The sequence below is a fragment of the Triticum dicoccoides genome, chromosome 4A (assembly GCF_002162155.2).
Source record: "Triticum dicoccoides isolate Atlit2015 ecotype Zavitan chromosome 4A, WEW_v2.0, whole genome shotgun sequence".
In the NCBI taxonomy this organism is placed as follows: domain Eukaryota; kingdom Viridiplantae; phylum Streptophyta; class Magnoliopsida; order Poales; family Poaceae; genus Triticum; species Triticum dicoccoides.
The window spans coordinates 4502103-4574191 of record NC_041386.1 but is presented as its reverse complement, the minus strand read 5'-3'; the positions used below and the strand labels follow the sequence as shown (position 1 = coordinate 4574191).

The following is a 72089-nucleotide window of genomic DNA, read 5'->3' as shown; positions in this document are numbered from 1 at the left end:
AGAGGGAGGGGCGGCCGGCCAGGAGGAGGCGCGCCAGGGAGGAGTCCTACTCCTACCAGGAGTAGGACTCCCTCCTTTCCTTGTCCAACTAGTAGAGGGGGAAGGAAGGGAGAGAGAAGAGAAAGGAAAGGGGGGGCGCCGCCCCTCCCTCCTTGTCCAATTCGGACTAGAGGGGGAGGGGGTGCGCAGCCTGCCCTGGCCGCCCCTCCTCTGCTCCACTTTGGGCCCATCAGGCCCATTAACCCCCTGGGGGGGGGGGGTCCGGTAACCCCCGGTACTCCGTTTTATATCCGATAACTCCCGGAACCATTCCTGTGTCTGAATATAGTCGTCCAATATATCAATCTTTATGTCTCGACTATTTCGAGAATCCTCGTTATGTCCGTGATCACATCCAGGACTCCGAACAACCTTCGGTACATCAAAATATATAAACTCATAATGAAATTGTCATCGTAATATTGAGCATGCGAACCCTACGGGTTCGAGAACAATGTAGACATGACCGAGACACGTCTCCGGTCAATAACCAATAGTGGAACCTGGATGCTCATATTGGCTCCTACATATTCTACGAAGATCTTTTATCGGTCAGACCGCATAACAACATACATTGTTCCCTTTGTCATCGGTATGTTACTTGCCCGAGATTTGATCGTCGGTATCTCAATACCTAGTTCAATCTCGTTACCGGCAAGTCCCTTTACTCGTTCCGTAATACATCATCTCGCAACTATCTTATTAGTTGCAATGCTTGCAAGGCTTATGTGATGTGCATTACCGAGAGGGCCCAGAGATACCTCTCCGACAATCGGAGTGACAAATCCTAATCTCGAAATACGCCAACCCAACAAGTACCTTCGGAGACACCTATAGAGCACCTTTATAATCACCCAGTTACGTTGTGACGTTTGGTAGCACACAATGTGTTCCTCCGGTAAACGGGAGTTGCATAATCTCATAGTCATAGGAACATGTATAAGTCATGAAGAAAGCAATAGCAACAAACTAAATGATCAAGTGCTAAGCTAACGAAATGGGTCAAGTCAATCACATCATTCTCCTAATGATGTGATCCCGTTAATCAAATGACAACTCATGTCTATGGTTAGGAAACATAACCATCTTCGATCAACGAGCTAGTCAAGTAGAGGCATACTAGTGACACTATGTTTTTCTATGTATTCACACATGTATTATGTTTCCGGTTAATACAATTCTAGCATGAATAATAAACATTTATCATGATATAAGGAAATAAATAATATCTTTATTATTGCCTCTAGGGCATATTTCCTTCACGTGCCACATCATCAACAGAGTATATCTTCACAAATTCTTCAAAAAGACTGCCTATGAACTCCTCACTGATAAGAAACCCAATGTAAGTTATTTCAAAGTCTTCGGTGCTAAATGTTAGATTAGAGGTCCTCATCACAACTCAACATTTGCACCGAAAGCACAAGAAGGTTTTATGCTTGGTTACGGAAAGGACTCGCACACCTACAGAGTCTTCAACAACGTTCTTCACAAAGTTGTTGAAACTGTAGATGTGCGGTTCGATGAAACTAATGGCTCGCAAAGAGAGCACCTACCTACTGTGATAGATGAACCATCACCGGAGGAAACTATCAAGTTCAAGGCTCCTGAGGATGTCATTCCTACTGAAGAATCTGCTGAAGAATTCATTCCAGAACATGAAGAACGTCGAGCTAATGCACCTGAAGAAAATGGTGCTGAAGAAAACACTGATCAAACTCTTCAACGACAATCAGCTCATCCTCGCATTGCAAAATAAGTGCAAGTTGAAAAGATCATCAATGACATCAAAGCGCCAGGTCCTCTCACACGCTCAAAAGCTTCACATTTGTCTAACTTTTGTGGGCAGTATGCTTTTGTCTCTATTACAGAGCCCACTAAGGTAGATGAAGCATTTCTGGAGCCTGAGTGGATTCAGGCCATGCAAGAGGAATTACATCAGTTCGAGCTCAACAATGTCTGGGAACTGGTCAATCGTCCAGATCCTCGCAAGCACAATATCATCGGCACAAAGTGGATCTACCGCAACAAGCAAGATGAAAATGGCCTTGTTGTGAGGAATAAGGCACGGCTTGTAGCTCAAGGCCACACACAGGTTGAAGGAATTGATTTCGATGAAACTTTTGCACCTATTGCTAGACTTGAGGCTATTCGCATATTACTTGCTTATGCTAACCATCATGATATCACTTTATATCAAATGGATGTGAAAAGTGCATTCCTCAATGGTAAGCTTGAGGAAGAAGTATATGTTGCTCAACCCCCAGGTTTTGAAGATCCAAAGAATCCTGACAAAGTCTTCAGACTCAACAAGGCCCTCTATGGCCTCAAGCAGGCCCCACGGGCTTGGTATGATACCTTGAAGGAACTCTTAATGAAGAAAGGCTTCAAACCCGGTTCACTTGACCCTACTCTTTTCACTAAATCTTATGGTGGTGAATTGTTTGTGTGCCAAATATATGTTGATGATATTATCTTTGGCTGTACTGACCAACGTTATAGTGATGAATTTGCATATATGATGAGTGAAGAATATCAAATGTCTAGGATGGGAGAGTTGAAATTCTTCTTAGGTCTTCAAATTCGTCAACAACACAATGGCATATTCATATCTCAGGAGAAATACCTCAAGGATGTACTGAGGAAATTCGGCATGCAAGATTGTAAAGGCGTCAAAATTCCTATGCCCACAAATGGTCATCTGTGCACTGATGAAAATGGTATTGACTTTGATCATAAGGTATACCGCTCCATGATAGGTTCCTTATTGTACTTATGTGCATCTAGGCCAGATATAATGCTTAGTGTTTGCATGTGTGCCCGATTTCAAGCTACACCGAAGGAATCACACCATAAGGCTGTGAAGCATATTCTTCGATATCTAGCTCACACACAAACACTTGGATTATGGTACCCCAAGGGCTCGGCTTTTGATCTTGTTGGATATTCTGACTCTGACTATGTTGGTGATCGTGTGGACCACAAGTCAACATCCGATACATGTCATTTCCTCGGACGATCTTTGGTCTGTTGGTCCTCGAAGAAACAGAACTGCGTATCACTATCTACTGCTGAAGCTGAGTACATTGCCGCTGGTTCTTGTTGTGCTCAATTGCTATGGATGAAGCAAACTCTCAAGGACTACGGCGTCAACATGAAGAATGTGCCTCTCTTCTGTGACAATGAGAGTGCCATCAAGATTGCTCACAACCCAGTTCAGCACTCGAAGACAAAGCACATTCAGATTCGTCATCATTTTCTTCGTGATCATGTGTTGAAGGGCGACATTTTTATTGAGCATGTGAAGACTGAAGAACAGCTAGCCGATATCTTCACAAAGCCCTTGGATGAGAAGAGATTTAGCAAGTTGTGGTGTGAGCTAAATATCCTAGAATCTTTGAATGTTCTTTGAAAAGGACACTCATCCTAACACTTATGCAAACTTGATAACTTAGATGTGCAACACATGAAGAAACGTTTTTCTTCAATCAATGAAGAATAACACTCTTAGTGTGAAGAAATTAACGAAGAATTTGATTCTCAGAACCCTACGATAATTGTACGCGGTTTCTGAAATCATCATTCTTATACGGTGGGTCACGCCACCACCAAAAGTTGAAATTCCTCAATTATTCAAGTTGGTTTTCTACAGCAATCACTTATTGCTATTTCTTCAAGTTGGTTTTCTGCTAAGTGAAGGTGATCGGACCCTTCCCCTCTATGCTATACTCAACCCAATCTGTTCACAAATTCTTCATGTGTGTTCTATTTGAAACTCGTTCAAAATCTTCACTGTGTCCTTGTTAGCTGAAGAAATTGCGAACGGAACTTTAAAACCTATCTTATCAAAAATTTTGGCTTTGCCGCTCAAACCATTCAGCATCCCACGATACACTTATCCACTCACCCACGATCTAACACGATCTCCACCTCTCACTACGTGGGTGACACATGTCATGCGAGTGAGAAGGGTCAGGGGCACGTTCATCCAATTTCTTCGGGCGAGCAGTTTTCACCGTGGCTATAAATACCCCTCCTTCCCTTCCTCACTTCTTTTACTCCACTCGACCTCTCTCTCCAGCTCGAGCTTCTCAAACCCTAGCTCCGCCGCTACTTCATCGCCGCCAGTGAGGAAGAGCTTCACTACCTCGACCTCGTCGCCGATGTACTCGCGCCGACCGCGGAAATCTTCACTCTGGCATCGCCGTAGCCGTCTTCCTCCGTCGAGTTAGGGCGTGGAAGATCTACATAGACGAACTTCACCTCTCCACTTCACTGTTCGTCGTGTTCTTCGTCCAAGGTAATTAAAAGTTACTTTTACTGCCCTCGTTTGATTTGAATGATTATCTAAAAAATCTTCAAAAGTGTTTTTCTTCATATCTTCACACACTGAACACCTCACAAGTCATCTGTTCTTGATTCGTTTCTCTAAGCATCATTTTTCTTCAAGATTCCTCAATTGTGTGGATCTTCGACCTATACAACTCTGGAACCTAAGACGAAGAACGCTTAGTGAAAATCTTCAAGACTCATCTGGTCAAATTCCTCAAGCTTGTTCTTTTTGAAAAACCTTCTGAGAACGCATATGACCTCTCCAAATTCCTCGCAACTATACTCTGTTCACAGGTACACATGTCAGCTACTGAATCACTAGGTTCTCATCAACTTAACTCATTTGCAGCGTTCCTCGAATAAAAGTTGCATACTTCTTCAGAGAATTCAATTGTTCAAATTCCTCAACTAAAGAAAATGGCTGATGGTAAGAAGCCACAGAAAGGAGGAAAGAGGCCTGAGGTAAATACAACGTTTGAGATCCCTGATGACATATATGCTGGGTACTGCACACCTACTGAGGAAACCAAGAATGAGCGCAAAGTGCGCAAACAGAGGATAGAGGGGAGATGGGCAAGAGAATGGAGGAGTACAGATATGTCACTCCTAAGTACATGAAGAAATTCACACTCAATCCTCCATGCCCAAGAGCTCCATTGGCACCTGGCCAAATAGCAGATCCCACCAGCCTCAAGCGCGGTGAGGACTATCCTGATGAATGGGCCAAGCACCAAGCCAAGCTGGCTAAGCAAGCCAGAGAAGCAGTGAGGAAATTCAATGAAGACTCTGCTGCTGCTGCTGCCTCTGCTGAGGCCTCTGCTGTCAAGCCAAAGAAGGCTATGTCTAAGAAGCCTGCGCGCAGGCCAAGTTCCTTAGCAATGCCCTCACGGCCAGAATCATCAAAGCCCTCACGGCCAATTCCTCATGCTGCTCCTGTTCCTCCAAAGTCCTCAGCTCCTCCGCCAAAGCCTTCAGCTGTTCCGACTAAATCCTCATCACCTGTGCATCTTGCCTCATGCCAAAGGACTGCCGGCATCTCCATTGCCTCAGGTGCCTCAGCTAGTTCCTCAGCTGCACCTAGTTCCTCAGTTGTCCCCTCACTGCTGAAGACAAAGGCCACTGCTGGACGAGGTCCTCGCCCAAGTCCTCAAAAGAAGCAAGTCGCTTTCCAAGTGTCGTCTGATGAAGACGAAGCTGATGATGATGAACTTGCAGAAATCATCAGAGACAGGCAAGTCAGGGCCGCTAGAGCCAAAGGATCAGAGGTGCCACTGCTTTTGGATCCCAAGCTAATCCTCGACTACATTGATGATTGGCACAAGGACCCCAACACTCCCTTGCCTGACTTCAAGCTGACTCATGGCCAAAGTCACATGCTGACCCACTTCATTCAAGAAGAAAAGTGGAAATTTGAGAAGGCCAGGCAGATCAAGAAAGCGCAATACAAGAAAGAGCGCTATCTGAAGAAAAATGTTGTCTCTATGACAACTGAAGAACTTGTCACTATTCAGACTGAGATTAAGAAACTCAGTGATGACTTTGACGCGTATCGCGTTGATTGGCTTGGAGCCAAAGTTTGTTTTGTCAAACTTGCGGGTAACTTCACTTCCAACGTTGCACCCCCAACGCAATAGGAAATTCCTCGGGCTGAAGCATCTGCTCAGCCTACTGAAGAAAATGCCAGCACCGCTGATGACAATCAGGCTACTGAAGATAATGTGAGTTCCAGGGCTGATGACTGCATTCCAGCCGCTGAAGAAATTGCTAGGGCACCCACTAGTGGTGTGCCTGAAGAAACTGAAGAACTCAGGGCAACTGCATCAGTTGTGCCTGAAGAAAATCAAACAGATTCCTCAGCTGCTCCTGCACCAACTTCAACTCCAATCCTTCCATCTGCATCAGATGTGAAGAAGACCAAGGCTACAGAGCATGCTGCAGTGAAGAAAAGGAAAGCATCAGCTGCTTCAGATTCTTCAACTCCGAAGAAAATGAAGCCTATGACAAGTTCATTTGCAAACCCGATTGATGTTGTTCCCATCTCAACCAGGCCATCAAAGGACCTTGTTCCTTTTGATGAAGAATATGTGATCCCCGGTGGATCTGATGAAGAAACACATTCTGCTACTTCGTCTGAATCGTTGGATGAAGAAATTGAATTGGATGTGATCCCTTCAACACCTATCATCTCCTCGCCTATGCCTTAGTTCACAGCTGAAGAGGCTGGCATTGAAGAAATGGAAGATGAAGATGTGGACATTGGCTGCTCTCAGTGATGAATTCTGGGAAAGTCAGCATCCAAACTCACCAATGTTCACCCCTCTACAGCAAATTCCTCAGTCCCCCACACAAACTGTTCACATGGGCTCTGAAGAAACTCATCCCACTGCATCTGTTCATGAGGAAATTCCAGCCAATAGCAATGAAGAAACTACTGTTGCTGAACAACCAACAACATAGACTGCCACTGAGGAGGAACCAGAAATTCCTCAGCCTAAAGAACCTGCGATTGAGATTCCTGAGGTTGTGATGCAACTCACTGACACTCCTCTGCCGAAGCCAAAGGATCCATTCTCACGCAAGCAAAAGTTCAAGGTTGATGATTTCTTCGGCGAGCACATATTCTTCAAAGATTACAACCCATATGACTCTGCTCGCATTAGGAAGAGGCATTTCTGGACTGCTAGTCAAGCCAATTTCTATTCCTCAGTGCTGTTCAACAAGGAGAATATCTTCTACCATGAGCATATTCCTCACGTGGATATGGAATCTCTGTCGTGCTTCACACCAGTCCTTAGTGTTCTTCACGACGCTGGGCTGCTCAACTTTTGCTCTGACATCTGCGATTGGAATGAAGAACTGATTCTTCAATTCTATGCAACGCTGCACATCATCGGAGATGCTGAAGATGTGAATTCATGGGTGCTGGACTGGATGTCTGAAAACACTCACTACACTGCACCAGCCTCTAAATTGCTTCATGCTCTACCACTCAGTCCTCCCCTTGAAGAAGCTCGTTGCATCTATAGTGAACCTGAGCTCACACATCATTACATGCAGGTGCTGATGTAACCTTTGAAGCCAGGTCAAGAACCAAGAACCAAATTCCTCGTGAAGAAATTGATGTACGTGCCCAGAACTGTCTATCGTATTCTTACGAGGACAATCAGTCCTATCAAAGGCCACGACTCATCTGATGAGGAAATTGTCGGCATCATGAAGAATCTGGTATTCAACATCGTTCATGGCATTCCTGTCAATTATCATGATTTCTTCATGAGGACTATGGCCAATGTTGCACTGTCTCCGTTTGAGCTGAAGCCTTATGCACCTTGGATTATGAGATTCCTTGGGACAAGGTCTTCACTCAACTACAAAGCTGATTTCCAGAATCACCTTAGCTACTTGCCCCCAATTGAAGTCCTCAAGCAGACATATTCCTCAGTTGATGGAAAGGGCAAGGCACCAGCTGTAATAGATGAAGGCATTCGTTCATTGGATGGTCGGTTTCGCAAAGCTGCATCTTATTCCACCAATGATGACTCTGCCACACATGACTCTGCCAGTGCACCCAAGTCCACTCCTCAAGCCACTGCTCCGCGCGTGATGACTGACTGTGAACTTCTGCTTAGTCTTCACCAGAAGGTGGATCGAAATCACAAATGGGTTAAGCGTCAGTTTGGTTCACTTCTTCACAACATGACTGCCACACACAATGCAGTGAAGAAAAACCACTACTACCTCCATCAAGTCTTCGGTCGCACCTGGGCAATCCTGTCACATCTGTATGGTGAAGAAGATCTGAAGAACATGGGTCTCAAAGAAGATTTTGACTGGTCTGCACCTCCACCGAAGAAATTCAAGAAGGTCCAGGTTCCTTCTCTGGTGTCCAACTCATATTCTTCATCGCGCGACACTGATGAACATGAAGATTTGGACGACACTGCGGCAGGCCCTACATCAACAAACGACCCCAACAACGTTGGCGCTCCTTCATCAACTTGATTATCTTCAGGGGCGTTAGTCCTCATTTTCGATCCTTTTGGTCATTCGATGACAAAGGGGGATAAATATGAGTTAGTATTCAAGCGGGTCTACTATATGGGAGTTTTTTTGCTAAGTTACAACTCTCGTTCTTCTGAAACTTTATTGGATCGAGTTGTAATCTTAAACCCGATGGTGCTCTGATACTTCTGATGCACTATGCTCTGATACTTTTGATGCACTATTTTGCATGCTTATTCCTCGTTAATATTATTGCATGCATGCTGAATTTCATCAGGCACCGTATTTCATCATGCATTTAAAATTCTTCATATTATATGTTAAATGCGTGTATGAATTACAAGACATAGGGGGAGATCTCCATGATTCAACTCTTCAAGTGTGCATTGCTTCAAAAGCAAATTCCTCACTATGCACATCTTCAGGGGGAGTTCTTCTATATCTTGCAATCAAATTCCTCAATATCAGTAGTTACACTTCATATGTTTATCCCCATTGAAAACTTAACCTATATTGTCATCAATCACCAAAAAGGGGGAGATTGTAAGTGCATCTAGTGCCCCTTAGTGATTTTGGTGTATTGAAGACTTATAGGTTAAGGGACTAATGCGTTTGTAAGTGTACACGGGTCTATAAGTCTATGAGGAGTTTGATATTCACAGGAAAAGTCGACCCCTAAAAATAAATATCTTCGACTGAAGATTTTGGTATTTCTGAAGACTTCCATGAAGACTTTGAATGTGAAGAAATTGGTGAGTCCGTGAAGACTTGATATTCTTGCGAGGAACATGAAGCGTGAAGACTTTTGTTTTCATAGTTTCATTTTCTCTTTCTTGAGTCATAGGAAACACCGTACTGTTAAAGGGGGTCGAGGAAATACTAAGGAAAAATTTCCATGTGATGCTCAACTCAAAATCTTACACCTACCAATCCCTTCGAGTGAAGCCATTGGAAATCTCACACAATTCAGTCAATTTCTTCAGTGACAGAGACGAAGTTCTTCTGGTCTCTGAGGAATTTGTCCTGACTGAGGAGTTAGGAATTCACCAGTGCGGATTGCCTACACAGTGAGGAACATGATAGCCCTGAGGATTTTGCTACTCAAAATTCCGACCATTGTTGTGTTATGCGTCAGCTGTCCCAAAATATCTATCCACCTAACGGTCATATCATTGAAGGGCATTTATGTCTTATCATGTCGGGCTGCTCCCTAGGCTATAAATAGCCGCCCCCTACAGCCACTAGCTGATTGGCTGCTCCGAGAGAAACTGACACTTGTCATTTGAGAGCAACCCATCCTCTGAGGACTTTGAGCGAAAATCATCAAGTGAGGAAAAACCAAAAACCCAAAACCCAAACACCTACAAACCCCAAGTGATTGAGCATCACTGAAGAGATTGATCCTGAGTGGATCCGACGCTTGTTACCTTTGAAGATTGTGCTTCTTCCAGACGGTTAGGCGTCATGGTCTAGAACATCCAAGAGGAATTGTGGATCGTCGGGTGACCAAGTTTGTGAAGGTTTGGAAGTCGCCTGAAGACTTACCACGAGTGATTGGACGAGGTCTGTGTGACCTTAGTTCAAGGAGAATACGGTGAGGACTGGGTGTCCTGAGCTGCGTGTTCAGGACTGGGTATCCGGGACTGTGTGTCCTCGAGTTTAAATACTCAGCCGCTCCAACCAGACGTACAACTGAGACATCAGTTGGAACTGGTCTACCAAATCATTGTCTTCACCAAGCTTACTGGTTCTATTCCCTCAACTCTTTCATTTCCTCATAACTGTGTTGTGTGTTTGTTCATATATGTGTTTCAAGACTTTGACTGAAGACCTTCTCAATTTCCTCAGTTCAATTTCTTCAGTCTATTTGTCTTCATCCTGTGTTATCCTGTGATTGCGCTTCCTGTACTCTGTGCCTGTCTTCATTTCATCATGATGACTATGTTTGTATTCTGTTGTGTTTACTTTTGAGTACTTATTCCGCTGCTAGTAGTTCTTCACTAAGGAATTTCCTCACCGACTAATTCCTCAGTGAAGAATTTCATAAAAATCGCCTATTCACCCCCCTCTAGTCGATATAACGCACTTTCACTTGCTCGAAACAACGAGTGCCTCCAACATACATCAGGTCGCAGGGGGAGTTTTGTTTGCAATTATTTTGATTTAGTTTGCATAAAGCATGGGACTGGGCATCCCGGTGACCAGCCATTTATCTCGTGAGTGAGGAGCGGAGTCCACTCCTCTTGAGAATAACCCGCCTAACATGGAAGATACATACAACCCTAGTTGATACATGAGCTATTCGAGCATACAAAACAGGATGATTATTTGAAGGTTTAGAGTTTGGCACATACAAATTTACTTGGAACGGCAGGTAGATACCGCATATAGGAAGGTATAGTGGACTCATGTGGAATAACTTTGGGGTCTAAGGAGTTTGGATGCACAAGCAGTATTCCCGCTTAGTACAGGTGAAGGCTAGTAAAAGACTAGGAAGCGACCAACTAAAGAGCGACAACAGCCATGTACATGCATTAAAATTAATAAACATTGGATGCAAGCATGAGTAGGATATAATCCACCATGAACATAAATATCGTGAAGGCTATGTTGATTTTGTTTCAACTACATGCGTGAACATGTACCAAGTCAAGTCACTTAAATCATTCAGAGGAGGATACCACCCTATAATACCACATCATAACCATTTTAATAGCATGTTGGCACGCAAGGTAAACCATTATAACTCATAGCTAATCAAGCATGGCACAAGAAACTATGATCTCTAATTGTCATTGCAAACATGTTTATTCATAACAAGCTGAATCAAGAACGATGAACTCATCATATTTACAAAAACAAAAGAGGTCGAGTTCATATCAGATTTTCTCATCTCAGTCAGTCCATCATATATCATCATAATTGCCTTTCACTTGCACGACCGAACGATGTGAATAATAATAAGAGTGCACGTGCATTGGACTAAGCTGGAATCTGCAAGCATTCAATAAACAGGAGAAGACAAGGCAATATGGGCTCTTTTATCAGATAAACAATAATGCATATAAAAGCCATTTCAACAATTTAATCATGGTCTTCTCCTACTGACCCCCAAAGAAAAGAAAAGAAATAAAACTATTTACCCGGGAAAGCTCCCAACAAGCAAAAGAAGAATAGGAAATATTTTTGGGTTTTCTTTTTAATTACTACTACAAGCATGGAAAGTAAAATAATTAAAAGCTACAAATAATTTTTTGGTTTTCTTAAGGTTTATTAAACACACAAGAAGAAAGCATAAAAGAAAATAAACTAACATGGATGATACAATGAAAAATTATGAGAACCGACATCTAGCAATGAGTGTGTGTGAACATAAATGTAATGTCGGTGAGAAATACGTACTCCCCCAATCTTAGGCTTTTGGCCTAAGTTGGTATATGGCCACGGCTGGCCTGGCTGATATCCATAATAATAGTTGTTGGGGTCGTACTGCGATGAGGAAGAAGAAGGCTCCGATTGCCACTGGTTGGCAATCATCTCCGGATCCCACTGATAGTTAGACTGTCGTGAAGGATCAAATTGTGGTTCCGGTTCTGGCTCCTCGGCTGGTGCAGGGTTCTGGTAGGCGTGAATAGCCGTCAACGGAACAAGGTACGTGCCTACAGTCAAATCAAACAAAGAAGGAGCAGACAAGGTAATAGTCTCAGGATAATGTTTATTAAAGAACAATTGATATTTAAGCTCTCCTGCCCTATTCTTAACAATAAAATCATGTGCCACCAAACTTTTATAATCTAAATAAACACGAGGCAGCACTTTTTCTTCCTTCTCAGCATGCCTAATAGGTATGTTAAAATGTGCAGCTAGGCGTGTAGCATAGATGCCTCCAAAGACGGGACCCTTAGTATGGTTCATACTTAACCGTCTAGCAATAATGCCGCCCATACTAAAAGTGTTATCACTATATAAACCTTGGAGTAAAATAATAATATCAGGGATACTAAGGTTTCCACAGTTTCCGTGACCAATTAAGCAACGGCTAGCAAATAATGCAAAGTAACGTAAGACAGGAAAAATGTATGCTAGTGATTCGTGCATCGGAAACCTTCCTAGTTTCCCCTACAGTGATAGTATTAATAAATCCCTCCACACCATCATGATGTGGTTCTTCTATCTTGCCCCCAAAAGGGACTAAACAAATCCGACAGAAATCATAAAGTGACATCTCCTTATGCTCATCATGTAAATGAAACTCCACCGTAGGTGGTGAGTTTCTAGAATGAAAATGAAAGTTTTGCACAAAGGTATTTGGGAGTAAGAGATATTGATCGCATTGGTCATGGAGGAAAGCGTGAGGCCTGCATTATGAGCCAACTCATGAAAATCTTCATAAATCCAGGTTGCTCTTAAGAAATCCTCGAAAGGCCATTCACACGCCCGAACCTCCGCGGTGCGCGGCAAATTATACTTAGGCTTTGGTGCCTTTTCCTTCGAGCTTTGGCTCGATGAGCCCCTCAATAATCTCCTCATCATTTTCTGAAAAATTCTGAAATTTTTAGTAACTTCAAAATAAAAGTGAACCAAACTTAATAATATTGATAGCAACCACTCCTACAAGTGCCTAGGGCCTATATCATGCATCAAAACTACTTTTGACCATATAAATTTGACATGCAAGCTCAAGAACAGGGTCACCTAAGCAGCAAAAAATTGCAATGAATAAAGCACTAGAACAAAAACTAATTGCACCAATGGAGGAGTCACATACCAAGGAACAATCTCTCCAAGCAGTTTTGTGAGAGGTGCTTTGAGCAAGGAGATCGAAAATGGCAGCAAAACGAGCTTGGACTCGGGTTTGAGTTGGTTTTTCGTGTTTGGGGGAGGAAGATGAAGTGTGTGGGTGCAAGAATAAGTGGAGGAGGGCCACCATGGGCCCACGAGGCAGGGGCGCGCGCCCTAGGGGGGTGGGCGCGCCCCCCACCCTCGTGGCAAGGTGGTTGGCCCCCCTGGTGTGTTCTTTGTTCCATAAATCCTCAAGTATTCTATAAAAATCATATTTAATTTTCAGGGCATTTGGAGAACTTTTATTTTTGAGGTATTTTTATATTGCACGGATAATCAGATAACAGACAGAAAATTATTTATTTTATTTTATTTCAACTAAATAACAGAAAGTAAAAGTGGGGTACAGAAGGTTGTGCTTCTATTTTCATCCATCTCATTCTCGTCAAAAGGAATCCACTAACAAGGTTGATCAAGTCTTGTTAACAAACTCATTCCGATTAACATGAAACCGGAGAAATTTCGAATAACACTAGGTTACCTCAACGGGGATATGCACATCAACAATAATAAGTATATCATATTTCTTCTTGACAGTGGGAAGAGGAAATTCAAAACCTCCAAATATAATCGATGGAATTTTTCCGATAGAATTGATACTATGAACTTGAGGTTGTTTCCTCGGAAAGTGTACCGTATGCTCATTACCATTAACATGAAAAGTGACATTGCCTTTGTTGCAATCAATAACAGCCCCTGCAGTATTAAGAAAAGGTCTTTCAAGAATAATAGACATACTATCGTCCTCGGGAATATCAAGAAGAACAAAGTCCGTTAAAATAGTAAAGTTTGCAACCACAACAGGCACATCCCCACAAATACCGACATGTATAGCAGTTGATTTATCAGCCATTTGCAAATATATTTCAGTAGGTGTCAACTTATTCAAGTCAAGTCTACGATATAAATAGAGAGGCATAACACTAACACCGGCTCCAAGATCACATAAAGCAGTTTTAACATAGTTTCTTTTAATGGAGCATGGTATAGTAGGTACTCCTGGATCTCCAAGTTTCTTTGGTATTCCACCCTTAAAAGTATAATTAGAAAGCATGGTGGAAATTTCAGCTTCCGGTATCTTTCTTTTATTTGTAACAATATCTTTCATGTACTTAGCATAAGGATTCATTTTGAGCATATCAGTTAATCGCATACGCAAAAATATAGGTCTAATCATTTCAACAAAGCGCTCAAAATCCTCATCATCCTTTTTCTTAGATGGTTTGGGAGGAAAAGGCATGGGTTTCTGAACCCAAGGCTCTCTTTCTTTACCATGTTTCCTAGCAACAAAGTCTTTCTTATCATAACGTTGATTCTTTGATTGTGGGTTATCAAGATCAATAGCAGGTTCAATTTCTACATCATTATCATTACTAGGTTGAGCATCATTATGAACATCATCATTAACATTTTCATTAGGTTCATGTTCATTGCCAGATTGTGTTTTAGCATCAGACATAGATATACCATTTGGATTATCAGGTGGTTCAGCAATAGGTTCACTAGAAGTTTGCACAGTTCTATCATTTTTCTTTTTCTTCCTTTTAGAAGAACTAGGTGCATCAATATTATTTCTCTGAGAATCTTGCTCAATTCTCTTAGGGTGGCCTTCAGGATACAAAGGTTCCTGAGTCATTATACCAGTTCTAGTAGCCACTTTAACAACATAATCATTTTTCTTACTATTCATCTCATTGAGCAATTCCTTTTGAGCTTTAAGTACTTGTTCTACTTGAGTGGTAACCATAGGAGCATGCTTGCTAACAAGTTTAAGTTCACCTCTAATATTAGTCATATAATCACCCAAGTATTTAATCATATCAGCATCTTGTTTTAATTGTCTACCAAAATAAGCATTGAAGTCTTCTTGCTTAAACATAAAATTATCAAACTCATCCAAGCATTGACTAGCAATTTTAGCAGGAGGGATTTCAGCTTTATCATATCTATAGAGAGAATTTACCTTTACTACCTGTGTCGGGTTATCGAGGTCTGGAGGTTCTTCAATAAGTAAAGGATAAAGATCATATGTTTCTTCAATAGGCGGTAAATTAAGACCATGTATTTCTTCAATAGGAGGTAAATTCTTAACATCTTCAGCTTTAATACCTTTTTCTTTCATAGATTTCTTTGCCTCTTGCATATCTTCAGGACTGAGAAATAGAATACCTCTCTTCTTCGGAGTTGGTTTAGGAATAGGATCATTAATTGGAGCAGGAGCTGGCTCCGGAGCTGGCTCAGGAGGTTCCCAATTATTTTCATTTGTCAACATATTATTCAATAAGATTTCAGCTTCATCCAGTGTTCTTTCCCTGAAAAGAGAACCAACACAACTATCCAGGTAATCTCTGGAAGCATCAGTTAGTCCATTATAAAAGATATCAAGTATTTCATTTTTCTTAAGAGGATGATCAGGCAAAGCATTAAGTAACTTGAGAAGCCTCCCCCAATATTGTGGGAGACTCTCTTCTTTAATTTGCACAAAGTTGTATATTTCTTTTAAAGCAGCTTGTTTCTTATGAGCAGGGAAATATTTAGCAGAGAAGTAGTAAATCATATCCTGGGGACTACACACACAACCAGGATAAAGAGAATTAAACCATATCTTAGCATCACCCTTTAATGAGAACGGAAATATTTTAAGGATATAAAAGTAGCGAGATCTCTCATCATTAGTGAACAGGGTGGCTATATCATTTAATTTAGTAAGATGTGCCATAACAGTTTCAGATTCATAGCCATGAAAAGGATCAGATTCAACCAAAGTAATTATATCAGGATCAACAGAGAATTCATAATCCTTATCAATAACACAGATAGGTGAAGTAGCAAAAGCAGGGTCAGGTCTCATCCTAGCATTTAGAGATTGCTTATTCCATTTAGCTAATAACCTTTTGAGTTCATATCTATCTTTGGAAGCTAAAATAGCTAAAGAAGCATCTTGATCAAATAAATAACCCTCGGGAATAACAAGTGATTCTTCATCATCACTTTCATCTTCATAATCAGATTCAATATTTTCAATCTCTCTAGCCCTAGCAAGTCGTTCCTCGAGAAAATCACTAAGTGGCATAGTAGTATCAGGCATAGAGGTAGTTTCATCATAAGTATCATGTATAGCAGAAGTGGCATCATCAATAACATGCGACATATCAGAACGAATAACAGAAGCAGGTTTAGGTGTCACAAGCTTACTCATAACAGAAGGTGAATCAAGTGCAGAGCTAGATGGCAGTTCCTTACCCCCCCCCCTCGTAGTTGAGGGATAAATTGTTGTCTTAGCGTCTTTCAAATTCTTCATAGTGTCCAGCAGATATAAATCCCAAGTGACTCAAAGAATAGAGCTATGCTCCCCGGCAATGGCGCCAGAAATTAGTCTTGATAACCCACAAGTATAGGGGATCGCAATGGCTTTCGAGGGTGAAGTATTCAACCCAAATTGATTGATTCGACACAAGGGGGCCAAAGAATATTCTCAAGTATTAGCAGCTGAGTTGTCAATTCAACCACACCTGGAAACTTAGTATCTATAGCAAAGTGTTTAGTAGCAAAGTAATATGATAGTGATGGTAACGGTAACAAAAGAGTAACGAAAGCAAAGTAGTGTTTTTGGTATTTTGTAGTGATTGTAACAATAGCAACAGGAAAGTAAATAAGCGTAAACCAGTATATGGAAAGCTCATGTGCATTGGATCAATGATGGATAATTATGCCGGATGCGGTTCATCATGTAACAGTCATAACATAGGGTGACACAGAACTAGCTCCAATTCGTCAATGTAATGTAGGCATGTATTCCGAATATAGTCATACGTGCTTATGGAAAAGAACTTGCATGACATCTTTTGTCCTACCCTCCCGTGGCAGCGGGGTCCTAATGGAAACTAAGGGATATTAAGGCCTCCTTTTAATAGAGAACCGGAACAAAGCATTAGCACATAGTGAATACATGAACTCCTCAAACTACGGTCATCACCGGTAAGTATCCCGATTATTGTCACTTCGAGGTTAACGGATCATAACACATAATAGGTGACTATAGACTTGCAAGATAGGATCAAGAACTCTCATATATTGATGAAAACATAATAGGTTCAGATCTGAAATCATGGCACTCGGGCCCTAGTGACAAGCATTAAGCATAGCAAAGTCATAGCAACATCAATCTCAGAACATTGTGGATACTAGGGATCAAACCCTAACAAAACTAACTCGATTACATGGTAAATCTCATCCAACCCATCACTGTCCAACAAGCCTATGATGGAATTACTCACGCATGGCGGTGAGCATCATGAAATTGGTGATGGAGGATGGTTGATGATGATGACGGCGACGAATCCCCCTCTCCGGAGCCCCGAACGGACTCCAGATCAGCCCTCCCGAGAGGTTTTAGGGCTTGGCGGCGGCTCCGTATCGTAAAATGCGATGATTTCTTCCCTATTTTTTCTCCCCGAAAGCAGTTATATAGAGTTGGAGTTGGAGTCGGGGGGTCTCCAGGGGGCCACGAGGTAGGGGGCACGCCCTAGGGGGGCACCCCCCACCCTCGTGGCAAGGGTGTGGGCCCCCTGGTCTTCATCTTTGGCGAGGATTTTTTATTATTTATTGTAAGGTATTCCGTGGAGTTTCAGGTCATTCCGAGAACTTTTGTTTTCTGCACATAAAATAACATCATGGCAATTCTGCTGAAAACAGCGTCAGTCCGGGTTAGTTCCATTCAAATCATACAAGTTAGAGTCCAAAACAAGGGCAAAAGTGTTTGGAAAAGTAGATACGACGGAGACGTATCAGAGATCAAAAGGAGCAAAATGATATTGGCCATATCATGTCACTATTTGATTGCATGTGATGTTTATCATGTTTATACATCTTATTTTCTTAGAACGACGGTAGCATAAATAAGATGATCCCTCGCTAAAATTTCAAGAAAGTGTTCCCCCTAACTGTGCACCATTGCGAATGTTCGTTGTTTTGAAGCACCACGTGATGATCGGGTGTGATAGATTCTAACGTTCGAATACAACGGGTGTAAGCCAGATTTACACATGCAAAACACTTAGGTTGACTTGACGAGCCTAGCATGTACATACATGGCCTCGGAACACAAGAGACCGAAAGGTCGAACATGAGTCGTATAGTAGATACGATCAACATGGAGATGTTCACCGATGATGACTAGTTCGTCTCACGTGTGATCGGACACGGCCTAGTCGATTCGGATCACTTATCACTTGGATGACTAGAGGGATGTCTATCTGAGTGGGAGTTCATTAAATAATTTGATTAGATGAACTTAATTATCATGAACTTAGTCTAAATACCTTTACAATATGTCTTGTAGATCAAATGGCCCACGCTAATGTTGCCCTCAACTTCAATGTGTTCCTAGAGAAAACCAAGCTGAAAGACGATGGTAGAAACTACACGGACTGGGTCCGTAATTTGAGGATCATCCTCATAGCTGCCAAGAAAGCATGTGTCCTTAAAGCACCGCTAGGTGAAGCGCCCATTTTCCCAACAACTCAAGACGTTATGAACGCCTGGCAGTTGCGTAGTGATGATTACTCCCTGGTTCAGTGCGGCATACTTTATAGCTTAGAACCGGGGCTCCAAAAGCGTTTTGAGCAACACGGAGCATATGAGATGTTCCAAGAGCTAAAAATGGTTTTCCAAGCTCATGCCTGGGTCGAGAGATATGAAGTATCCGACAAGTTCTACAGTTGTAAGATGGAGAAGAATAGTTCTGCCAGCGAGCACATACTCAAAATTTCTGGGTTGCACAACCGCTTGTCTCAGCTGGGAGTTAATCTTCCGGATGACGCGGTCGTTGACAGAATCCTTCAGCCGCTCCCACCTAGCTACAAGAGCTTTGTGAAGAATTTCAATATGCAGGGGATGGAGAAAACCATTCCTGAGGTATATTCAATGCTGAAATCAGCGGAGGTGGAGATCAAAAAGGAACATCAAGTGTTGATGGTCATTAAAACCACTAGTTTCAAGGAAGGCAAGGGTAAGAAGAACTTCAAGAAGGACGGCAAGGGAGTTTTCACGCCCGGTAAGACAGTTGCCAGGAAGAAGCCAAAGCATGGACCCAAGCCTAAGACTGAGTGCTTTTATTGCAAGGGAAACGGTCACTGGAAGCAGAACTGCCCCAAGTACTTAGTGGATAAGAAGGCCGGCAATACCAAAGGTATATATGATATACATGTTATTGATGTGTACCTTACCAACACTCGTAGTAGCTCTTGGGTATTTGATACCAGTGCGGTTGCTTATATTTGTAACTCAAAACAGGAGCTGCGGAATAAGCGGAGGCTGGCGAAGGATAAGGTGACGATGCGCGTCGGGAATGGTTCCAAGGTCGATGTGATCGTCGTCGGCACGCTACCTCTACATTTACCTACGGGATTAGTTTTAAACCTCAATAATTGTTATTTAGTGCTAGCTTTGAGCATGAACATTGTATCTGGATCTCGTTTAATGCGATATGACTACTCATTTAAATATGAGAATAATGGTTGTTCTATTTATATGAGAGACATGTTTTATGGTCATGCCCCGTTGGTAAATGGTTTATTCTTATTTAATCTCGAACGTGATGTTACACATATTCATAGTGTGAATGCCAAGAAGTGTAAGGTTGATAATGATAGTCCCACATTCTTGTGGCACTGCCGCCTTGGTCACATTGGTGTCAAACGCATGAAGAAACTCCATGCAGATGGACTTTTGGGGCCTCTTGATTATGAATCATTTGACACGTGCAAACCATGCCTCATGGGCAAAATGACCAAGACTCCGTTCTCCGGAAAAATGGAGCGAGCAACCAACTTATTGGAAATCATACATACTGATGTGTGCGGTCCAATGAGCGTTGAGGCTCGCGGTGGCTATCGTTATGTTCTCACCCTCACTGATGACTTGAGTAGATATGGGTATGTCTACTTAATGAAACACAAGTCTGAGACCTTTGAAAGTTCAAGGAATTTCAGAATGAGGTAGAGAATCAACGTGACAGGAAAATAAAGTTCTTATGATCAGATCGTGGGGGAGAATATTTGAGTCACGAATTTGGCACGCACTTAAGGAAAAGTGGAATTGTTTCACAACTCACGCCGCCTGGAACACCTCAGCGTAATGGTGTGTCCGAACGTCGTAATCGCACTTTATTGGATATGTTGCGATCTATGATGTCTCTTACCGATCTACCGTAATCATTTTGGGGTTATGCTTTAGAGACTGCCGCATTCACTTTAAATAGGGCTCCGTCGAAATCCGTTGAGACGACACCGTATGAATTATGGTTTGGAAAGAAACCTAAGCTGTCGTTTCTGAAAGTTTGGGGATGCGATGCTTATGTCAAGAAACTTCAACCTAAAAAGCTCGAACCCAAGTCGGAAAATGCGTCTTCATAGGATACCCTAAGGAAACTATTGGGTATACCTTCTACCTCAGATCCGAAGGCAAGATCTTTGTTGCCAAGAATGGATCCTTTCTAGAGAAAGAGTTTCTCTCAAAAGAAGTAAGTGGGAGGAAAGTAGAACTTGATGAGGTATTGCCTCTTGAACTGGAAAGTAGAGCATCTCAAGAAAATGTTTTTGTGGTGCCTGCACCACTAGAGAGGGAGTTAATGATAATGATCAAGAAACTTCGGATCAAGGTACTACTGAACTTCATAGGTCCACAAGGACACATTCCGCACCAGAGTGGTATGACAACCCTGTCCTGGAAATCATGTTGTTAGACAACGGTGAACCTTCAAACTATGAAGAAGCGATGGCGGGCCCGGATTCCAACAAATGGCTTGAAGCCATGAAATCTGAGATATGATCCATGTATGAAAACGAAGTGTGGACTTTGACTGACTTGCCCGATGATCGGCGAGCCATAGAAAATAAATGGATCTTTAAGAAGAACGCAGACGCGGATGGTAATGTGACCATCTATAAGGCTCGGCTTGTTGCTAAGGGTTACCGACAAGTTCAAGGGGTTGACTACGATGAGACCTTCTCACCCGTAGCAAAGCTGAAGTCCGTCCGAATCATGTTAGCAATTGCCGAATTCTATGATTATGAGATATGGCAGATTGACATCAAAACGACATTCCTTAATGGTTTCCTTAAGGAAGAATTGTATATGATGTAGCCGGAAGGTTTTGTAGATCCTAAGAATGCTGTCAAGGTGTGCAAGCTCCAGCGCTCAATCTATGGGCTGATGCAAGCATCTCGGAGTTGGAACATTCGCTTTGATGAGATGATCAAAGCGTTTGGGCTTACACAGACTTATGGAGAAGCCTGTGTTTACAAGAAAGTGAGTGGGAGCTCTGTGGAATTTCTCATATTATATGTGGATGACATACTATTGATGGGAAATGATATAGAATTCTTGGAAAGCATAAAGGCCTACTTGAATAAGTGTTTTTCAATGAAGGACCTTGGAGAAGCTGCTTACATATTAGGCATCAAGATCTACAGAGATAGATCGAGACGCCTCATTGGTCTTTCACAAAGCACATACCTTGACAAGATATTGAAGAAGTTCAATATGGATCAGTCCAAGAAGGGGTTCTTGCCTGTATTGCAAGGTGTGAGATTGAGCACGGCTCAATGCCCGACCACGGCAGAAGATAGAGAAAAGATGAGTGCCATCCCCTATGCCTCGGCCATAGGGTCTATTATATATGTCATGTTGTGTACCAGACCTGATGTGAACCTTGCTGTAAGTTTGGTAGGAAGGTACCAAAGTAATCCCGGCATGGAACACTGGACAGCGGTCAAGAACATCCTGAAGTACCTGAAAATGACTAAGGATATGTTTCTCGTTTATGGAGGTGATGAAGAGCTCGTCGTAAACGGTTACGTCGATGCTAGCTTCAACACAGATATGGATGACTCCAAGTCACAAACCGGATACGTCTATATTTTGAATGGTGGGGCAGTCAGCTGGTGCAGTTGCAAGCAAAGCGTCGTGGCGGGATCTACATGTGAAGCGGAGTACATGGCAGCCTCGGAGGCAACACATGAAGCAATCTGGATGAAGGAGTTCATTACCGACCTAGGAGTTATTCCCAATGCGTCGGGCCCAATGACTCTCTTCTATGACAACACTGGAGCCATTGCCCTTGCCAAGGAGCCCAGGTTTCACAAGAAGACCAGGCATATCAAGCGTCGCTTCAACTCCATTCGTGAAAATGTTCAAGATGGAGACATATATATTTGTAAAGTGCATACGAACCTGAATGTCGCGGATCTGTTGACTAAACCTCTTCCACGAGCAAAACATGATCAACACCAGAACTCTATGGGTGTTCGATTCATCACAATGTAACTAGATTACTGACTGTAGTGCAAGTGGGAGACTGTTGGAAATATGCCCTAGAGGCAATAATAAAATGGTTATTATTATATTTCCTTGTTCATGATAATTGTCTATTGTTCATGCTATAATTGTGTTATCCGGAAATCGTAATACATGTGTGAATACATAGACCACAACATGTCCCTAGTGAGCCTCTAGTTGACTAGCTCGTTGATCAATAAATGGTTACGGTTTCCTGACCATGGACATTGGATGTCATTGATAACGGGATCACATCATTAGGAGAATGATGTGACGAACAAGACCCAATCCTAAGCGTAGCACAAGATCGTGTAGTTCGTCTGCTAAAGCTTTTCTAATGTCAAGTATCATTTCCTTAGACCATGAGACTGTGCAACTCCCGGATACCGTAGGGATGCTTTGGGTGTGCCGAACGTCACAACATAACTGGGTGGCTATAAAGGTGCACTACGGGTATCTCCAAAAGTGTCTGTTGGGTTGGTACGAATCGAGACTGGGATTTGTCACTCCGTATGATGGAGAGGTATCTCTGGGCCCACTCGGTAATGCATCATCATAATGAGCTCAATGTGTCTAAGAAGTTAGTCACGGGATCATGCATTGCGGAACGAGTAAAGTGACTTGCCGGTAACGAGATTGAACGAGGTATTGGGATACCGACGATCGAATCTCGGGCAAGTAACATACCGATTGACAAAGGAAATTGTATACGTGATTGATTGAATCCTCGACATCGTGGTTCATCTGATGAGATCATCGTGGAACATGTGGGAGCCAACATGGGTATCCAGATCCCGCTGTTGGTTATTGGCCGGAGAGATGTCTCAGTCATGTCTGCATGGTTCCCGAACCCGTAGGGTCTACACACTTAAGGTTCGGTGACGCTAGAGTTGTTATGGGAATCAGTATGCGGTTACCGAATGTTGTTCGGAGTCCCGGATGAGATCTCGAACGTCACGAGGAGTTCCGGAATGGTCCGGAGATAAAGATTTATATATGGGAAGTCCTTATTCGGTCGCCGGAAGTGTTCGGGGGTTTATAGGTATTGTACCGGGACCACCGAAAGGGTTCCGGGGGTCCACCGGGAGGGTCCACCTGCCCCGGAGGGCCGTATGGGCTTAATATGGAGGGGAACCAGTCCCTAGGTGGGCTGGGTGCCATCCCCTAGGGCCCATGCGCCTAGGGTTTAAGGGGAAACCCTAAAGGGGGGCGCCCCCCTTGGCTTGGGGGGCAAGCCACCTCCCCTTGGCCGCCGCCCCCCTCTAGATCCATCTGGAGGGGGACGGCCCCCTCTCCCTTGCCCCTATAAATAGAGGGAAGGTGGGAGGGCTGCCGCACCCTTCCCCTGGTGCAGCCCTCTCCCTCCCCAACACCTCCTCCTCCGTAGTTGAGCTTGGCGAAGCCCTGCCGGAGAACTGCAAACTCCACCACCATGTCGTCGTGCTGCCAGAGTTCTTCCCCAACTTCTCCTTCCCCCTTGCTGGATCAAGAAGAAGGAGACGTCCCCAGGTTGTACGTGTGTTGAACGTGGAGGCGCCGTTGTTCGGCGCTTAGATCGGAATCAACCGTGATCTGAATTGTTGCGAGTACGACTCCTTCATCCGCGTTCTTGTAACGCTTCCATTTCACGATCTTCAGGGGTATGAAGATACACTCCCCTCTGTCTCGTTGCTAGTCTCTCCATAGATTGATCTTGGTGATGCGTAGAAATTTTTTAGTTTCTGCAACGATCCCCAACATGACATTGATTCACTTTTTCAGGCCCTACAAAACTGACTTTACGGAAAATACTTGTATCCTTTTTTTAACACAGTACAGATGCAAGCGCTCATATACACGAGCATACACTCATCCCTATGAACGCACACACGCACACCCTACCTCTATGAGCACCTCCGAAAGACTGAGCCGGCATATCGTCTTGAAATTTATGAAGTAATTGTAGGCACCTCGTTGTCGACGGGAACATCTCCTCTCACTGAATGCGCCTGAAAGCCATCTAGCGATTAACTGACTTGACAGCCATTTAGCTGACACGTTGCATAAGATGGTATAAAAATCATAAGGTCTCTCCAAGTGCAGGCTACCTATAGGTGAGCCCGGGCACACACCTACTCAGCCCTGCCCTACAGTTGGCAAAAAATCTGCGACAGATCCGGACGATCCCGATTCCGTCGGTTTTGAATCGAACAATCACCGCTAGCCCAATCCAACTGCCCCTCGATCCACTATTCCACAAAATGAGGGGGTTGAGGGGGATTCGAACATGAGGCCTGATGGCCCAAGTAGTATCAGCATTCTACCAACAACCACCTAGACCAACTACATGTTGTGATTAGATTCATGTTAGATAATTTTCATACCTTATGTTGAGGCAGACTCTCATACTCGCAGATCCTACTGTCATTTTATTTTGTTCTTACAATTTTTTTACCTAAAAACAAAAAAATACTCTATTTTCTATAAAAAGTTATACAAGAGATGTGAGTAGAGCTCACTGTTTTAACATAGAAGATTATATCCTACAAATTGTTAATCGTGAATGTTTTCATCAACCGTAGTGTTAGCGAGGGGGTGATGAAATATACCCATGGTAACTTTAATGTTAATAACATGGTAACTCGCACATTGCAGACCCGATAACTTATGTACCCGGTCCTGGTAACTTTGGCGACCAGGGGGAGGGGGTTGATAAAATATACCCCGCCCGGTAACTTTTGCATGAATATCATGGTAACTCACACACTGCAAAATTGATAAATTATGTACCCTAGTCTTGGTAACTTTGGCGACGGGGGTGGAGATGAGGGGAGTTGTTGAAACATACCACGATAACTTCCGAGAAAATAATATGATATGTTTTACTCCCCCGAAGACATGATAACTTATGTACACCCCGTGGTAATTTTCGAGCACGGGGCGTGGGTGGGGGTGGGTGATGAAATATACGCCTGGTAACCTTTGTGGGAATAGCATGGTAACTTACAAATCGCGGGCCTGATAACTTATGTACCCTGGTCCTGGTACCTTTGGCGCCGGTGGGGGGGAGGGGTGGTTGATGAAATATCCCCCTGGTAACTTTTGTGTGGATGGCATGGTAACTAACATATCATAGACCTGATAGCGTATGTACCCCGTTCTGGTAACTTTGCCGTCGGGGGGGATGCCCCCTCCAGTAACATTTTTGTGAATAGCATGGTAACTCACATCGCAGAACTGATAACTTATGTGCCTCGATCCTGATAAGTTTGGTGAGGGGGTTGTTTACAAACATCCGCCCGATAACTTTTGTTTAAATAATTTGGTACTATATGCATCGTATACGTGATAACTCACGCACAAACACCACGGTAACTTTAACCCAGCCTGATAGGAAAGTTAGAGTGACCAGATTTAGGCCCCGGTAATATCTGTGTAAATAACATGGTAACATATGTAGCACATGTGTGATAACTTACTTAGCCGAGAAGTGGTAACTTCTATGCAAATATGATGGTAGTATACACACCTCAGACATGATAACTTACGCACAACCCCCGTGGTAATTTTGACCAGGAGAAAAAACTTCTGTCGAAAAAGCATGGTAACATATGCACCGTAGACCTGATAACTCAGGTCACACAGCGTGGTGACCTTTTAATCCAGGGAAAAAAGTGGTTGAAAACATGCTTCGGTATCTTCTGTGTAAATAGCATGATGATATATGAATCGCAAACCTGACCTACGCACAAATATCATGGTAACTTTTGATCGGAGCAAAAAAAGGTTCAAAACATGCCCATGATAAATTATGTATAAATAGCTTGGTAACATATGCACAATAGCATGGTACTATACGCACCTTCTACATGATAACACATGCACAAACACCGTGGTAACTTTGACCTGCGGAGGGTCGATGGGGGGAGGTGAGGAAGTTATTTGAAAACGTACCCTCTCCCAATAACTTATGTGTAAAGAGAAAGGTAATATACACACCGTAGACTTGATAACTCACGTCTAAACACCATAGTAACTCTGAGGACCACATAACTTACGTTCAACCACCATGTTATGTTAACTTTGACTTCGAGGAAAAAACATTGAAACATAACTCCTTTGCTAACTTCCATGTAAATTTATGACAATTTCATGCATCACAGACCGAATATCTTACGTTTAAACACTATGGTATCTTTCATCCTAGGGAAAAAGTTTTTGAAACATTTCACCAATGATTTCGGTGTTAAATTACCATACTTCCCCATGCTTTTAACCTTCTCGTACTATAATTACCAGCCTTATCATGGTATAGTTATCATGTTGCTCATACCATAGTTATCACGCTGGTCATGCCAAAGTTACCAAGCCAAACTTTTTTTTTCTGATATGACAGAAATAAGAAAGGTTCAAATAATATTGTTTATCTATAATAGACAGCAACAAAAGGTGGCATAGTTGGTTATTAGGATCAATATGAATAGACCTAGGTTCGAATCCTCTTTTAAGCACTTCTATTTTATTTTCATATTATGCAGCAAAAAACTAGAAAAAGCCACTAGCAATTTACTATGATTTTGAGAGAAGGAAAAATCAGTGGAAGCGAGCGTGGGATGATAGCGATCAGGTAGGAACGAATCGTCCGCACCTGTCGCTAAAATACTGTCGTCTGGAAGTTAGTTGCATCCTTATTTGAAAGCCCTTCTCACAAGGAACACGAATATGTAAGCGAAAATTACTTTAGACTTTTGGTCCAAATGATGCAAAAATATTCAAAATTGAAAGTCCAAATAAAAATGGTGGTGGTCCCCCACACCTATGTGCCATAAATCCTCACTAGTCGAACCCCTATAATTTAACCCTTCAAATGCCCTCTCAAACCTTAAATCCTGAAATATGATGAGTTAAAAAGGTTCCTCTATCAAATAGTTTCTTTTGAAAAGGGATGATGGGAAAGTGACAAGGCCGGACTTCGACTCGTTTAAAAAGAGTTGTAACTCCCCAAATCTTTTTTAACATAAATTCATTTACTTGGTCCATCGAGCTAAAAGCCTCACTACTCAACTAGTTCACTAAATGATATTTTGGGAAAATAATTCATCAGTTCCTCACTAGGAGAACTGATCCAAACAGGACAACAAGAACAATTACACTTTAGCAGAAACACAGCTTCCTTGACTGCTACTATAAGTCCAATCAATACATTGCCAACACTTTTGCCCGGCTCTGTTCACTTTTTTTGCCCTTCACACTTGTTTTTCTCTGTCTCCTCATGAAGGAACTTGGACATTGCGTCCTCTGTAGTCTCATTTCTAGCAGCAGTTAGTGCACCAACATCCAATGGACCTCTCTTGATCAACAGATCATCTTGTTCTTCTTGCAAATATCAAAAGTTGCAACCTTTTTGCATAATTAAGCTAATAATGAGCCCAAATTGCTTGAAACCGAAGAACACCTGTGGAATATTGCACTTTCTCCTTTTCACACCTATAGAAGACACATCTTGATTGCTTCTCCATTGTGGAGGCCCATTGCAGCACCATTCGCTAGCAGTTGTCACACTTTATGAGTGGCACAGGTGAGTCGACGAGTTGTCAGGCGATGGTTGATCCGGGCGGGCGGATGATGATCTGTTGGGAATCGAAGCAGCAGCGAGATGTGGCTGCCGAGAGAATGAAGACATCCAATGAGGAGCTCTTGAGTCCGCGTGGGGTGCTCGGGATGGCTACACATCATGGCCTAGATGCGTCAAATCCGGCGACAACAGTGATGGCTTAGTTGTATTGATTCCAGTGACGAGGGTGACAAGCGAGAGCATCAAAGTGGGGCGGAAGGGCAACTGGGCCTATGGGATGTCAGCAGGGGTGAGTGGTGGCCGACAGAGGCCAAGAGGGCGGCTCTAACATGAATGCAGACGAACAACGGAGAGTGGTGTTGATGGGGGGGGGGGGTATTTTTGCTAAGAAGTTGATGCGACTGCTCAATTTTTTAGGAGTTATAAATACATTGAGGGTTCGGCTAGGTCCAGTTTAACTCTTCAAGAGGGAATCTTTTGAGTTGTTAAACCCTTTCGAGGGTTTAGCTAGAATTTCCCTTACGTGTGCATGAAAGGGCTTAGCAATTAAACTCCCCAACACATAGGTGATTAGCTTCTTGTAGCTAAGCTTCCTTCATTTAATTGTTCAGCAACTAAACCTAGACATTATTTTTATCTGGGGTCATCAAAGTGTTCTTTCTCCTCCTTAATTGTTTTGCTACATTAGAGTTTTGTCTATGTGACATTCTTAGCACATGTACATTGTGAAGCACTAGAAAAGGCTTAAGCTTAGGCTTTACATAATTGTCTGATGTAGATGTATATGGATGAACAAATGAAATGTATCTTTGTTTTTTTAATAGTCAACTAGAACAAATGCTCGTGCATTGCAACGAGTATAAATATTCTAGTACGTTAGCTTGTGATTTACCTGTCAATAATAATGTGATAGGATAAATAAATGGTCATCAAATTTTGCCCGTGAATTACCTTATATTTTTTGTTAGAAGTTTTGTAAGTAAATTAAAGTGGAATTAATTCAGAAGGTAAGTAAATCAAGTTGATTGATTATCATATACATAAAAAGAGGTGGTGGAAAGAAATGTGAAATGGGAACCTTACGTTCTTTTTAAGTAGTAGAGATGGGATGTATCTACCACCTACTTGATTTTTTTTTTCTTTTCCATACACGCCCAGGAGCATGTCATTTTTTAGGTGAGCGGTTGGCAATGATGGTTGTAGTCCCTCTCCCCATCCCGAGCTATGCTACGATTCAGGGGTGAAACTATAGCCTCCGTGGCCTCCTCCCTGACTCTCACCCCCCTCGCTGCCACCTGAGGCCTTCGAGGAAGGTAGCGGTGGGGCCTCTGCTGCTTCGCTTATCCCGCGGGGGCTTCGAGACAATAGTACTTACCGCCAAAGCCCCCGCAAGTACTTAGCCCCATTAAAAAGGGACTCCTCTTTTAGAGTATCATACAACTACTACGAGTCAACCTCTTTTAGAGCACCATCAATATGCTAGGAATAATGCAAAAGATTCGAGGCTTCACTGGAATATGCACTTATATATCATAGAGAGAAAGCAAAATATATTGCTGAAAGAGAAAAGGATAGGGAGCGGTACTTTTTTTTTACTTGGGAGTTAGAGCATCTACAACCGGATTTGGTAAATCCGGCCCCTCAAATGCCCGTGGACGTGCTCGGTCGCGTCCGCGGGCACTGACCGGGCACCCCTTAAATGTTGCGCCGCACATCCACATACCTTAAATTCTGATCCTCAAATCCATGCAATCCATGCACGTCGATCATACGATACAAACAACCTGAATGCCAAAGTTCGAAACAAAGCAAGCAAATCATAGTTCAACAAAATGGACATGGCAAAATGAAATTAATGTACGAGCATGACAGGTGGCCTCGGATCACTGGCTCGGCGCCCGCTTCGAGTGGAATGCGTCCTGCTCTGCCTGCATCCGGGCTGCCTACTCCACCTGCATTCGGGCTGAACTTCTTCGAATACTCATCATAGAGGGTCTCGTCCGCCAACATGATCCTCGCATGTTCAGCGTCCTGTGCGAGTTGCAACCTCTCCTTCTCAAGCTCTATGTCGCCAAATGTCTTGGCCTTCTCGAGCTCCCATTTGATCGTCGCTTGTTGCTTCTCCAACTCATCTTCTCCCTCTTAATTTCGAGCTTCTTCTCCGCCCTTTTCCGGTTCCACTCCGTCCTTTCCTTTTTGCGCATCCAACATGAACTTGTACCTCTCCTCCTTCTTGTTTCCCCTCGCCGAAAAATGCCCATCCATGTTAACGACATTTTGGTAGCCGCGGCATCACGGGCGGCACGTGCCTTCTCCCACTTGTTTCCCACGTCTGAACCTCCCTGTGACGTTGCCGCCTCCCTCTCTCTCTCTCTTTGCCGGCGTCGCCGCAACTCAGGCAACGTTCTCCGCCTTGCAAGTCGCCGTCGACGACACCATGCCTCCCACAGACGAGGCGGACTGCATCTCCCTCGCGGCGGTGTGGGTCGGGTTGGACGACATCTCCGGCGGTGGATCAGGACCGGAGGTGAGGATTGGGAGAAAGGGTGGAGGCCGGCGAGGGCCTGCGCGCGGGAATGGTTGGAGGACGGCAGGAGGAGAAGGAAGGGTTTGGTGGATTTGATGCAATTTCGGGTGGGGTCGGGCTGCCGGGTCCGACATGGCGGGCGTGTCTCGGCGCCCCCATATCCGCCTCATATTTGGGCTGGATACGGGGGGTGCCGGTCAACCCGGGCGTTTGAGGGCCGTTTGAGAGGCCTGTCTGGGTCAAAAAAATCTTGACCGGACAGTGACCGGACGGCCTGACCGAGCGTTTGAGACGGATTTGAGGGGTCCGGGTGTAGATGCTCTTAGTACTAGTACCCAACTTATGTTTACATATGATATGAATTGCCTATTGAATTTATGCTCCAGCCAACTCATCCAAAAGTCTGAACTGATGGAGGGAGGTGGGCAATATATTTCAACACTCCCCCTCACGTCTAGGCTATTTTAGTCCTTAGACGTGGGATCGATATAGGCCGCAGAATCGTTTTATTTAATACTGCGTTGGCATGATCTTGAACTCAAGACCTCTTGGCTCTGATACCATGTAGAAATTGTAGGATGGATGAATATTATGTTGTTGTTGTTGTATTGATTTGACCCAGGTGTGGGATATATATAGATTACAATATGTGAGAGAGACTTGAAGTAGGGGACAAGTCGTACATGGTTTAAATCAATCATATCTCTAACTTCTAATCTCTAACTTAAACATAATTATACTTCTAACATTGCCAACCACGTAGAATAAAATGGATCTGTTTTTTACAAGACGTTCCTTGCATCCACTAGATTCTTCATCTAAACAAAAATTATTTACCCCTTCACCGGATGGAGGGAGTCGAGAGAAAACAAAATTATTGCTGAAAGAGAAGAGGATAGGAAGTAGTAGGTTTTTTTATAGTTGGGGAGTAGTTTGTCTGTAGTACGCACCGCACGTTTACATATGGAATTGCCAACAGTGCAGAACAAAATGGCTCTGTTTCTTACAAGACATTCCCTGCACCCACTAGATTCTTCTTCGTCTAAACGCCTGCCGTGGTTAGCGCAAACCAAACCAGCAGAACAGTAAAAATCAACACGGGTTAGGCTGCCGTGGTTGACCCGAGCATGCATGGAGCCCGACAGGGACGCAAGCACGAAATTAGCGCAAGTGACGGCGACGGATGGACGCAGGTGTCAAGCTCCCATTGCCGCTCCACGCAAAAATTATTGAAAGAAAAAGAGCCGTGGTTGTTGAGCGCTTGAGCTACTATCACTCACTGCCGTGGCAGCGATCCTGTTAGGTGAAATGAAACAAGCGAGTGCGCTAGAACGAAAACGATCTACCGTACGTCGTGCATTGCATTGCATTTCTGTATATATTTCTTCACGTCAAATCTGAACAAGAGAGACTCCAATCGGCGACTTTTATCAAGGCTTCGAGGCTACTGATTGGTAGTAGAGCTTGGTTAGCCATCCATGTCGATCGGCGGCTGTCTACCAGGTCCACCACGTGGGAATCATGTGGCTATGATACTGCTGGTGTGAAATAATTAAGTTTGTGACTTTGTGGCCGCAGTTTCGGCACAGCCATTACGCTAACAGCTGCCGATAATCTTGGGTGGTATGTTCACAACTAAACCATTGAAAACTTGTGTATAGTACTTTCTCCATCCCATAATATAAGAGTGTATTATGAGACGGAGGGAGTACTAGACTACTATGACTTTGAGTACTCGTCTAAGTAAAGAGAGCCATGCACGACAAGCAACTGCTTTATGCATTCATTACCAACTGTAAAAGAATGTTCGGGATCAGGCCCGGCTTGTCAACTTTGAATGGCTCTTTCATATCCCTGGTCAGGGCATCTCTGACTCAATCCCTTAAAGCGGACACCCTAAATGTTCGTGGATAGAGAGTGGGTCATCCAACTCTATACCTGAAATATTCACTTTTATTAAAAAATTCCGCCAAATAGCTATTAGTAGCGGTCACATTTTACATCGATTTAGTGGCTTCCATCAAATATTGTGACTACTAATCCATGGATTAGTAGCTTCCACCAAATACTTGAAGAAAGGCTTCCTCTCAGGCCTTATTCGGTTTGGAGGATTTTTATAGAAAAAACATAGGAACAGGGATTCCGTAGGAAATTTTTCTGTAAATGCATTCGGTTTGTAGGAAGCGCGTACGGAAATTTTGTAGGAATACTATTCATTTTCTATGTTTTCGAAGGAAGATACACATCTACTCAAAGCTCATTTTGTGCGTAGGAACAAGCAAGGCAATTCCTTAGAATGACAAGTGCCATCCTATCAAATTCCTATACTACTCCTAATTCCTACATTTTGGTTTCCTCCAAATCGAATGAGGCCTCAATATGATGCTAATGCATGGGTTATGTAGTTTCCACGAAACACTTCGAGAAAAAAAGTGGCTTCCGCCAAAACATACTAGGGGCTTTCAAAGCGTTCCGCCAAAACATGCTTGACTCAGTATGATACCAATGCATGGATTAAGTAGCTTCCGCCAAACACTTGAGGGAAACAAAGAAACAAAGTGGCTTCCGACAAAACATGCTAGGGGCTATCAAATCCTTCCGCCAAAACATGCTAGGGGCTTTCAAATCCTTCCGCCAAAACGCCAGTATGATACTAATGCATGGATTAAGTAGCTTCCGCCAAACACTTGAAGAAGAAAAAAAGTGGCTTCGGAGTTAGGACCTTTCAAAGCCTTCCGCCAAAACGCCAAGCATGCCTTCAAAAAAAGCCAACAACTGCCTTCTGCCATCCGGGCGGAAAGAAGAAAGGGGTACATGGTGGCTTTTGATTGATCAGACAAATGTTCGGACTACTGCAAACCTTCCTTATGATGATTGCTTTCGGTTTGCAGAAATTGAAATATGTGGACCAGTCTGCGGGCGTTTGTGGCATTGGATTGGATGGCAAAAAAACGTCCGAACACCTCGGTCCGGATGCTTGCGGACGATTTCATGGATGACGTTGGAGATGCCCTCATTGCTATTGTTCCTGGACGCCAGCATGACACAAGCAAACTCGAAATTAAACTGATGAACATGTGGACGCACAGTTAACTTCCTAGTTGGCTACTCCTTTCTTGAGCACATTGTCATGTCACGCCTAGTTTGGCTTGCAAAGCCAAAACTTTCCCCGGCATGTGCCTACGCGGCCCAGCATCTAGCTTGCAAATCCAAGCCAACGCAAGTTCACATGAAAGTAGAAAGGCTCTCCCCATCAACCCATCAAGACCACTACAACGACCATACCCCAAATACAGACATAGAAAAATGAATGATTGTGGACTTGCTCGTACCCGAAGCACCCACTACCCAAAAAGGGACACAAAGGCCGGTAGTGTTGGGCATCGGCCCATGCAGCAGCGGCTGCCGCCGTCACATCGCCGGTGGACCAAGACCGTCTCCTACCTGGCCACGCCCCCGGCCACTTGTTCGTCCCCGTCCGAATCAAAATCCATGTGGACGAGCCGCCATCACACACCGAACGCTCAACTCCACAGTGCTCTGCAGAGACAACATTAAAAACCAGCACGAAAAGGAGGTCAAGGTCACACACTGTGCGCAGATGAGAGCAGAGGAAAAGCACTGTGCTAGATTGACCGCCCGTGACTCCGGCGAGCTCCCGACGGTCTCCGCGCGCCGCCTGTCCGGGATCCGCCTGAGAAGAGACTAATAAAAAGATAAAAAGTGAAAGTAGAATTAGATAAGCTCATGTGCTAATCTGGTGGCGATGATAAGCGCTGTGCTGCGCTGAAAAGCTGAGTTAAAAGTGAGGGCTGGCCTTGTGCTTATCATGTGTCCTGGGGCAAGTGGATAAGGATGCCTTATCAGAAAAAAAGAATTCAAGGGAAAATAATTAGAATGGCATCTCTGTTAGTTTTCAAGGAAAATAGCGAGTACAATGAAAAAACAGCTAGACGCAGAACGAACAAGAACAAATATTCGTAATTGATTAGCTGTGAAGGTTGGTTCCAAAAATATATACTACTAGTACTAAAAGAATTACTCGTTGGGAAGGTTAATTGGTGGTTCCTGAATTTTGGTGGACTGATCTAGATGGTCGTTTGGTCGAACGCCATGCAATGCAATCTTGTGGAGCTGGGTGAGCATGCAATGGTTTTCAGCAGTGGTCCTGCAGAATAGACCGGTGCCTGGTGCTGACTCCACACGTCTAAATTCAAGGAGCCGAGGCTTGGTGTGTAATCTAGGTGGTTAGATGATCGATTGTTAATTCCACCAGCAATCATAATTAGTAACTTAGTGCATGATTGAATCACTGTCTTTTCAGAGATTTTTTTTGCTAAAAACAAAGACAGCTGCATGATAGCACTCCTCCCAGTTGCATGTAAAAGCTTGGTTGCGGGTTAGCGGGTCATCGTACCGGCCTATCGTTATTTGCTAGTACTCTCCTTCGTTTTTATTTACTCTGTATATTATAGTTGACTAAAGTCAAACTTCATAAAGTTTGATCAAGTTTATAGGAAAGAATATAAATATTTACGATAACAAATCTATATGATGCGAAAGTACGTTCAATAATGAATCTAATGGTATTGATTTGTTATTGTACATGTTAATATTTTTGTCTATAAACTTTGTCAAAATTTATAAAGCTTGACTTTGAACAAAGCTAATATGCGAAATAAATAAAAACAGAGGGATTATATAAGTTTTAGTTTCATGCTGAGCGCAGATTAACAACTCGGTTGTGTATACACACACAAACTCATATTTTTCGCCATTAGTAATGCGGGATTGAAGGAAATGATGCAACTTCTATTATTGGAAATAGCCATGAGATGTTGAAATTTCATAGTATGCGGTTTGTCTTATTTTAATACAGTTCAACAGATATAAAAAACAAAAACAAAATACAATTCCGGGACCATGACCTTGGTTGTACTAGATCGTAGTGAAGCATCCACAATGGTCCCATGGGCATGAATTAGCGTAAACGTGGCCTCTTATTGTTGCTCATTAAGATGTCATGGGGCTACTCCCCACACTAGCTCCGGTGCGGAGTTACAATACTCAATGTGGTGTCAATTGGCACCCAAATTCTCTGGTGCCAACAATATAAATTTTGACCAAGCGAGCAATTAAACACGGCGTCCTAATCAGCAACAACCAGAGGCCGTGTTTAGAACTTGTAGAGTCTCTTTTGCTCATTTGTTATTCATCCATTGACTGAAATTTGGATTTGTTTCAGTTTATTTGGCGACACAGGGACGCCACGACGAGTGTCAGTGAGGCGCGGGGACGCAGGCGATGCCGATCTAGGAGCGACCCCGGAGCAGGTGACGACACGACAACGGTGTAGCTGGTGGACGGTATGAGAAGGAAGTCGTGAGGGGAAAGAACTGGTCGGAGGAGGAAGAAGCACTTCCAACCTTTCTATTAAATCGGCTGATTTTAAATCATTTTCAGCCAAATGATGGATAGGTCGCCCCTATCTTTTGAAAGCGGAGCGGATATTTGGAGCCTAACATGGCTATTTGGGTGCCTGGTTAAATATGTTCATGCACTTTTCTTTTGTTTACTTATCCTTTTGTTTAGTAAAAAAGTTACATATGGAAATTCATCTATTGCCTCTCTCAAACAAAAATATGGATCAATTTCTGGAATTTAGTAGAAAGTATATGTTATACAAATTTTGAAAAAAATCATGCATGCGGATATAGAAGAACTTGTCCTACTAGCTGTTGGTAAACAACTAATATACCCATTTGCAACTTGTGCATGAATCACATTACTAATTGTTACAATAGTATACAGTATAAATTTCACAACTTACTATGTAAACGATATTTTGTGATTTTCGCACAACTCGCGAATAATCATATTTTTCTCGCTACTTAAAATGTGTGAATTTTCAAGGTTTTTGAGAAGCAGGTATCATATATAAGCTATCCTTATTGTCCTAGATCCACCTTCTATCTCACCGGCCCTGTTTCTTTCCTCACCCCTACTATCTTTTTGAAGTAGAGAGCCATACAGACCAGCTTTTCCAAAATTTGGTGAAATGTATAAATTATTATACTACAAAATACAAAAAAAAACTGCATGTGATAAAGAATAATTTGCCCAAGTATTTTTTGAAAAGAATATGTCCATTTGTGAGTCGTGCACAAATCACAAAATGAGTTGTTTTTTTTAACATTGAATGCATGCAGGCATACCCTACCCTCTATGAGCATCTCCGAGACACTGACGCGACACAACTTGTTAATTGGATGAAGTCAACATAGTTGTCACGTAGTCGACGGGAACGTCTTCTTCCATTGGAGGAACATCGTTGAAAAACCTGAAATAAATGTAAGAAAATACTGACAGTAGTGCAAGTCTGGGACTTGAACATTGGTGGACTGGTCTCACCATAAAGAATCTAACCATTTGAGCTACCCTCAGTTCACCAAGACAAGATGTTATAGAGGCAAATGTCTACGGTACAAACTACATAACTTATTATGAAAGAAGTATTCTTGTGATTTATGCAGAACTGGCAATTAATTGACCTTATCTCGATACCCCCACAATGCGAGTTTTCTATGTTTTGAAAAGCAAAACCACACACAAACTCTTGTTCAGATGAGTATATCTCCCCTCCCAACCCCCCTTGATCCCTTCCTAGTTGAGGAAGTCGCACCTTGCAAAACAAGATTGGTGAATAAGCACTGCATTAAGTATTCCATGTGGGAAGCTTGCACTAGGGCCTAAACTATTCCCATGCGCCAGGTAGCTGCCATTGACATTGATCATGGAATACCTAATCAACGTTTTATCGTTTCATCCCCACTACTTTTCTTTTGAGAATGTTGTTATCATCTCCCCCTGAATGAACCACACATTGTTAAACAAACACACGCACACATAAAAAAAAGCCCATCTTTAACGGCTCCCTAAATTGCCCTCCATCAATTTATTTATTATTACAGCCGGTAGTTAAATCCTCCACTGTAAATAAAATTCGTCCTGCTCCTACCAAAAAAGAGGCCGTTTACCAGCTTCCTCTTGGACAAGCCAAAGCCAAACCCAAAGTTTCTTCTTCTCCGGTAAAAGCATCTTTTTCCCCCTCTTTGTGATGAAAAGAGCACAATAAATCCGGCCAAAAAAGATGCCGCTGCCGCCGCAATGATTAGTCCGGTGGCATTTGCGGCTTGCCACTCTCGCCTGGCGTTGCGTTTGCGTGGTGTTTTTGTGGACGACGGCGTCGTCGTCGCCAGCCAGCCTCGTCCACCTCTTCCTCCTCCTTGTGGCTCTCGTCTTCCTCCCCCCGCGTTGCCCTCGGAAAAAATCCATCCTTTCTGCCCCGGAAATTTAGTCCCCTCCTATTTATGACCCGCCCATCTCTCCCGCGGAGGCGGCCCTGAAAATCCCCCCTTGCTCCCCCTGAATCGGCTTCTTGGTTCCCCCGTCGATTTCCTCCTCCCTCTCCCGCGTTCTTGATCCGAAGGCGCGTGTGTTTTCTGGGCAATTTCCGGCATCAGATTGTCAATTGGATCCATTTCGATCCGTTCCTGGTCTTCTTGAACCGAGCGGCGGGCTCCGTGATTGGTTCTTGTGTCGCCCTGGAGCATTCTCGCGCGAGACCAAGATGCTCTACTTGAAGCAGCCGCAGAGGAGCTAGCTGAACCACGCGGAGTCTCCGTTTGCTTGCTCTGAATTTCTCAGGCTCGGATTCGTTCTGGCCCTCTTGTCTGCCTGCGTGTTGATCTGAATTTCTGATCCGATGGAGGCCATGAGAGGCGGCAAATTCCTCCAGAAGTTCCGGCTCTACGAAACCAGATCGGTGAGCATCTCTTGCAAATTTTGTTTACCTAGTCCCTTGATTTGGTTTTTGCCTTGAACTGGATTGTATCCGTAGCTTCCTTGGACATGGCAATCTTTGTGTCAGTCAACCTCGTGTGTTTCTGTTATAATGGGGGCCTGTGTTTGTTTGTTTGTTTGTTCATGGTTGATTGGATTATTGGGTCATTTATGCTTGCACTGTGGGGCGGATCTACTGTATGATTGGTTCGGTCCGATTTGATTATAGGAAAGGGAAGGGTGAAAGGCTGCAAAAAGGTGAGGGGAGATCCTTCTTTTTGTTTCTTTTACAGGGGAGGGAAGACTCTGTTCCTTTTTGTTGCTCCCTGCAATTGTGTCACGCAGATTAATTATTTGCTGGTCGATCTTGTTTAATGATGATGTAATGTTGTGGTGTTTGCCTTCTGGCTTGGCGATTGCCCTGCTGATGCAGAAAATTAAACTTTCTGGCTTTCAGCTGACCTTGTTGCGTATATGTGTAATGATTCTCAGATATTCATAATTCAGAAGCCAACATTTAGCTACTGGTCGTTAGTACAGAACAATAGAAGCTATGTAATTGTCATCCTTCGAGCACCGTTTCTTTGATTTACTAGAAGTGAGGCCTGATGTCAAAAGTTCTCTGTGCGTTCTAGCTCAAATTCTGTTGTGCTAAATATTTGTTTGATATTTTGGTGCAGAAATTTTATCTTGTCGGAAGAGACAAGAGCAGGACTCTTTGGAGGGTGCTAAAGATTGACCGGTTGGAGTCTACTGATTTAGGTATCCAGGAGGATCCTACTAGTTACACAGAGAATGAATGTCAAGAACTACTTTGGCGAATTCATGAGGGAAATAGGTTGACTGGTGGGCTGAAATTTGTCACAAAATGCTACGGAATAATTGGTATTTCAACATGAACTGAGATTCATAGAGTATATCAATCAAAATGTTGTAAGTGGTAAATTATAACATTTACCACTTCTGTGCTTCTTCAGGTTTTATGAAGTTTCTTGGTCCTTACTACATGGTTATAATTACCAGGAGAAGAAAAGTTGGCACAATCTGTGGCCATGATATTTATTCAATTGGCAAGAGTGAAATGATCGCAATTCCATGTCCTATAGTCTGCCCCAATGTGGCTAATTCTAGGGATGAGAACAGGTCTTTCATTGTTTCATTCTGTAGATATTGTGTATTGCCTGTTGTAATTCCATCGCTGGTTCTTAACAATATCAAAATCACCAGCTTGCTTCCTTTTGTATCTGGAGTCTTGGATATTGATTTGCTATTCATTCATGTTACTCTAGGCCCCTTTTCCAAATATTCCAGTTCATTTTGGTGCTACATTGTGATCAGACAATGTGCATTGCTGGTGGTGGCGTCTATTTTATTTTATTGTACTGTTTTGTACTGCATTATTTTCAGATAAGTTTTCCGGCGTGTATTCATATTTTTAGTTTCCATTTGGTCCAGCAATGGTGTAATATTTCTTTTGGTGCATTTAATGTTATTTTGTCTATATAAGTATAAAATCTGCTTGTTGATAATAATATGTATCCAGCTTATATGGTCAGTACATCATGCCCATTCTTGCAGTACTGAGATTTGTGTATGGATGGTCAGAGGTATATAGAATTGTTTTGAATTTCTTTGCTCCCATAGTATTATACTTATACTATTATAAATGTACTTTAAATATATTCTTGCTAATGTTCTTTTGATTGTTATTGTCTGCACATATTAATGTTTTTATTGCCCACCTTTTGTAGATATAAACGTCTCCTTTGCTCGGTCGATCTTACGAAGGACTTCTTCTTCAGCTACTCTTACAACATCATGCGCAGTCTTCAGAAGAACATAAATGACAAAAATACTGGACATGTTGTTTATGAAACAATGTTTGTATGGAATGAATTTTTGACACGAGCAATGCGGAACCATCTCAAGAATACCGATTGGACAGTGGCCTTGGTCCATGGATTTTTTAAACAGGTATACTCTTCCGTGACACAAAGTCTTTTGGCGCTACATTATTTTTAATTTCCATCATCTTCAATTATTGATCTTACCGGTATCATCTATTCATCACGGAAGACCACAAGGGCTCCTGCTAACTCAATACCATCGTACTAACGTATGCGTTTTACTGCACATTTAATGACCTGACATGTAGTGAATGCTTGAAATAAAGGGTTTGCAAACGCATGGCTTTGTATAACCTGCTGACATTTTTCAGTTTGAGCTGCTTGCGGCTTTCGCGAGTTGAAACATTTGCTTGTAAGTGTCAGCAGACTGTTCCTGCTTTTTTTCAGTTTCCATCTTTTGTATGTTCCTGGTGCATAGTAGTGTACTGCACTGTCATCATTGAATTGCTATTTATAGCTTAAATGTCTGTTAGCAAGCATTGAGCACAATCCCTTGTTCCTTGTGCAAGACCTCATTATGCCAGTATTTATTATATTTATGAGTGTAATTAAGAACTAATAGTAATCTCTTATTATTGCTATTCGGGTTGAAATGACGTTATGCTAGTAGTGTTTTTGTCTTTGCAAGGCTTACATGCTAGTAGTGTGTTTCATCTGTTCATGTACTATACGAAGATAAGCTAATAGATATATATATTCGTGTGTTCAGTCGAAGCTGTCATTATCTGGGAAGGATTTCTGGTTGACACTTATAGCCAGACGCTCACGTCATTTTGCTGGAACCAGGTTCGTGTTACAAGTATTTGAGCTTTTCTGTAGTCAAAGCTCACCTTTATATTTATCTCACAAATGTATTTATTTTTATCATTCTGAAATATAGATTCATGAAACGAGGTGTTAATGAAAAGGGTAGGGTTGCCAATGATGTTGAGACTGAACAGATTGTTTTTGAAGACACACCTGATGACATCCCAAGTCAAATAACTTCTGTTGTACAACATAGAGGATCAATACCTCTTGTCTGGTTTCAGGGAACTTCAAGACTTAATATTAGGCCAGAAATCACGTGTAAGTTATGTACCGTTAGTCTGTTATGAATTTGCAGATCTGTAGACTTCTCTGATAATCCTTGCCACCTGCAGTAAAATCCGATGTGGACTACAAGGCCACCCGCCTTCATTTCGAAAACCTTGTTCTTAGATACGGGAACCCTATAGTCATCTTAAACTTAATCAAGGTGAGTGTAATTGTTTAACGTAATTTTCATCTATTGATTTAATGGTCAGCTTGATAGCTGTTGGGATCCTTTCTGAATACTCCCTTTTGGATTGCTTGTATATCTCTCAGACTCGTGAGAAGAAGCCTCGTGAATCTTTGCTCCGTGCAGAATTTGCAAAGGCTATCCATTACATAAATAAGGGGTTACCGGATGACAAACGTCTTAAGTTTTTACACATGGATCTGAGTAAGCTATCTCGAAGGTAATCTATTGTATTACAAGAGGATATTCTATCTGAGCTTGCTCCTGTAAGAACCTGTTGGTTATGCGTGAAGTACGTGCTAACGATATTAATCTTCATGCCATCTGCAGGAAAGGCACCAATGTGCTTGGACTGTTAAACAAGGTAGCATCAGATGTGTTGGAACTAACGGACCTCCTCCATTGCGAGATAACTACAGCATCAAAACCTTTGGATGCTTCAAGGTAATTTGTATACCTACTTAGGAACTTGCAATTGCTTAAGAATCGATAAGTTTGATTTAGCAAATCCATGAAATGAGCCCTCCAGCAAATAAACTACAATATGTTCTAAATGTTTGACCATATATCTACATGGCTTTATATACTTCACACAGAAGGAACCATCCGATATTATTTGTATAAAAATAGTCTTGCATAGTATATATGTGGTCAGTGTTAGTTCGCAACATGGGTAAACATCCGTATGAGAGGAGAACATGGCCATGTGAAAAGAGAGCACTGATTTGGAGAGGAACAGATGTAGTACAGCTGGTCAGATAAGAGATGATTGGCAGGGACTTGCTTACTAGAAGACTTTGTTAGTCCATTGCTTAAACTCAAAGATAGCTGCCACACCTTTCCTATCGGAATTGATTTTGACATGCGTATCTAAAACAAATATGTACTCTAGTGCAGACAAAATGGAAACTACTTACCCAAAGGAAACATGTCAACCTAATGTGCAAGTAATGGACTTCCTGCTGGCTTTCTGCTGGCAGTACTAATGGTTATCTTTTACATGTTTTGCAGTGGACAAGGGTCATGTGACATCAAAATCAATGATGATTTCTGCGCAGCTACAATGGTACCTCTTTTACTACAGAAGGGTGTCCTCAGGACAAACTGCATAGACTGCTTAGACCGCACAAATGTTGCACAGTTTGCATATGGATTAGCTGCTTTAGGGCGTCAACTTCATGTGTTGAAGCTCACTGAAGAACCTAAAATTGATCTGCATGATCCTTTGGCCGATGATCTGATGGATTTCTATGAAAGGATGGGTGATACATTAGCCATCCAGTACGGTGGTTCTGCTGCTCACAACAAGGTTAGCTTCTTGTTATATCTGTGACTCCTGAGGAACATAATCTGCATAACACAACTCTTGAAATTGCGTTTTATAGAACTAAAATTTAGTATGCATACTCTGAAGGTGTGCAGTTGTGTACTACTACTACACACTCCGTCCCATAATGTAAGACGTTTTCTGACACTACACTAGTGTAAAAAAATGTCTTACATTATGGGACGGAGGGAGTACTGTTTTAATGTATTCTTTACCACCTCTGGAGTAGTTATAATTTCCCAGAGTAGTTCTATACTTCTAATTGCCACACCACTATTCCCTTTTTCTATCATTTGATTTATACATTTATTTTCCTTTCTCTGTTGTTGTGTTCGGCTATTTAGCCACATGTTTAAGTCAAATAAACATTAAGGCTACCTGTCACCTGAAAATAGGACTCTGAAAGGGCAGTTGCTAACTATCATCATGTGTCAGGTCTGTCATTCTTGTCATTTTAGGAAAGGTCATGCGCACCAGGACAGTTGATACCTAATATGAAACGTTTGTTCTCACAGGTCTTCCTATGATTAAATGAACTTCCTAAATCAATTTGTACACGTGGCTTTGCCCTTTGGAAACAAGTTTAGCAGTAGAGGTTGTTAATAGGGCGAGGACATCTGCCACCCAAGCATGCTGAGTGTATTTATGATCTATCTTGAGTGTTTGCATCTAAAATTTTTGTGACTAAAATAACAGGTATTTCTTACTGATTATAGTTTTTGAGAAAAACCCTATAGTTGATTCTTATTTTAAGTGTTTGCTGTTGTAATCTTGAACATTTTTATTTCAGAATGATTCGAGTCTTGTTGGTAGGCAGTGTTCAGTAGTTAACACAAATCCAACTTAGTATTTTGAATGATCAGTCTAACTTTTCCATTGTAACATGCTACAGATCTTCTGTGAGCAAAGAGGACAGTGGAAGGCAGCAACCCAATCCCAGGAGTTCCTTCGAACCCTTCAGCGTTACTACAATAATGCGTACACAGATCCTGAGAAGCAGGATGCTATAAATGTGTAAGCTTCTTCATGTCTGCAAAAATATCACTCTGACAAAACCAATGGAAATTGGAAAATGCTGACATTTGTCTTATAGTTCCACATAAGATTTATATGTTGTGTTTTTTTTTGAAACGCAGATTCTTGGGTCATTTTCAGCCTCAACAAGGCAAACCACCTCTTTGGAAGTTGGACTCAGATCAGCATTACAATATCGGCCGGCAGGGAACTTTAAGTGAAGAAACTGGAAGGTGCTGATATAAACTCTTCCATTAACAACAACATTGCTTGATGAGCTGGTCTCGAACATATTCTTTACACCATTAGCTTTTACTTGGATACTTTTCTTGGCTTTAATCAGATGGTATATCAAGTAGAAATTGTTAGATATTGTAACTTGATCCATTCCCTCGTTCCATCGGCTGAAGGCCAATATGAGTCCTACTACAGTACAACTATCTCTAACAAAAATGTCATTGTTGCTCCCTCTTGGTCTATGTAATACGTGTGAAAAAGTTGTCACCAATCAAGAAATACCAAACTTGTTTCTGGAGCTGCAAGTTCATAGGGCTCTGATACCCTGGAGTAACAAGAATTAGGTGTTTTTACATGCATCTTTCATTACAGATAATTATGTTTGGATGTTCCAACAGAGTAAATTCTGGTGACCGTTAATAAAATATGATACTGGAGAACCTAACTTGATGTTCAGTTCTTACATAATGATGGATTACTGAAACAATCTAGAATCAATTAGTTTGTCGTTGTTCTTCAATCAAGTTTACATGCATATATTAGTAAATGAGACATTTCATATCAGCAGATTCATAAAGAGGTCGCTCTCGGATGGAAATATTCTATGTGAAAACAGTGCACCCGTGTCTGACCGTAATGTCGGCGAAAACAACACTGCGAACTCAGAATTACTGCCCGTGCAACAGCTGGATGATATTAGAGAGCCTACTGATTCTGCACCAGAGATCTATATGTGTGAAACAAACCCATGCCCCAGGTGTGTTAAACCTTGTTCAATCTTTTTTATCTTTTGCGGAGAAATCCTTGTTAAAATTGGACCCTGGAGAACTTCAGCTTGTCCATGAGTGCAGCACGACTAACTTCTTCTTTTTGTTATGTTTAGTGCAAAATATAGCACAATGCCTGGAAGACACTCCATTTCAGAGGAACGGCAGAGTTACTTGAAAAGATTAGGTTACCCGGAGTTGCATTCTTCAAATTTTCTCGATCTTGATTTGTTATCTTCTTCAGGAAATTCTTGTGATGAAGAAGCTTTTGAGAGGTACTATATACTGCTGCCAGTTTACATTTTTTCTCATTTGTTACGTTCACATCACCTTGATCTCTTACCAAGGTTGATAATGTGATGCTACTCCAACCATTGTGAGGGTTAAAATTAGAAATTAAGAAGGTTCCTCAAAGTTTCAAACTATCATTTACAGGTCATCGATCATCCATTCACCTTTGGATGGTATCAGTGTTGGATCTACTACTACTTACAGTGAGCCAGGACACAATGATGAGGTCAGCTTGTCTTTCTAACCTTTTTTCGCTGTGAAAAGCTTAGGTCCATCAGGATCTATGATATGATAGTACACCCCACTCGGCTTAACCTTGAGATGGGTTTCCCTGATCCGAATTTTATACGGTTCATATTTTAATCTATATATTCATCAGTGTTAGAATCTGTCTCCCTTATTAACAGGGAAGGGATGACACCGACCTGTCGCGCTCAAGCAGCCAGCTGTCAGACTCCCGCGACTATTCTGACCGTTTTGCTCAGTGGGTGGCTAATGGAGGCATGCTTTGCTACTAATGCTAAAGAATTTGTCCTGGTGGCATCCTCATATAATTTTCACCGCAGCACGAAAGCTTGACAGCTAGAACAAAGGAAAGAGCTCAAGAACAAGGAGCGACATGCATGCACAGGGCCGGCATGCGCCGAGGCTGCTGCGAGAGAAGAAGAATCGGCACGAATTGCTCGGCGGATTGAGGCTCTAACGTGGTAACTCTGTTGAGGAATGAATGCAGATGATGGTGGCTTGTGGCTTGGTTTTGTTTGGACATGATTGGAGTGCTATGGTGAAGAATTGACCGTAGTGAAGGGAAAGGCAATGAATGATAGGCAAAGGCAAACATATCTATCTGATTCTTTTCAAGGGTTAGCTTAGCTAGACATCTTATGTTTTTTGTCCACCTTTAGAGAAAAAAATACCAAAAAAACACATGGAAAATGATAAAAAAGGACTAATCCTGTAAATATATATGGTACAGATATATATGCTGCTCACATACGTTTTGGACGGCGGTTTATGTGTATATGTTTGTAACACAGGATCTCACAGAAAACGGGTTCGGAAGAAAATTTATGCGCTTCAATTGAAGTGTCTACTAGGTGTGCTCTCATTTTTGAATTAGAAACAACTAGTTATGCTACCTAGTTGCATATGTCTATACATCTAGAACTTTTTTGAGTGGCCGGTTATACATCTAGATGTGTCCTAATTATTGCACATACATCTAGATGTGTCCTAATTATTGCACATCTAAAGGCATCTCCAACACTGACCCACAAATTTATTTTTGCATCTGTCTGCGAACATGGATGCGGGAGCCTGGCCATCCAAAGCTATCTACACACACTGGTCTTAATTTTTTTAGGTCCATGCTTAGATAGCCGCATATATAGCTAGAATAGTTTAACTAGAACGGTTGAGCGTGCTTCGCTGCGCCGTTGATGTTATTGGATTATTATAATTTATTTACTCTATTTATTTCAAAATGTAAAAGTTTGACCACATTTGTGTAGAAATATATGAATATCCATAATATCAAATCTTTTTTTAGATTCATCATGAAATGAATTTTCATATTTTATTTATCTAATATTGTGGATGTCGATTTTTTTGGTTCTGAACTTGGTCAAAATTAAAGAAATTTGTCTTTTCAATAAGTTAATACAACTTATATTTTAGAATGAAGTGAGTATTTGGATTGGTTAATGGGGAGGATGATAGTGTTTTTTTATTCATATAAAGTGATGTTTTGGCAGGTTTTTCGTGATGTGATTTTGTGTTGTCTGCTAATCAACTCATACTTATGTTGGAAAATTTTCTGCGATGGTGCTGCATGTACTATATTTGTGCGGAGTATCAAATTTTGAGTCTTCTTTTTTTCTAGATGATGAGAGGGTGTGTGTGGTTGATATGTTTTTATCGGCCTGCTGTTTTCGATTGATTCGAAAAATTATTGATCCAGTCAAAATCATGAACCAAATCCAATTGAATATCTCAATGCAATGAGAGAGCTCCAAAATTAGAGAGCATAGTGAATTAAAAGAATTGAGTGAGAGATTGTTGACCCGATCAAAATTGGCGACACAATTCCAAATTGATGACCTCAATTGAATGAGAGGCCTCCATTCCTAGGGAGCTTAGTGGTATAGTATATGTGTTCAAATGCTCAAATAGCCACATATATAGCTAGAATAGTTTAAATGTGTTCACATGCAGCAGTAGTTCTAGTTTAAATAAATTCAAATATTACACTCCAACATCGTTGTCCCCTTTGACCACCCACAAATGCTCAATCGAATCTTCCTTCAGTTGCTCGATGTCGAATTTGTTGGTGTATTTGAACAAACTCTTTGAATGTGGTCAGATTCTGGTCTGAAAGTTTGATAAGATCGTCCATGTTATCAAATTCAAGACTTGCGACAGCATCGACACCCTCATCCTCCATGATCATGTTGTGCATGATCACACAATATGTCATCACTTCTCACAAGGTCTCCGGATCCCATTGTTTAGTAGGTCCACGAACAACTGTTAAACGTGCCTGTAGAACTTCAAATCCCCTATCAACATCCTTTCTTACTGCTTCTTGTCTTTGGACAAAGTTAGATTTTTTTCTGCCGAACTGGGTTAGAGATGGTGTTCACAAAGATAGCCCACGGAGGATAGATACCATCAACCAGATAGTAGCCAATGTTGTACTCATGCCCATTGATAGTATAGAGGCAAGGAGGAGCTTTCCTTCAGTCAGCCTAGCAAACAATGGCGATTGCTGTAGCACATTGATGTTATTGTGAGACCCGGGCATGCGAAATAAAGCATGCTAAATCCAAAGATCATGTGATGCAACTGCTTCAAGAATGACGGTGGGCTTCTTACCATGACCCTTATATTGCCCTTGTAAAGCTTTTGGGCAAAAATTTCCATTTTCAATGCATGCAGTCAAGAGATCCGAGCAAACTTGGCCACCCTCTTGCTTCCGAGATTGCTAAGAGCCTCTCAGTGTCTACGACAGTTGGTTCTCTAAGGTACAGAGGTCCAAACACCTCGACGACGACAGTTGCAAACCTGACCATGGCATCTCCGTATCTGCTCTCGGACATCCCTAGGTACTCGTCCCACGAATCAGTGGCCATGCCATATCCAAGCATCCGTAGTGTGGCCGTGCACTTCTGGTAACCAGAGAACCCAATCCGTCCCACATGTGCTTCTTCAAGATAAAGTAGTCATCAAAGGACCGGACGCCATGGTAGAGACGATCAAAGACATTTTTGCACATCTGAAAGCGCCGCTGAAAATTGTCAACGAAGAGGGCATTGAATGAAAATTAGTCGTCCGTCAGCGTCAAATGGTCGTTGATGTCTACTACACAATTTATTCTTGTAGACTCGTGTTGGGCCTCCAAGCGCATAGTTTTTTAGGATAGTAGCAATTTCCCTCAAGTGAATGACCTAAGGTTTATCAATCCATGAGAGGTGTAGGATGAAGATATTCTCTCTCAAACAACCCTACAATCAAATACAAGAAATCTCTTGTGTCCTCAACACACCCAATACAATGGAAAATTGTATAGGTGCACTAGTTCGGTGAAGAGATGGTGATACAAGTGCAGTATGGATAGTAGATATAAGTTTTTGTAATATGAAAATAAAAAACCCAGCAAGGTAGCAATTGATAAAAGTGAGCACAAACACTATTACAATGCTTAGAAACAAGGCCCAGGGTTCATACTTTCACTAGTGCAGTCTCTCAATAGTGCTAACATAATTGAATCATATAACAATCCCTCAATGTGTGACAAAGAGTCACTCCAAAGTTCTTATCAAGCGAAGAACATAAGATGCAATTGTTTGTATGGTACGAAACCACCTCAAAGTTATCCTTTCCGATCAATCTATCGAGCTATTCCTATAAGTGTCACAAACAACCATAGAGTTCGTACTAAAATAACACCATATGATACACATCAACCAACTCTAATGTCACCTAGATACTCCAATGTCACCACAAGTATCCATGAGTTGATTATACGATATGCATCAAACAACTTTAGATTCATAATATTAATCCAACACAAAGAACTTCAAAGAGTGCTCCGAGATTTCTACGAGAGAAAGTAGGAAAAAAACATGCATCAACCCCTATGCATAGATTACCCCAATGCCACCTTAGGAATCCGCGAGTTGAGTGCCAAAACATATAGCAAATGAATCGACATAATACTCCATTGTCACCACAGGTATTCATATGCAAGACATACACTACTGCAGGTTGCTGCTAATGCGACACTACAATCAGAGACCCTTTGATGAAACTGTGTACGATGCATTAATCGCAAACGGTGATGTAAAAACCCGTCAAAAAAGACGCAAAACGTTTGCGATGAATGATACATCAAACACGGTTCAAATTTTAGTTGCGTGTGCGATGCTGGGAATATGGTTGATCCATACGAACCGTTTGTGATGAGACAGGACAACAGAAACGGGCAGCCAGATCAATGTGTGTGCGATATACGGCACACAGTTCGATCCGATGAACCATTTGTGATGATCGAGGTGACCAAAAATGATTCGGCGTAAAAAGATGTGTGTGATATCGGGCAAACAGGTCGGTAATCAGAATTGTGTGCAATCATTATAGACAACCCTGATATGTCTCCAACGTATCTACTTTTCCTAACGCTTTTCCTCTTGTTTTGGACTCTAATTTGCATGATTTGAATGAAACTAACCCCGGACTGACGCTGTTTTCAGCAGAACTGCCATGGGTTTTTGTGCAGAAATAGAAGTTCTCGAGATGGAACGAAACTTTGCGAGGATTTTTTATATCAATAATAAGAATTTCTGGAGCCAAGACCTGCTAGAGAGGGGCACCTGGGTGGGCACAACCCACCAGGGCGCGCCCAGGTGGGTTGTCCCCACCTGGTGGCCCCGCAGACCCTGAAACCGACACTATAAAATCCTATTTTTTCCAGAAAAAATCAGGGAGAAAGAATTATCGCGATCCACGAGACGGAGCCGCCGCCACCTCCTGTTCTTCATCGGGAGGCCAGATCTGGAGTCCGTTTGAGGCTTCAGAGAGGGGGATCTTCGTTCTTCGTCATCATCAACCCTTCTCCATCGCCAATTCCATAATGCTCCCCACCGGGAGTGAGTAATTCCTTCCTAGGCTCGCTGGTTGGTGAGGAGTTGGATGAGATTCATCATGTAATCGATTTAGTTTTGTTAGGGCTTGATCAATAGTATCCACTATGTTCTTAAATTAAGGTTGCTATGACTTTGCCATGCTTAATGCTTGTCCCTTTGGGCCCGGGTGCCATAATTTCAGATCTGAACCGTTTATGTTATCACCATTATATACATGTTCTAGATCCGATCTTGCAAGTTATAGTCACCTACTACCTGTTATGATCCGGCAACCCCGGAGTGACAACAACCGGACCCACTCCCGGTGATGACTGTAGTTTGAGGAGTTCATGTATTCACTATGTGTTAATGCTTTGTTCCAATTCTCTATTAAAAGGAGGCCTTAATATCCCTTAGTTTCCAATATGGACCCTGCTGCCACGGGAGGGTAGGACAAAAGATGTCATGCAAGTTCTTCCAATAAAGCACGTATGACTATTTACGGAATACATGCCTACATTATATCGATGAACTGGAGCTAGTGCCGTATCACCCTAGGTTATAACTATCTCATGATGAATATCATCCAACAAGTCACCGATCCAATGCCTACGGATTTTCTCATATTGTTTCTGCTAAGTTACTACTGCTATCATCACTGTTATACTTGCTACAAAATTACTGCTATCACTGTTACTGTTAGTATTGCTGTTGTCATTACTATCAAAACTATGAAACTACTTTGCTACTGATCATTTTGCTGCAGATAATTAATCTCCAGGTGTGGTTGAATTGACAACTCAGCTGCTAATACCTTCAAATATTCTTTGGCTCCCCTTGTGTCAAATCTATAAATTTGGGTTGAATACTCTACCCTCGAAAACTGTTGCGATCCCATATACTTGTGGGTTATCAAGACCTTTTTCTGGCACCGTTGCCGAGGAGCATAGCTATATTTGTTGAGTCACTTGGGATTATTATCATATTATCACTATGAAGAATCTGAAGGATGCTAAGACTAAGATATTTCCCTCAAAGACAAGGGGAGGTAAGGTACTGCCATCCAGTTCTACTATAGATTCACCTTCTGTTATGAGTAAACTTGCAACACCACCACATGCTATTAATTCTGATATGTCGCAAGTTATTGATGATACTAGTTCTACTATGAATAATGCTTATGATGATGCTAGTACCTTGCTTGTTAATGATGATGTGCCACTTGGTGAATTTCTTAATAAACAAATTGCTAGAGTTACACAACATGATGTTGTTGAATATGATGACGAGCTTGAAAGTGAAACTCCTGAAACACTTACTAGAACTAGCCTTCCTAGATATGAATTGCCTAAGGTACTGAAAGGTTATGTTATGAGTGAGGAAACAACTAGAGTTATTCTTGCTTGCAATGATAGAGATGATCTAGAGAAATTACTATGCAAGTATAAAGAAAAATCTCTGAATGCTAGAATGAAATGTGATCCTAAGTTTGCTACTTCACCTATCTTTATTGATGATAAGGATTATGAATTCTCTGTCGACCTAGAGTTAATTACTTTGGTTGAATCTGATCCTTTCCATGGTTATGAAACTGAAACTGTTGTGGCACATCTTACGAAGTTGAATAACATAGCCACCCTTTTTACCCATGATGAGAAAACTCGCTATTACTTTATTCTCAAATTATTTCCGTTCTCATTAAAGGGTGATTTTAAATCTTGGTACAATACTCTTGCTCCTGGTTGTGTGCGTAGTCCCCAGTATATGATTTATTACTTCTCTGAAAAATATTTTCCTGCTCATAAGAAACAACCTACCTTATAGGAAATATTTAACTTTGTGCAAATCAAAGAAAAGAGTCTCCCACAAGCTTGGGGGAGGCTTTGCCAATTACTTAATGCTTTGCCTGATCATCCTCTTAAGAAAAATGAAATACTTGATATCTTCTATAATGGACTAACCTATGCTTCTAGGGACTTCCTAGATAGTTGTCCTGGTTGTGTTTTTAGGGAACAAACTGTTGGACAAGCTGAAGAATTATTGAATAACATATTGAAAAATTATGATGATTGGACTATTCCTGAACCACCACCTAAACCCACTCCGAAGAAGAGGGGTATATTATATCTCAGTCCTAAAGATATGCAAGAGACAAAGAAATATATGAAGGAAAAATGTATTAAAACTGAGGATGTTAAAAATTTACCTCTTATTGAAGAAATACACGGGCTTAATACACCACCATTGCCTAAGGTGGTAGAGATAAATTCTCTTATGAAGTTCATTGATAATGACAATCCTCACAATATGCATCCTAGCCAATACCTTTATGAGTTTGAAAATTATATTAGAAAACAAGATCACTTCAATGCAAATGTTATGAAACAATTGAAATACAATTCTGATATGATTGCTCGCTTGAGTGACTTGTTATTTTGAATTTCAAATGATGTTATAGGTGTTGGAACACATGCTTCTATGATTCAAACTCAGTTAGAACAAGTTGCTAAATCTCAAAGAGAGTTGCTTGATGAAATGAATAACAATCACTACTGCAGGATGCTGCTAACGCGACACTACGATCAGAGACCCTTTGACGAAATTGTGTGCGATGCATTAATCACAAACGAAGATGTAAAAATACTGTCAAAAAGGTGCAAAATGTTTACGATGGCGGAACCATCAAATACGGTTCAGATTTTAGTTGCATATGCAATTTAGGGCACACGATTAACCCGTTCGAACTATTTGTGATGAGACAGAACAACAGAAACGGACAACCATATGAATGTGTGTGCGATATGTGACATACAATTCGCTCCAATGAACCATTTGCTATTAGGGAGTGCAACATAAACGGTTAGCCAAATCAAGGTGTGTGTGATATAGGGCATACGGTTCACTCGGACGAGCTGTTTTCGATTAGTGAACGCAACAGAAACAGTTCAACTTAACAAGATGTGTATGATACCTGGCAAATAGCCGACTCGGATGAACTGTTTGCGATGAGAAATTACAACACAGACGGTTAATACAATTAGTTCGTGTGCGATTCTGTGTGTACAAAAAACTTTGAAAAATACAAACTAGTTGATTGCGGTGGCTAGGAGTATCGCACACGATGCATCGGAACACTTGGAGTGAACGGCCGCAAGGGTGCTATGCTGATCATGGAGTACGAGAATACCATCGTCGGAAGGCCGCTAGCTCAACCTTTTAGCTTATATTTAATTATAATTATATGCATATGTAGGTCGTGAGTTCTGAGCCTTGCCGCATTTGTCATTTTAAATTATCCTAAATATGTAAGACAATTATTAAGAATTATTAACCGTTGCCAATGTAACTTTGCCTCAACGGTGAGCAGAGCACGCGCATGGACGCCAGAGCGGAGCGCGCCGCGGCCTCCTCAACGGCGAGCAACCACGTGGTCAACCTTCTTCCATCAATAAATTTTGACCTTGTTTCTCATCACATTGCTGATTACAACGTAATATGTAATTGCAAATCTGTTCACACCTATCAAACTAATATTTGTTCACACTTACTTAGCACTGGGTTATAAAAACTACCCACTCAAAAATTACTGCACAGTTCCTCTCCCCATCACCCACAAAACTGTTTTTTCTATCAAGTCGTTCCGCCATGACCGGCAGGAGGAGTTTAGGGTGGACATATAACCAGGCAGCAAAGACCAAGGCTGCGGAAGCACTAGAGAGGTCCTGTCGCGAAGCCACAATCGTAGTAGAGATACCCCAGCACGCCGGAGAGCCCTCGAACGAGCTCTCACGGGCACGCGAGGGCTCTCACAAGCGCATTCGCGGCGTCGACCATCACGACGAGCCGGCGTTCCTGAAGTCCTTCGCCGGCGACGACGACATTCTCGCTGGCGTCACTACGTAGCAGGAGCTGGTCGACGGCTTGATGAAGATGCTCAAGATCAGCGATGCCTTGGTTGACAAGGCGACCAACCTCGTCGAGCAACTCATGGGTGACAATGCGAAGCTCCTCAAGTTGGTCGCCGAGAAGGAGGAGGAGGCTATTGGCTGGAATATGCTACATGAGCAGAGCAGTGCCTCGGAGATGACTCTGAAAGTGGTCATCAAGGAACTGATAGGTGGCTTGAGGAAGCTCTGGACCGAGCACGAGTAGGAGGTGGAGGAATCCATGGCTGCTTTCAAGCAAAGTCATGAGGAATTGAAGAAGGAGCTAGAGGATTTCGCCACCCAGCGATCCATCGACGAGTAGAGACAGTAGCGACCCAGATCGTTGTCTATAATTTCCTTCTTCTCTTGCCCCCGTGTCTTCTGGGCTTTGCCGCATGTGGCATTTTAAATTATCCGGAATATGTAAGACAATTATTATCTGCGCCATTGTAAATTTGTCATCGTATTATTCGTTGCCATTTTATTTGTGGTCGTATTATCCGTTGCCCTATGTGGCAATTTAAATTAGGGAGGAATATGAGTTGAAAACACGAACAAAGCAAATGCTGCCATGAGATCATAAGCAAACATCCTACGTCCAGGTGCTTTAATTAACCCACTAATGGAGAAGTGTGAGTGAGGCGGGCGGCGACTGGTGCATGGAGTTCAAAGAGCTCGCTTCCCGGTGAGCATGGGCGACCTTGCTGCTTGCACGTGTCCCGTCGAGCCTGCGAGGTGGACATGACGCACGCGTCCAGTCGAGCCTGCACGGCGGACTTCTGCACGTGTCCCGTCGAGCCTGCACGGCGGACTTCTCGCGCTCGTCCCGTCTAATCAAACAGCTGCACGCACACCACTGAGTATGGTTAAATTTCGACACGGTTAATATAATACAACCGTTTGCAATATTAATGTGTCAACTTTTTGTTTCAAAAAGGACTTCGTTGGCTACTAATGTGTGCGCCTCTTCTCAAACTGGACGATTTTTTTACCACGGCATATATGTGCCATGTCATGAAACCATGCCAAGTTTCATGTTTTTTGGGTGACTTTTTGATTTACCGGGATTTAAAAACCAAGATTCTCAATATTTCAGGACGACGACAAGTTTGTAATTCATTCTCATTCCTTAAATGAGACCTAAACATGCACCCAATGACAAATGTACGATTTCCCACCCATTTTGCTTCACTGGAGCATGTGGTTGTAGTTCAAATTTGAATTATAGACTACATTAAATTCATAGAAAACTTAGTAATTAGTAATATATATACAATGGCCAAACGAACCTTGAACAATTTCAAATTTCAGCCTGACACTCCTGTTATTCTATGTTGTCTGTAGAAAAGAAAGTTCAAGGCGAGAAGAGGCAATGATTATCGTTTCATCCACAAGAGGGGCATGTTTCCCTACCGGAACCACGAGGGCTGCGACAGGCTCCAGTTTTGTAAAAGGCTTGTAATATAGCTTTGCCCAAATTGGACAATTATATGTACCATGTAGTGACACCATGCCAAGTTTCATAATTTGCTGGTGAGTTTTGGATTTACAGAGATTTAAAAACCGAGATTCGCAATGTTTCTGGCCAAGCCAAGACAGCGAGATGGTTGAATTCGTTCGCATTCGTTCCATGGGACCTAAACATGCACCCCAAGGAAACATGTATGTTTTTTCTAGCCATTTTGGTGCACTGGAGCATGTATTTGTTGTTCGGATTTGAATTATGGACATTAAATGCCTAGAAAACTCAATTAATGAATAAAAAAGGTCAAACGAACCCTGAATAATTTCAAAGTTCTGCGCGAATCTCCAGTTGTTCCGTGTCGCGTGTAGAAGAAAATACGAGGCTAGAAGAGGGAGTGATTATCGTTTGGTCCACAAGGGGACACGTTACCCTATCGAAACCACGAGGGTTCTTGCGACAGGCTCCGGTTTGTAAGAGGTTTGTAATAAAGCTCAGCCCAAATTGATAATGTTTTTACCATGACATATATGTGCCATGACGTGACACCATGCCACCTTTGATGACTTTCTGGTGAGTTTAGGATTTATGGGGACTTAAAAACCGAGAATCGAAATGTTTGAGGATGAGCCAGGACACTGGTACGGTTGTAATTCGTTCCCATTCTTGGCATGAGACCTAAACATGCACCCAAGGACACATGTATAATTTTTCTAGCCATTTTGGTGAACTACAACATGTATTTGTAGTTTAGATTTCAATTATGGACATTAAATGCCTAGGAAACTCAATTAGTGTATAAAAATGCCAAACGAACCCTGAATAAGTTTAAATTTGAGCACAGATATCATGTCATTCCATGTTGCCCGTGGAAGAAAATACAAGGCGAAAAGAGACAGTGATTACGTTCTGCCCACAAGGGGAACACATTTCCCTATCGGAACCACGAGGCTTCTTTGAGAGAAGCTCCAGATTTTGTAAGAGGTTTGTAATAAAGCTTGGCCCAAATTGGACAATGTTTTTACCATGATATATATGTGCCATGACGTGACACCATACCACCATTGATGACTTTCTAGTGAGTTTAGGATTTATGGGGACTTAAAAACCGAGATTCGGAATGTTTGAGGACGAGCCATGACACCAGGCTAAGGAAATATGCCCTAGAGGCAATAATAATGTTATTATTTTATTTCCTTATATCATGATAAATGTTTATTATTCATGCTAGAATTGTATTATCCAGAAACATAATACTTGTGTGAATACATAGACAAACTAAACGTCACTAGTATGCCTCTACTTGACTAGCTCGTTAATCAAAGATGGTTATGTTTCCTAACCATAGACATGTGTTGTCATTTGATTAATGGGATCACATTATTAGGAGAATGATGTGATTGACATGAACCATTCCATTAGCTTAGCACCCGATCGTTTAGTATGTTGCTATTGCTTTCTTCATGACTTATACATGTTCCTATAACTATGAGATTATGCAACTCCCGTTTGCCGGAGGAACAGTTTGTGTGCTACTAAACGTCACAACATAACTGGGTGATTATAAAGGAGCTCTACAGGTGTCTCCAAAGGTAAATGTTGGGTTGGCGTATTTCGAGATTAGGATTTGTTACTCCGATTGTCGGAGAGGTATCTCTGGGCCCTCTCGGTAATGCACATCACATAAGCCTTGCAAGCATTGAAACTAATGAGTTAGTTGCGAGATGATGTATTACGAAACAAGTAAAGAGACTTGTCAGTAATGAGATTGAACTAGGTATTGAGATACCGACGATCGAATCTCGGGCAAGTAACATACCGATGACAAAGGGAACAACGTATGTTGTTATGCGGTCTGACCGATAAAGATCTTCGTAGAATATGTGGGAGCCAATATGAGCATCCAGGTTCCGCTATTGGTTATTGACCGGAGACATGTCTCGGTCATGTCTACATTGTTCTCGAACCCGTAGAGTCCGCACGCTTAAGGTTTCGATGACAGTTATATTATGAGTTTATGAGTTTTGATGTACCGAAGTTAGTTCAGAGTCCCGGATGTGATCATGGACATGACGAGGAGTCTCGAAATGGTCGAGACATAAAGATTGATATATTGGACGACTATATTCGGACACCGGAAGTGTTCCGGGTGATTTCGGAGAAAGGAGAAGTAATGGGCCTCATGGGCCCTAGTGGAGAGAGAGAGGGGCGGCCAGGGTGGGCCGCGCGCCCCCTCTCCCTCTGGTCCGAATTGGACTAGGAGAGGGGGGGGGCGGCGCCCCCCTTTCCTTCTCCCTCTCCCCCTTCCTGCCCCCCTCCTAGTAGGAGTAGGAAAGAGGGGAGTCCTACTCCTACTAGGAGGAGGACTCCTCCTCCTTGGCGCGCCCTAGGGCCGGCCGGCCTCCTCCCCCTGCTCCTTTATATACGGGGGCAGGGGGCACCCCTAGACACACAAGCTGATCCACGTGATCGTTTTCTTAACCGTGTGCGGTGCCCCCTTCCACCATACTCCTCGATAATATTGTAGCGGTGCTTAGGCGAAGCCCTGCGACGGTAGAACATCAAGATCGTCACCACGCCGTCGTGCTGACAGAACTCTTCCCCGACACTTTGCTGGATCGGAGTCCAGGGATCGTCATCGAGCTGAACGTGTGCTAAAACTCGGAGGTGCTGTAGTTTCGGTGCTTGATCGGTCGGGCCGTGAAGACGTATGACTACATCAACCGCGTTGTCATAATGCTTCCACTGTCGGTCTACGAGGGTACGTAGATCACACTCTCCCCTCTCGTTGCTATGCATCACCATGATCTTGCATGTGCGTAGGAATTTTTTTGAAATTACTACGTTCCCAACAGTGGCATCCGAGCCTAGGTTTTATGTGTTGATGTTATATGCACGAGTAGAACACAAGTGAGTTGTGGGCGATATAAGTCATACTGCTTACCAGCATGTCATACTTTGGTTCGGCGGTATTGTTGGATGAAGCGGCCCGAACCGACATTACGCGTACACTTACGCGAGACTGGTTCTACCGACGTGCTTTGCTCACAGGTGGCTGGCGGGTGTCAGTTTCTCCAACTTTAGTTGAACTGAGTGTGGCTACGCCCGGTCCTTGCGAAGGTTAAAATAGCACCAACTTGACAAACTATCATTGTGGTTTTGATGCGTAGGTAAGATTGGTTCTTGCTTAAGCCCGTAGAAGCCACGTAAAACTTGCAACAACAAAGTAGAAGACGTCTAACTTGTTTTTGCAGGGCATGTTGTGATGTGATATGGTCAAGACATGATGCTAAATTTTATTGTATGAGATGATCATGTTTTGTAACCGAGTTATGGCAGGAGCCATATGGTTGTCGCTTTATTGTATGCAATGCAATTACGCTGTAATGCTTTACTTTATCACTAAGCGGTAGCGATAGTCGTGGAAGCATAAGATTGGCGAGACGACAACGATGCTACGATGATGATCAAGGTGTTGCGCCGGTGACAATGGTGATCATGACGGTGCTTCGAAGATGGAGATCACAAGCACACGATGGTGATGGCCATATCATATCACTTATATTGATTGCATGTGATGTTTATCTTTTATGCATCTTATCTTGCTTTGTTTGACGGTAGCATTTTAAGATGATCTCTCACTAATTATCAACAAGTGTTCTCCCTGAGTATGCACCATTGCGAAAGTTCTTCATGCTGAGACACCACGTGATGATCGGGTGTGATAGGCTCTACGTTAAAATACAATGGGTGCAAAACAGTTGCACACGCAGAATACTCAGGTTATACTTGACGAGCCAAGCATATACAGATATGGCCTCGGAACACGGAGACCGAAAGGTCGAGCGTGAATCATATAGTAGATATGATCAACATAGTGATGTTCACCAATGAAACTACTCCATCTCACATGATGATCGGACATGGTTTAGTTGATTTGGATCACGTAATCACTTAGAGGATTAGAGGGATGTCTATCTAAGTGGGAGTTCTTTAGTAATATGATTAATTGAACTTAAATTTATCATGAACTTAGTACTTGATAGTATCTTGCTTGTTTATGTTTGATTGTAGATAGATGGCCCATGCTGTTGTTCCATTGAATTTTAATGCGTTCCTTGAGAAAGCAAAGTTGAAAGATGATGGTAGCAATTACATGGACTGGGTCCGTAACTTGAGAATTATCCTCATTGTTGCACACAAGAATTATGTCCTGGAAGCACCGCTGGGTGCCAGGCCTGCTGCTGGAGCAACACCAGATGTTATGAACGTCTGGCAGAGCAAAGCTGATGACTACTCGATAGTTCAGTGTGCCATGCTTTACGGCTTAGAATCGGGACTTCAACAACGTTTTGAACGTCATGGAGCATATGAGATGTTCCAGGAGTTGAAGTTAATATTTCAAGAAAATGCCCGGATTGAGAGATATGAAGTCTCCAATAAGTTCTATAGCTGCAAGATGGAGGAGAACAGTTCTGTCAGTGAGCATATAGTCCAAATGTCTGGGTATAATAATCACTTGATTCAATTGGGAGTTAATCTTCCAGATGATTGCGTCATTGACAGAATTCTCCAATCACTGCCACCTAGCTACAAGAGCTTCGTGATGAACTATAATATGCAAGGGATGAATAAGACTATTCCCGAGCTCTTCGCAATGCTGAAAGCTGTGGAGGTAGAAATCAAGAAGGAGCATCAAGTGTTGATGGTCAACAAGACCACTAGTTTCAAGAAAAAGGGCAAAGGGAAGAAGAAGGGGAACTTCAAAAAGAACAGCAAGCAAGTTGCTGCTCAAGAGAAGAAACCCAAATCTAGACCTAAGCCTGAAACTGAGTGCTTCTACTGCAAGTAGACTGGTCACTGGAAGCGGAACTGCCCTAGGTATTTGGCGGATAAGAAGGATGGAAGGTGAACAAAGGTATATGCGATATACATGTTAGTGATGTGTACCTTACTAATGCTCGCAGTAGCACCTGGGTATTTGATACTGGTTCTGTTGCTAACATTTGCAACTCGAAAGAGGGACTACGGATTAAGCGAAGGTTGGCTAAGGATGAGGTGACAATGCGCGTGGGAAATGGTTCCAAAGTCGATGTGATCGCGGTCGCCACGCTACCTCTACATCTACCTTCGGGATTAGTATTAGACCTAAATAATTGTTATATGGTGCCAGCGTTGAGCATGAACATTATATCTGGATCTTGTTTGATGCGAGATGGTTATTCATTTAAATCAGAGAATAATGGTTGTTCTATTTATATGAGTAATATCTTTTATGGTCATGCACCCATGAAGAATGGTCTATTCTTATTAAATCTCGATAGTAGTGATACACATATTCATAATGTTGAAGCCAAAAGATGCAGAGTTGATAATGATAGTGCAACTTATTTGTGGCACTGCCGTTTAGGTCATATCGGTATAAAGCGCATGAAGAAACTCCATACTGATGGACTTTTGGAACCACTTGATTATGAATCACTTGGTACTTGCGAACCGTGCCTTATGGGTAAGATGACAAAAACACCGTTCTCCGGTACTATGGAGAGAGCAACAGATTTTTTGGAAATCATACATACAGATGTATGTGGTCCGATGAATGTTGAGGCTCGTGGCAGATATCGTTATTTTCTCACTTTCACAGATGACTTAAGCAGATATGGGTATATCTACTTAATGAAACATAAGTCTGAAACATTTGAAAAGTTCAAAGAATTTCAGAGTGAAGTTGAAAATCATCGTAACAAGAAAATAAAATTCCTACGATCTGATCGTGGAGGAGAATATTTGAGTTACGAGTTTGGTGTACATTTGAAACAATGTGGAATAGTTTCGCAACTCACGCCATCCAGAACACCATAGCGTAATGGTGTGTCCGAACGTCGTAATCGTACTTTACTTGATATGGTGCGATCTATGATGTCTCTTACTGATTTACCGCTATCGTTTTGGGGTTATGCTCTAGAGATAGCCGCATTCATGTTAAATAGGGCACCATCAGAATCCGTTGAGATGACGCCTTATGAACCGTGGTTTGGCAAGAAACCAAAGTTGTCGTTTCTGAAAGTTTGGGGCTGCGATGCTTATGTGAAAAAGCTTCAACCTGATAAGCTTGAACCCAAATCGGAGAAATGTGTCTTCATAGGATATCCAAAGGAAACTATTGGATACACCTTCTATCACAGATCCGAAGGCAAGACTTTTGTTGCTAAATTCGGAAACTTTCTAGAGAATGAGTTTCTCTCGAAAGAAGTGAGTGGGAGGAAAGTAGAACTTGATGAGGTAACTGTACCTACTCCCTTATTGGAAAGTAGTACATCACAGAAACCAGTTTCTGTGACACCTACACCACTTAGTGAGGAAGCTAATGATGATGATCATGAAACTCCAGAACAAGATACTACTGAACCTCGTAGATCAACCAGAGTAAGATCCGCACCAGAGTGGTACGGTAATCCTGTTCTGGAAGTCATGCTACTAGATCATGATGAACCTACGAACTATGGAGAAGCGATGGTGAGCCCAGATTCCGCAAAATGGCTTGAAGCCATGAAATCTGAGATGGGATCCATGTATGAGAAGAAAGTGTGTACTTTGGTTGACTTGCCCAAAGATCGGCAAGCAATTGAGAATAAATGGATCTTCAAGAAGAAGACTGACGCTGACGGTAATGTTACTGTCTACAAAGCTCGACTTGTCGCAAAAGGTTTTCGACAAGTTCAAGGGATTGACTACGATGAGACCTTCTCACCCATAGCGATGCTTAAGTCTGTCCGAATCATGTTAGCAATTGCCGCATTTTATGATTATGAAATATGGCAGATGGATGTCAAAACTGCATTCTTGAATGGATTTCTGGAAGAAGAGTTGTATATGATGCAGCCGGAAGGTTTTGTCGATCCAAAGGGAGCTAACAGAGTGTGCAAGCTCTTGCGATCCATTTATGGACTGGTGCAAGCCTCTCGGAGTTGGAACAAATGCTTTGATAGTGTGATCAAAGCATTTGGTTTTGTACAGACTTTTGGAGAAGTCTGTATTTACGAGAAAGTGAGTGGGAGCTCTGTAGCATTTCTGATATTATATGTAGATGACATATTACTAATCGGAAATGATATAGAATTTCTGGATAGCATAAAGGGATACTTGAATAAGAGTTTTTCAATGAAAGACCTCGGTGAAGCTGCTTACATATTGGGCATTAAGATTTATAGAGATAGATCAAGACGCTTAATTGGACTTTCACAAAGCACAGACCTTGACAAAATTTTGAAAAAGTTCAAAATGGATCAAGCAAAGAAAGGATTCTTGCCTGTGTTACAAGGTGTGAAATTGAGTAAGACTCAATGCCCGACCAATGCAGAAGATAAAGAGAAAATGAAAGATGTTCCCTATGCTTCAGCCATAGGCTCTATCATGTATGCAATGCTGTGTACCAGACCTGATGTGTGTCTTGCTATAAGTCTAGCAGGGAGGTACCAAAGTAATCCAGGAGTGGATCACTGGACAACGGTCAAGAACATCCTGAAATACCTGAAAAGGACTAAGGATATGTTTCTCATATATGGAGGTGACAAAGAGCTCATCATAAATGGTTACGTTGATGCAAGCTTTGACATTGATCCAGACGATTCTAAATCACAAACCGGATACGTGTTTACATTAAACGGTGGAGCTGTCAGTTGGTGCAGTTCTAAACAGAGCATTGTGGCGGGATCTACATGTGAAGCGGAGCACATAGCTGCTTCGGAAGCAGCAAACGAAGGAGTCTGGATGAAGGAGTTCATATCTGATCTAGGTGTCATACCTAGTGCATTGGGTCCAATGAAAATCTTTTGTGACAATACTGGTGCAATTGCCTTGGCAAAGGAATCCAGATTTCACAAGAGAACCAAGCACATCAAGAGAGGCTTCAATTCCATCCGGGATCTAGTCCAAGTGGGAGACATAGAGATTTGCAAGATACATACGGATCTGAATGTTGCAGACCCATTGACTAAGCCTCTTCCACGAGCAAAACATGATCAGCACCAAAGCTCCATGGGTGTTAGAATCATTACTGTGTAATCTAGATTATTGACTCTAGTGCAAGTGGGAGATTGAAGGAAATATGCCCTAGTGGCAATAATAATGTTATTATTTTATTTCCTTATATCATGATAAATGTTTATTATTCATGCTAGAATTATATTATCCAGAAACATAATACTTGTGTGAATACATAGACAAACTAAACATCACTAGTATGCCTCTACTTGACTAGCTCATTAATCAAAGATGGTTATGTTTCCTAACCATAGACATGTGTTGTCATTTGATTAACGAGATCACATTATTAGGAGAATGATGTGATTGACATGACCCATTCCATTAGCTTAGCACCCGATCATTTAGTATGTTGCTATTGCTTTCTTCATGACTTATACATGTTCCTATAACTATGAGATTATGCAACTCCCGTTTGCCGGAGGAACACTTTGTGTGCTACCAAACATCACAACATAACTGGGTGATTATAAAGGATCTCTACAGGTGTCTTCAAAGGTAAATGTTGGGTTGGCGTATTTCGAGATTAGGATTTGTCACTCCAATTGTCGGAGAGGTATCTCTGGGCCCTCTCGGTAATGCACATCACATAAGCCTTGCAAGCATTGCAACTAATGAGTTAGTTGCGAGATGATGTATTACCCAACGAGTAAAGAGACTTGCCGGTAACGAGATTGAACTAGGTATTGAGATACCGACGATCGAATCTCGAGCAAGTAACATACTGATGACAAAGGGAACAACGTATGTTGTTATGCGGTCTGACCGATAAAGATCTTCGTAGAATATGTGGGAGCCAATATGAGCATCCAGGTTCCGCTATTGGTTATTGACCGGAGACATGTCTCGGTCATGTCTACATTGTTCTCGAACCCGTAGGGTCCGCACGCTTAAGGTTTCGATGACAGTTATATTATGAGTTTATGAGATTTGATGTACCGAAGTTAGTTTGGAGTCCCGGATGTGACCACGGACATGACGAGGAGTCTCGAAATGGTCGAGACATAAAAATTGATATATTGGACAGCTATATTCGGACACCGGAAGTGTTCCGGGTGATTTCGGAGAAAACCGGAGTGCCGGAGGGTTACCGGAACCCCCCCCCCCCGGGAGAAGTAATGGGCCTCATGGGCCCTAGTGGAGAGAGAGAGGGGCGGCCAGGGTGGGCTGCGCGCCCCCTCCCCCTCTGGTCCGAATTGGACTAGGAGAGGGGGGGCGGCGCCGCCCTTTCCTTCTCCCTCTCCCCCTTCCTTTCCCCCTCCTAGTAGGAGTAGGAAAGAGGGGAGTCCTACTCCTACTAGGAGGAGGACTCCTCGTCCTAGTAGGAGTAGGAAAGAGGGGAGTCCTACTCCTACTAGGAGGAGGACTCCTCCTCCTTGGCGCGCCCTAGGGCCAGCCGGCCTCCTCCCCTTGCTCCTTTATATACGGGGGCAGGGGGCACCCCTAGACACACATGTTGATCCACGTGATCGTTTTCTTAACCGTGTGCGGTGCCCCCTTCCACCATACTCCTCGATAATATTGTAGCAGTGCTTAGGCGAAGCCCTGCGACGGTAGAACATCAAGATCGTCACCACACCGTCGTGCTGACGGAACTCTTCCCCGACACTTTGCTGGATCGGAGTCCGGGGATCGTCATCGAGCTGAACGTGTGCTAAAACTCGGAGGTGCCATAGTTTCGGTGCTTGATCGGTCAGGCCGTGAAGACGTACGACTACATCAACCGTGTTCTCATAACGCTTCCGCTGTCGGTCTACGAGGGTACGTAGATCACACTCTCCCCTCTCGTTGCTATGCATCACCATGATCTTGCATGTGCGTAGGAATTTTTTTGAAATTACTATGTTCCCCAACACCGGTACGGTTGTAATTCGTTCCCATTCCTGGCATGGGACCTAAACATGCACCCAAGGACACATGTATAATTTTTCTAGCCATTTTGGTGAACTGGAGCATGTATCTGTAGTTCAGATTTGAATTATGGACATTAAATGCCTAGGAAACTCAATTAGTGTATGAAAAGGCCAAACGAACCCTGAATAAGTTTAAATTTCAGCACGGATATCCTATCGTTCCATGTTGCCCGTAGAAGAAAATTCAATGCAAAAAGAGGCAGTGATTACGGTTCACCCACAAGGGGGACACGTTTTCCTACCGGAACCACGAGGCTTCTTTGAGAGAAGCTCCGGTTTGTAAGAGGCTTGTAATAAAGCTTGCGCCACAATGGACGAAAAATATTCCGCAACATATAAGTGCCATGTCGTGACACCATGCCAGGTTTCACGATTTTTGGCTTAGTTTTGGATTTACGGGGATTTAAAACCGAGATTCTTCCCACGAAATGTTTTCAAATAGCACCCGGTTCACTCACGAAAGCCGATATTCAATGAAAACTTCATGGAAACCATATTGTAAGTTTCATAAAAATATGAAAAAATGTGGGATGTTAAGAAGGTGATGTTTTATTGCAAAACAAAATTTCAAGTTGAAAAACATTACTAGATGTGAGCTATGAAAAAGACAAATTCAGCCCTGAATAGTGACATTACTATTCGGCACTATTCAACGCTGATTTTGTCTTTTTCATAGCTCACATCTCGTAATGTGTTTCAACTTGAAATTTTGTGTGGCAATAAAACATCATCCTCTTAACATCCCGCATCTTTTTTCAATTTTTTTGAAACTTCAAAACATCTTTTTCTCGTGGTTTTCACCGGTTTCCACCGAATGTTGGTTTCTGTATGATATTCTCCCCCCCCCCGCTGCACGCGCGATCTGGAAGTTTGATAAGATCGTCCATGTTATCAAATTCAAGACTTGCGACAACATCGACACCCTCATCCTCCATGATCATGTTGTGCATGATCACACAATATGTCATCACTTCTCACAAGGTCTCCGGATCCCCTTGTTTAGTAGGTCCACGAACAACTGTAAAACGTGCCTGTAGAACTTCAAATCCCCTATCAACATCCTTTCTTACTGCTTCTTGTCTTTGGACAAAGTTAGATTTTTTTCTGCCAAACTGGGTTAGAGATGGTGTTCACAAAGATAGCCCACGGAGGATAGATACCATCAACCAGATAGTAGCCAATGTTGTACTCATGCCCATTGATAGTATTGTGGCAAGGAGGAGCTTTCCTTCAGTCAGCCTAGCAAACAATGGCGATTGCTGTAGCACATTGATGTTATTGTGAGACCCGGGCATGCGAAATAAAGCATGCTAAAGCCAAAGATCATGTGATGCAACTGCTTCAAGAATGACGGTGGGCTTCTTACCATGACCCTTATATTGCCCTTGTAAAGCTTTTGGGCAAAATTTTCCATTTTCAATGCATGCAGTCAAGAGATCTGAGCAAACTTGGCCACCCTCTTGCTTCCGGGATTGCCAAGAGCCTCTCAGTGTCTACGACAGTTGGTTCTCTAAGGTACAGAGGTCCAAACACCTCGACCACGACAGTTGCAAACCTGACCATGGCATCTCCGTATTTGTTCTCGGACATCCCTAGGTACTCGTCCCACGAATCAGTGGCCATGCCATATCCAAGCATCTGCAGTGTGACCGCGCACTTCTGGTAACCAGAGAACCCAATCCGTCCCGCATGTGCTTCTTCAAGATAAAGTAGTCATCAAAGGACCGGACACCATGGTAGAGACGATCAAAGACATTTTTGCACATCTGAAAGCGCCGCTGAAAATTGTCAACAAAGAGGGTATTGAATGAAAATTAGTCATCCGTCAGCGTCAAATGGTCGTTGATGTCTACTACACAATTTATTCTTGTAGACTCGTGTTGGGCCTCCAAGCGCATAGTTTTTTAGGATAGTAGCAATTTTCCCTCAAGTGGATGACCTAAGGTTTATCAATCCATGAGAGGTGTAGGATGAAGATATTCTCTCTCAAACAACCCTGCAATCAAATACAAGAAATCTCTTGTGTCCTCAACACACCCAATACAATGGCAAATTGTATAGGTGCACTAGTTCGGTGAAGAGATGGTGATACAAGTGCAGTATGGATAGTAAATATAAGTTTTTGTAATATGAAAATAAAAAACCCAGCAAGGTAGCAATTGATAAAAGTGAGCACAAACACTATTACAATGCTTAGAAACAAGGCCCAGGGTTCATACTTTCACTAGTGCAGTCTCTCAATAGTCCTAACATAATTGAATCATATAACAATCCCTCAACGTGTGACAAAGAGTCACTCCAAAGTTCTTATCAAGCGAAGAACATAAGATGCAATTGTTTGTATGGTACGAAACCACCTCAAAGTTATCCTTTCCGATCAATCTATCGAGCTATTCCTATAAGTGTCACAAACAACCATAGAGTTCATACTAAAATAACACCATATGATACACATCAACCAACTCTAATGTCACCTAGATACTTTGATGTCACCACAAGTATCCATGAGTTGATTCTACGATATGCATCAAACAACTTCAGATTCATAATATTCAATCCAACACAAAGAACTTCAAAGAGTGCTCCGAGATTTCTTCCAGAGAAAGTAGGACAAAAACATGCATCAACCCATATGCATAGATTACCCCAATGCCACCTTAGGAATCCACAAGTTGAGTGCCAAAACATACAGCAAATGAATCGACATAATACTCCATTGTCACCACAGGTATTCATATGCAAGACATACACTACTGCAGGTTGCTGCTAATGCGACACTACAATCAGAGACCCTTTGACGAAACTGTGTACGATGCATTAATTGCAAACGGTGATGTAAAAACCCGTCAAAAAAGACGCAAAATGTTTGCGATGAATGATACATCAAACACGGTTCAAATTTTAGTTGCATGTGCGATGCTGGGCATATGGTTGATCCATACGAACCGTTTGCGATGAGACAGGACAACAGAAACGGACAGCCAGATCAATGTGTGTGCGATATACGGCACACAGTTCGATCCGATGAACCATTTGCGATGATCGAGGTGACCAAAAATGATTCGGCGTAACAAGATGTGTGTGATATCGGGCAAACAGGTCGGTAATCAGAATTGTGTGCGATCATTATAGACAGCCCTGATATGTCTCCAACGTATCTACTTTTCCTAACGCTTTTCATCTTGTTTTGGACTCTAATTTGCATGATTTGAATGAAACTAACCCTGGACTGACGCTGTTTTCAGCCAAAACTGCCATGGGTTTTTGTGCAGAAATAGAAGTTCTCGAGATGGAACGAAACTTTGCGAGCATTTTTTATATCAATAATAAGAATTTCTGGAGCCAAGACCTGCTAGAGAGGGGCACCTGGGTGGGCACAACCCACCAGGGCGCGCCCAGGTGGGTTGTCCCCACCTGGTGGCCCCGCAGACCCTGAAACCGACACTATAAAATCCTATTTTTCCAGAAAAAATCAGGGAGAAAGAATTATCGCGATCCACGAGACAGAGCCGCCGCCACCTCCTGTTCTTCATCGGGAGGCCAGATCTGGAGTCCGTTTGAGGCTTCGGAGAGGGGGATCTTCGTTCTTCATCATCATCAACCCTTCTCCATCGCCAATTCCATGATGCTCCCCACCGGGAGTGAGTAATTCCTTTGTAGGCTCGCTGGTCGGTGAGGAGTTGGATGAGATTCATCATGTAATCGAGTTAGTTTTGTTAGGGCTTGATCAATAGTATCCACTATGTTCTTAAATTGATGTTGCTATGACTTTGCCATGCTTAATGCTTGTCACTTTGGGCCCGGGTGCCATGATTTCAGATCTGAACCGTTTATGTTATCACCATTATATCCATGTTCTAGATCCGATCTGCAAGTTATAGTCACCTACTACCTGTTATGATCTGGCAACCCCGGAGTGACAATAACTGGGCCCACTCCCGGTGATGACCGTAGTTTGAGGAGTTCATGTATTCACTATGTGTTAATGCTTTGTTCCGGTTCTCTATTAAAAGGAGGCCTTGATATCCCTTAGTTTCCAATATGGACCTTGCTGCCACGGGAGGGTAGGACAAAAGATGTCATGCAAGTTCTTCCAATAAAGGACGTATGACTATTTACGGAATACATGCCTACATTATATCGATGAACTAGAGCTAGTGCCGTATCGCCCTAGGTTATAACTGTCTCATGATGAATATCATCCAACAAGTCACCGATCCAATGCCTATGGATTTTCCCATATTGTTTCTGCTAAGTTACTACTGCTATCATCACTGTTATACTTGCTACAAAATTACTGCTATCACTGTTACTGTTAGTATTGCTGTTGTCATTACTATCAAAACTATGAAACTACTTTGCTACTGATCATTTTGCTGCAGATAATTAATCTCCAGGTGTGGTTGAATTGACAACTTAGCTGCTAATACCTTCAAATATTCTTTGGCTCCCCTTGTGTCAAATCTATAAATTTGGGTTGAATACTCTACCCTCGAAAACTGTTGCGATCCCATATACTTGTGGGTTATCAAGACCTTTTTCTGGCGCCGTTGCCAGGGAGCATAGCTATATTTGTTGAGTCACTTGGGATTATTATCATATTATCACTATGAAGAATTTGAAGGATGCTAAGACTAAGATATTTCCCTCAATGACGAGGGGAGGTAAGGTACTGCCATCCAGTTCTACTATAGATTCACCTTCTGTTATGAGTAAACTTGCAACACCACCACATGCTATTAATTCTGATATGTCGCAAGTTATTGATGATGCTAGTTCTACTATGAATGATGCTTATGATGATGCTAGTACCTTGCTTGTTAATGATGATGTGCCACTTGGTGAATTTCTTGATAAACAAATTGCTAGAGTTACACAACATGATGTTGTTGAATCTGATGACGAGCTTGAAACTGAAACTCCTGAAACACTTACTAGAACTAGCCTTCCTAGATATGAATTGCCTAAGGTACTGAAAGGTTATGTTATGAGTGAGGAAACAACTAGAGTTATTCTTGCTTGCAATGATAGAGATGATCTAGAGAAATTACTATGCAAGTATAACGAAAAATCTCTGAATGCTAGAATGAAATGTGATCCTAAGTTTGCTACTTCACCTATCTTTATTAATGATAAGGATTATGAATTCTCTATCGACCTAGAGTTAATTACTTTGGTTGAATCTAATCCTTTCCATGGTTATGAAACTGAAACTGTTGTGGCACATCTTACGAAGTTGAATAACATAGCCACCCTTTTTACCCATGATGAGAAAACTCGCTATTACTTTGTTCTCAAATTATTTCCGTTCTCATTAAAGGGTGATTTTAAATCCTGGTACAGTACTCTTGCTCCTGGTTGTGTGCGTAGTCCCCAGGATATGATTTATTACTTCTCTGAAAAATATTTTCCTGCTCATAAGAAACAAGCTACCTTATAGGAAATATTTAACTTTGTGCAAATCAAAGAAAAGAGTCTCCCACAAGCTTGGGGGATGCTTTGCCAATTACTTAATGCTTTGCTTGATCATCCTCTTAAGAAAAATGAAATACTTGATATCTTCTATAATGGACTAACCTATGCTTCTAGGGACTTCCTAGATAGTTGTGCTGCTCGTGTTTTTAGGGAACAAACTATTGGACAAGCTTAAGAATTATTGAATAACATATTGAAAAATTATGATGATTGGACTATTCCTAAACCACCACCTAAACCCACTTCGAAGAAGAGGGGTATATTATATCTCAGTCCTAAAGATATGCAAGAGACAAAGAAATATATGAAGGAAAAAGGTATTAAAACCGAGGATGTTAAAAATTTACCTCCTATTGAAGAAATACACGGGCTTAATACACCACCATTGCCTAAGGTGGTAGAGATAAATTCTCTTATGAAGTTCAATGATAATGACAATCCTCACAATATGCATCCTAGCCAATGCCTTTATGAGTTTGAAAATTATATTAGAAAACAAGATCACTTCAATGCAAATGTTATGAAACAATTGAAATACAGCTCTGATATGATTGCTCGCTTGAGTGACTTGTTATTTAGAATTTTGAATGATGTTATAGGAGTTGGAAAGCATGCTTCTATGGTTCAAACTCAGTTAGAACAAGTTGCTAAATCTCAAAGAGAGTTGCTTGATGAAATGAATAACAATCACTACTTCAGGATGCTGCTAACGCGACACTACGATCAGAGACCCTTTGACGAAATTGTGTGCGATGCATTAATCACAAACGGGGATGTAAAAATACTGTCAAAAAGGTGCAAAATGTTTGCGATGGCGGAGCCATCATACAAGGTTCAGATTTTAGTTGCATGTGCGATTCAGGGCA

At 42.2% G+C, this 72089-nt stretch overlaps 1 protein-coding gene across 1 annotated transcript; it reads left to right on the top strand.

The window, feature by feature from the left end:
* The first annotated feature begins 37834 nt into the window (after nt 1–37834).
* Nucleotides 37835–46372, top strand: LOC119284524 (phosphoinositide phosphatase SAC2-like). Its single transcript, XM_037563644.1, has 16 exons — nt 37835–38460; nt 39158–39362; nt 39455–39620; nt 40229–40451; nt 41094–41170; nt 41265–41452; nt 41527–41621; nt 41732–41865; nt 41976–42089; nt 42657–42954; nt 43865–43986; nt 44109–44219; nt 44792–44980; nt 45107–45265; nt 45426–45507; nt 45689–46372. The coding sequence occupies exons 1-16, from the start codon at nt 38401–38403 to the stop codon at nt 45797–45799; spliced, it is 2334 nt and encodes a 777-aa protein (XP_037419541.1). The 5' UTR covers nt 37835–38400; the 3' UTR covers nt 45800–46372.
* Nucleotides 46373–72089: the final 25717 nt, after the last annotated feature.

What these genes read in the sequence shown, in the direction of transcription:
- LOC119284524 (XM_037563644.1), top strand. Translation starts at nt 38,401, where the DNA reads ATGGAGGCCATGAGAGGCGGCAAATTCCTCCAGAAGTTCCGGCTCTAC. An exon ending in AAAATGCTACGGAATAATTG is followed by an intron (nt 39,363 to 39,454) that starts GTATTTCAACAT and finishes GTGCTTCTTCAG; the next exon opens with GTTTTATGAAGTTTCTTGGT. An exon ending in GATGAAGAAGCTTTTGAGAG is followed by an intron (nt 45,266 to 45,425) that starts GTACTATATACT and finishes TATCATTTACAG; the next exon opens with GTCATCGATCATCCATTCAC.